A 71,917-nucleotide genomic window follows, 5' to 3' on the forward strand; every position below is an offset into this window, starting at 1 on the left:
TTCCTTCATAATAACACGTATAGCTCACATCATGCCTGAGACTTACAGCCAAACAATGCCAACACACCACTCATTCATTCTGTACTGATTGGAGGGATGGAAGGAGAAGGGGGGGTGGAAGGAGAAGTGGGGGTGGAAGGAGAAGGGGGGATGGAAGGAGAAGTGGGGGGTGGAAGGAGAAGGGGGGATGGAAGGAGAAGGGGGGATGGAAGGAGAAGTGGGGATGGAAGGAGAATGGGGGATGGAAGGAGAAGTGGGGGATGGAAGGAGAAGTGGGGGGTGGAAGGAGAAGTGGGGGGTGGAAGGAGAAGTGGGGATGGAAGGAGAAGGGGGGATGGAAGGAGAATGGGGGATGGAAGGAGAAGTGGGGGGTGGAAGGAGAAGTGGGGGGTGGAAGGAGAAGTGGGGATGGAAGGAGAAGGGGGGATGGAAGGAGAAGGGGGATGGAAGGAGAAGGGGGGATGGAAGGAGGAACGGGGGGATGGAAGGAGGAACGGGGGGATGGAAGGAGAAGGGAGGAATGGAAGGAGAAGGGGGGATGGAAGGAGGAACGGGGGGATGGAAGGAGGAACGGGGGGATGGAAGGAGAAGGGAGGAATGGAAGGAGAAGGGGGGAATGGAAGGAGAAGGGGGGATGGAAGGAGAAGGGGGATGGAAGGAGAAGGGGGGGATGGAAGGAGAAGGGGGATGGAAGGAGAAGGGGGGATGGAAGGAGAAGGGGGGATGGAAGGAGAAGGGGGGATGGAAGGAGAAGGGGGGATGGAAGGAGAAGGGGGGATGGAAGGAGAAGGGGGGATGGAAAGAGAAGGGGGATGGAAGGAGAAGGGGGGATGGAAAGAGAAGGGGGGATGGAAAGAAAAGGGGGGGATGGAAGGAGAAGGGGGGGATGGAAGGAGAAGGGGGGGATGGAAGGAGAAGGGGGGATGGAAAGAGAAGGGGGGATGGAAAGAGAAGGGGGGATGGAAAGAGAAGGGGGGGATGGAAACAGAAGGGGGGGATGGAAACAGAAGGGGGGGATGGAAACAGAAGGGGGGATGGAAGGAGAAGGGGGGATGGAAGGAGAAGGGGGGGGTGGAAAGAGAAAGGGGGATGAGTGAAGGAAGAAGTGTGAAATGTGAGGGATGTGAGGGAGGAGGACAGAAGAGGGAGATGAGAGAATGACGGAAGTGAGGGATACAGGGATGAAGAAAGGTTGTGTTGTTTTGATAAAACATGCTCCCCTAAGGAGAGAGAGGAGAGGAAGAAGTGGAAAGGATGAGGAATAAGGCTTGGTGTGTGTGTGTGTGTGTTCAGGGAGTTTTTAAGAGGTTAAATTGGTGATCAGAGGAAAGGTTGATCACTGCTCACTGGGGAAATGGATACACACACACACGAGCAGAAGAAGAAGGGAGGGAGAGGAATAAGAGGTGGAAGGAGAGAAGGGAGAAGTCATATCAGACTACATGTACTGACAAAGCCCCCGCGGTGGTGCTGCGATGTCTGGGACCTACCACTGTTACTGGGGAGGGTCAAACATGCATCCCTGCCACGCTTAGATCCAGAGCACAGGGCTTTGATCCCAGAGCTTTGATCTCAGTAACGAGTGCCCGTCTCCCCCTTGTTGAACAGGTGGGTTGCCCCCCCCCAAGCTAAGAAATCTGATGGAGACTCATGCTGAGGGGGGGGGGAGAGAAGAGAGAGAATGATAATAATAATAATAATAATAATAATAACGATGACCATCAGAAACAAACAAAAGCAATATCAATAGTCTAAATAAAGAGATCGATTAAAAATAAATGAGAGAATGAAAGTGAAGAGAGGATAGATGGAAGGAGGAAGGTGGGAGGGATGGGGGATGAGAGGAGAGGGGATGGAGAGAAGGAGGGATGAGAAGAGCAGGAGAAGGGAGGGAGGGATGGGATAAGAGGGGGAAGAAAGGAAAAGAGCAGAAGGATGAAGGGAAGGAGATAAGGAGAAAGGAGGAGAGGAAAGGAGAGGTTGTTGACTGCAGCCAGCTCACAGAGGGATAGCAGCAGTGATTCATTGGTCATGTGACTCCCCCCCCCCTCCCTCTGTCCTCCATCCCTCCCTTCTCTCCTCTGCTGGGTGAGTCATCCTTCGCTCCTCCATCCTCATGCAGAACCACTGCAGAACCCTCAGGCAGCCACACACACACAAAGTGCACACAGCATGCACAGTCAGGCACACACTCACACAGAGACACATACATACTGCAGTCCACTGGTGTGTGCGGCCAAAGAGCTCTATTTTCACGTCATCTGACAATAGCGCCGGTTCCAACCGAAGTGCCAATGCCGTTCACCAAACTCCAGGTGCCGGTGGTCAGAGCTCTTTGGCCACGCATTCCAGTGGTGGGTTTAGCGTTGTGAAACAGAAGCATATACAGAAAACAACCTCACACCTACGGTAAAATACGGTGGTGGATCTTTGATTTTATGGGGCTGTTTTGCTTCCACTGGTCCTGGGGCCTTTGTTACGGTCAACGGCATAATGAACCTTACGCAGTACCACAAAATCAACATTTTGCAACAGCCATCTTAGTCCCTGAACTTGAAACCCATTGAAAACCTGTATTTTGAATTAAAGAGGACAGTCCATAAGCGCATATAAAGGATATCAAGGATCTGGAAAGATTCAGTATGGAGGAATGGTCTAAGATCCCTCCCAATGTGGTCACCAATCTCATGAAATATTTTAGTAAAAGGCGCAGTGTCATCATCCTTGCAAGGAGAGTGGGCTAGAGTAATGAAAACAGGGGCACCAATAATTAACCACTATCTTTTAAATGTTTTTTTTGGTATTAATTCTTAAACAAAATGTCTTCCTCTTACAATTGTGTTAGTATAAAATAGAATTTCCAAATATTTCCCTCAGTATTTGTATTATGTATTTTATAGTATTTTTTGCTGGACCTGGCTGTAATGTAACAGAGTAGATCCGGTCCAGTCCAACCAGCCACAGATAGCTCATCTGGTATAACCAGCCACAGATAGCTCATCTGGTATAACCAGCCACAGATAGCTCATCTGGTATAACCAGCTACAGATAGCTCATCTGGTATAACCAGCTACAGATAGCTCATCTGGTATAACCAGCCACAGATAGCTCATCTGGTATAACCAGCCACAGATAGCTCATCTGGTATAACCAGCCACAGATAGCTCATCTGGTATAACCAGCCACAGATAGCTCATCTGGTATAACCAGCCACAGATAGCTCATCTGGTATAACCAGCTACAGATAGCTCATCTGGTATAACCAGCTACAGATAGCTCATCTGGTATAACCAGCTACAGATAGTTCATCTGGTATAACCAGCTACAGATAGTTCATCTGGTATAACCAGCTACAGATAGTTCATCTGGTATAACCAGCTACAGATAGTTCATCTGGTATAACCAGCTACAGATAGGTCATCTGGTATAACCAGCTACAGATAGTTCATCTGGTATAACCAGCTACAGATAGTTCATCTGGTATAACCAGCTACAGATAGTTCATCTGGTATAACCAGCCACAGCCAGGCCATATTAGGACATGATACATACAAATGGAATACACACCCACATAATCAAAAACAGACCCATCTCTCTCTTTCTTTCCCTCTCTCATGTTTTTTTCTCCTTCAGTCCCTCTCTCTCTCTCTCTCTCACACACACACACACACACACACACGGTGCACCCAACGACCTGCATTATTATGTGATATACTCCCAGTCATTTTCCATCTCTGTGTACTGATGATGTATTGATGGTGTGCATCCCAAATGGCACCCTGTTCCCTATGTAGTTCCCGCTAGAGTGCACTACTTTTACCTATGGACCAGGGCCCATAGGTAAAAGTAGTGCACTATGTAGGGAATAGGTTGCCGTTGGGACACAATCAGAAGGAAAACAGAATGGAGCAGCATTTTAACATTCTATGTTTATTTCAGGGCCCCATACCGTCACCAAGGATAATAGCTTTCTCAAAAAAGGTTTGGGCTAATCACTGCCATTTAGAAGAGAAGGAGGGCGGGAATCTGCGAAAGAGGTGAGGGAGGAGAGGAAATGAGAAGAGGAAGATGAGGGGAGGTCAGGAGGAGGGGAAGTCAGGAGGAGGAGGGGAGAGTTCACCAACCTCAACATCATAGCAGGAACAGTCTGTGGGAATGCAGTACGACCTCAAATTATCAGCCCGTGTGTGTTTGGGGAGGGTACTGTATTTCCATTGCAAATCTGAGAGCCCTTTCCTGCCTACTCTGATACTAAGCCACCCACACCTTTGGAACCGACACACACACCCATCTCTCTCCCTCAATAGCGCGCTCTCCAAGCCTTTGTCAGTGACTGTAATGTGGGCTTGCTGAAACAATACAGAGGGTTAGGGAGAGGTATCTGGCTGTGTGGGAGCCCAGTAGTACCATGTGAGGGTTAGAGAGAGGTATCTGGCTGTGTGAGAGCCCGGTAGGACCATGTGAGGGTTAGAGAGAGAGGTATCTGGATGTGTGAGAGCCCAGTAGGACCATGTGAGGGTTAGAGAGGTATCTGGCTGTGTGAGAGCCCAGTAGGACCATGTGAGGGTTAGAGAGAGAGGTATCTGGCTGTGTGGGAGCCCAGTAGGACCATGTGAGGGTTAGAGAGAGGTATCTGGCTGTGTGGGAGCCCAGTAGGACCATGTGAGGGTTAGAGAGAGGTATCTGGCTGTGTGGGAGCCCAGTAGGACCATGTGAGGGTTAGAGAGAGAGGTATCTGGCTGTGTGGGAGCCCAGTAGGACCATGTGAGGGTTAGAGAGAGGTATCTGGCTGTGTGAGAGCCCAGTAGGACCATGTGAGGGTTAGAGAGAGGTATCTGGCTGTAGGGGAGCCCACTAGGACCATGTGAGGGTTAGAGAGAGGTATCTGGCTGTAGGGGAGCCCGGTAGGACCATGTGAGGGTTAGAGAGAGGTATCTGGCTGTGTGGGAGCCCAGTAGGACCATGTGAGGGTTAGAGAGAGGCATCTGGCTGTGTGGGAGCCCAGTAGGACCATGTGAGGGTTAGAGAGAAGTATCTGGCTGTGTGGGAGCCCAGTAGGACCATGTGAGGGTTAGAGAGGTATATGGCTGTGTGGGAGCCCAGTAGGACCATGTGAGTGTAAGAGAGAGGTATCTGGCTGTGTGGGAGCCCAGTAGGACCATGTGAGGGTTAGAGAGAGGTATCTGGCTGTGGGGGAGCCCAGTAGAACCATGTGAGGGTTATAGAGAGGTATCTGGCTGTAGGGGAGCCCGGTAGGACCATGTGAGGGTTAGAGAGAGGTATCTGGCTGTGTGGGAGCCCAGTAGGACCATGTGAGGGTTAGAGAGAGGCATCTGGCTGTGTGGGAGCCCAGTAGGACAATGTGAGGGTTAGAGAGAGGTATCTGGCTGTGTGGGAGCCCAGTAGGACCATGTGAGGGTTAGAGAGAAGTATCTGGCTGTGTGGGAGCCCAGTAGGACCATGTGAGGGTTAGAGAGGTATATGGCTGTGTGGGAGCCCAGTAGGACCATGTGAGTGTAAGAGAGAGGTATCTGGCTGTGTGGGAGCCCAGTAGGACCATGTGAGTGTAAGAGAGAGGTATCTGGCTGTGTGGGAGCCCAGTAGGACCATGTGAGTGTAAGAGAGAGGTATCTGGCTGTGTGGGAGCCCAGTAGGACCAGGTGAGGGTTAGAGAGAGGTATCTGGCTGTGTGGGAGCCCAGTAGGACCATGTGAGGGTTAGAGAGAGGTATCTGGCTGTGTGGGAGCCCAGTAGGACCATGTGAGGGTTAGAGAGAGGCATCTGGCTGTGTGGGAGCCCAGTAGGACCATGTGAGGGTTAGAGAGGTATCTGGCTGTGTGGGAGCCCAGTAGGACCATGTGAGTGTAAGAGAGAGGTATCTGGCTGTGTGGGAGCCCAGTAGGACCATGTGAGTGTAAGAGAGAGGTATCTGGCTGTGTGGGAGCCCAGTAGGACCATGTGAGGTTTAGAGAGAGGTATCTGGCTGTGTGGGAGCCCAGTAGGACCATGTGAGGGTTAGAGAGAGAGGTATCTGGCTGTGTGGGAGCCCAGTAGGACCATGTGAGGGTTAGAGAGAGGTATCTGGCTGTGTGAGAGCCCAGTAGGACCATGTGAGGGTTAGAGAGAGAGGTATCTGGCTGTGTGGGAGCCCAGTAGGACCATGTGAGGGTTAGAGAGAGGTATCTGGCTGTGTGGGAGCCCAGTAGGACCATGTGAGGGTTAGAGAGAGGTATCTGGCTGTGTGGGAGCCCAGTAGGACCATGTGAGGGTTAGAGAGAGAGGTATCTGGCTGTGTGGGAGCCCAGTAGGACCATGTGAGGGTTAGAGAGAGGTATCTGGCTGTGTGAGAGCCCAGTAGGACCATGTGAGGGTTAGAGAGAGGTATCTGGCTGTAGGGGAGCCCAGTAGGACCATGTGAGGGTTAGAGAGAGGTATCTGGCTGTGGGGGAGCCCAGTAGAACCATGTGAGGGTTATAGAGAGGTATCTGGCTGTAGGGGAGCCCGGTAGGACCATGTGAGGGTTAGAGAGAGGTATCTGGCTGTGTGGGAGCCCAGTAGGACCATGTGAGGGTTAGAGAGAGGCATCTGGCTGTGTGGGAGCCCAGTAGGACAATGTGAGGGTTAGAGAGAGGTATCTGGCTGTGTGGGAGCCCAGTAGGACCATGTGAGGGTTAGAGAGAGGTATCTGGCTGTGTGGGAGCCCAGTAGGACCATGTGAGGGTTAGAGAGGTATCTGGCTGTGTGGGAGCCCAGTAGGACCATGTGAGTGTAAGAGAGAGGTATCTGGCTGTGTGGGAGCCCAGTAGGACCATGTGAGGTTTAGAGAGAGGTATCTGGCTGTGTGGGAGCCCAGTAGGACCATGTGAGGGTTAGAGAGAGAGGTATCTGGCTGTGTGGGAGCCCAGTAGGACCATGTGAGGGTTAGAGAGAGGTATCTGGCTGTGTGAGAGCCCAGTAGGACCATGTGAGGGTTAGAGAGAGGTATCTGGCTGTAGGGGAGCCCAGTAGGACCATGTGAGGGTTAGAGAGAGGTATCTGGCTGTGGGGGAGCCCAGTAGAACCATGTGAGGGTTAGAGAGAGGTATCTGGCTGTGTGAGAGCCCAGTAGGACCATGTGAGGGTTAGAGAGGTATCTGGCTGTGTGAGAGCCCAGTAGGACCATGTGAGGGTTAGAGAGAGGTATCTGGCTGTGTGGGAGCCCAGTAGGACCATGTGAGGGTTAGAGAGAGGTATCTGGCTGTGTGGGAGCCCAGTAGGACCATGTGAGGGTTAGAGAGAGGTATCTGGCTGTGTGGGAGCCCAGTAGGACCATGTGAGGGTTAGAGAGAGAGGTATCTGGCTGTGTGGGAGCCCAGTAGGACCATGTGAGGGTTAGAGAGAGGTATCTGGCTGTGTGAGAGCCCAGTAGGACCATGTGAGGGTTAGAGAGAGGTATCTGGCTGTAGGGGAGCCCACTAGGACCATGTGAGGGTTAGAGAGAGGTATCTGGCTGTGGGGGAGCCCAGTAGAACCATGTGAGGGTTATAGAGAGGTATCTGGCTGTAGGGGAGCCCGGTAGGACCATGTGAGGGTTAGAGAGAGGTATCTGGCTGTGTGGGAGCCCAGTAGGACCATGTGAGGGTTAGAGAGAGGCATCTGGCTGTGTGGGAGCCCAGTAGGACAATGTGAGGGTTAGAGAGAGGTATCTGGCTGTGTGGGAGCCCAGTAGGACCATGTGAGGGTTAGAGAGAAGTATCTGGCTGTGTGGGAGCCCAGTAGGACCATGTGAGGGTTAGAGAGGTATCTGGCTGTGTGGGAGCCCAGTAGGACCATGTGAGTGTAAGAGAGAGGTATCTGGCTGTGTGGGAGCCCAGTAGGACCATGTGAGTGTAAGAGAGAGGTATCTGGCTGTGTGGGAGCCCAGTAGGACCATGTGAGGGTTAGAGAGAGGTATCTGGCTGTGTGGGAGCCCAGTAGGACCATGTGAGGGTTAGAGAGAGGTATCTGGCTGTGTGGGAGCCCAGTAGGACCATGTGAGGGTTAGAGAGAGGCATCTGGCTGTGTGGGAGCCCAGTAGGACCATGTGAGGGTTAGAGAGGTATCTGGCTGTGTGGGAGCCCAGTAGGACCATGTGAGTGTAAGAGAGAGGTATCTGGCTGTGTGGGAGCCCAGTAGGACCATGTGAGGTTTAGAGAGAGGTATCTGGCTGTGTGGGAGCCCAGTAGGACCATGTGAGGTTTAGAGAGAGGTATCTGGCTGTGTGGGAGCCCAGTAGGACCATGTGAGGGTTAGAGAGAGGCATCTGGCTGTGTGGGAGCCCAGTAGGACCATGTGAGGGTTAGAGAGGTATATGGCTGTGTGGGAGCCCAGTAGGACCATGTGAGTGTAAGAGAGAGGTATCTGGCTGTGTGGGAGCCCAGTAGGACCATGTGAGGTTTAGAGAGAGGTATCTGGCTGTGTGGGAGCCCAGTAGGACCATGTGAGGGTTAGAGAGAGAGGTATCTGGCTGTGTGGGAGCCCAGTAGGACCATGTGAGGGTTAGAGAGAGGTATCTGGCTGTGTGAGAGCCCAGTAGGACCATGTGAGGGTTAGAGAGAGGTATCTGGCTGTAGGGGAGCCCAGTAGGACCATGTGAGGGTTAGAGAGAGGTATCTGGCTGTGGGGGAGCCCAGTAGAACCATGTGAGGGTTAGAGAGAGGTATCTGGCTGTAGGGGAGCCCGGTAGGACCATGTGAGGGTTAGAGAGAGGTATCTGGCTGTGTGGGAGCCCAGTAGGACCATGTGAGGGTTAGAGAGAGGTATCTGGCTGTGTGGGAGCCCAGTAGGACCATGTGAGGGTTAGAGAGAGGTATCTGGCTGTGTGGGAGCCCAGTAGGACCATGTGAGGGTTAGAGAGAAGTATCTGGCTGTGTGGGAGCCCAGTAGGACCATGTGAGGGTTAGAGAGGTATATGGCTGTGTGGGAGCCCAGTAGGACCATGTGAGTGTAAGAGAGAGGTATCTGGCTGTGTGGGAGCCCAGTAGGACCATGTGAGTGTAAGAGAGAGGTATCTGGCTGTGTGGGAGCCCAGTAGGACCACGTGAGTGTAAGAGAGAGGTATCTGGCTGTGTGGGAGCCCAGTAGGACCATGTGAGGGTTAGAGAGAGAGGTATCTGGCTGTGTGGGAGCCCAGTAGGACCATGTGAGGGTTAGAGAGAGGTATCTGGCTGTAGGGGGGCCCAGTAGGACCATGTGAGGGTTAGAGAGAGGTATCTGGCTGTAGGGGAGCCCAGTAGGACCATGTGAGGGTCAGAGAGAGGTATCTGCCTGTGTGGGAGCCCAGTAGGACCGTGTGAGGGTTAGAGAGAGGTATCTGGCTGTAGGGGAGCCCAGTAGGACCATGTGAGGGTTAGAGAGAGAGGTATCTGGCTGTGTGGGAGCCCAGTAGGACCATGTGAGGGTTAGAGAGAGGTATCTGGCTGTGTGAGAGCCCAGTAGGACCATGTGAGGGTTAGAGAGAGGTATCTGGCTGTAGGGGAGCCCAGTAGGACCATGTGAGGGTTAGAGAGAGGTATCTGGCTGTGTGGGAGCCCAGTAGGACCATGTGAGGGTTAGAGAGAGAGGTATCTGGCTGTGTGGGAGCCCAGAGGACCATGTGAGGGTTAGAGAGAGGTATCTGGCTGTAGGTGAGCCCAGTAGGACCATGTGAGGGTTAGAGAGAAGTATCTGGCTGTGTGGGAGCCCAGTAGGACCATGTGAGGGTTAGAGAGGTATATGGCTGTGTGGGAGCCCAGTAGGACCATGTGAGGGTTAGAGAGAGGCATCTGGCTGTGTGGGAGCCCAGTAGGACCATGTGAGGGTTAGAGAGGTATATGGCTGTGTGGGAGCCCAGTAGGACCATGTGAGTGTAAGAGAGAGGTATCTGGCTGTGTGGGAGCCCAGTAGGACCATGTGAGGTTTAGAGAGAGGTATCTGGCTGTGTGGGAGCCCAGTAGGACCATGTGAGGGTTAGAGAGAGAGGTATCTGGCTGTGTGGGAGCCCAGTAGGACCATGTGAGGGTTAGAGAGAGGTATCTGGCTGTGTGAGAGCCCAGTAGGACCATGTGAGGGTTAGAGAGAGGTATCTGGCTGTAGGGGAGCCCAGTAGGACCATGTGAGGGTTAGAGAGAGGTATCTGGCTGTGGGGGAGCCCAGTAGAACCATGTGAGGGTTAGAGAGAGGTATCTGGCTGTAGGGGAGCCCGGTAGGACCATGTGAGGGTTAGAGAGAGGTATCTGGCTGTGTGGGAGCCCAGTAGGACCATGTGAGGGTTAGAGAGAGGTATCTGGCTGTGTGGGAGCCCAGTGGGACCATGTGAGGGTTAGAGAGAGGTATCTGGCTGTGTGGGAGCCCAGTAGGACCATGTGAGGGTTAGAGAGAGGTATCTGGCTGTGTGGGAGCCCAGTAGGACCATGTGAGGGTTAGAGAGAGGTATCTGGCTGTGTGGGAGCCCAGTAGGACCATGTGAGGGTTAGAGAGAGGTATCTGGCTGTGTGAGAGCCCAGTAGGACCATGTGAGGGTTAGAGAGAGGTATCTGGCTGTAGGGGAGCCCAGTAGGACCATGTGAGGGTTAGAGAGAGGTATCTGGCTGTAGGGGAGCCCGGTAGGACCATGTGAGGGTTAGAGAGAGGTATCTGGCTGTGTGGGAGCCCGGTAGGACCATGTGAGGGTTAGAGAGAGGTATCTGGCTGTGTGGGAGCCCAGTAGGACCATGTGAGGGTTAGAGAGAGGTATCTGGCTGTGTGGGAGCCCAGTAGGACCATGTGAGGGTTAGAGAGAAGTATCTGGCTGTGTGGGAGCCCAGTAGGACCATGTGAGGGTTAGAGAGGTATCTGGCTGTGTGGGAGCCCAGTAGGACCATGTGAGTGTAAGAGAGAGGTATCTGGCTGTGTGGGAGCCCAGTAGGACCATGTGAGTGTAAGAGAGAGGTATCTGGCTGTGTGGGAGCCCAGTAGGACCACGTGAGGGTTAGAGAGAGGTATCTGGCTGTGTGGGAGCCCAGTAGGACCATGTGAGGGTTAGAGAGAGAGGTATCTGGCTGTGTGGGAGCCCAGTAGGACCATGTGAGGGTTAGAGAGAGGTATCTGGCTGTAGGGGAGCCCAGTAGGACCATGTGAGGGTCAGAGAGAGGTATCTGCCTGTGTGGGAGCCCAGTAGGACCATGTGAGGGTTAGAGAGAGGTATCTGGCTGTAGGGGAGCCCAGTAGGACCATGTGAGGGTTAGAGAGGTATATGGCTGTAGGGGAGCCCAGTAGGACCATGTGAGGGTTAGAGAGAGGTATCTGGCTGTAGGGGAGCCCAGTAGGACCATGTGAGGGTTAGAGAGAGGTATCTGGCTGTGTGGGAGCCCAGTAGGACCATGTGAGGGTTAGAGAGAGGTTTCTGGCTGTAGGGGAGCCCAGTAGAACCATGTGAGGGTCAGAGAGAGGTATCTGGCTGTAGGGGAGCCCAGTAGGACCATGTGAGGGTTAGAGAGAGGTATCTGGCTGTGTGGGAGCCCAGTAGGACCATGTGAGGGTTAGAGAGAGGTATCTGGCTGTAGGGGAGCCCAGTAGGACCATGTGAGGGTCAGAGAGAGGTATCTGCCTGTGTGGGAGCCCAGTAGGACCATGTGAGGGTTAGAGAGAGGTATCTGGCTGTAGGGGAGCCCAGTAGGACCATGTGAGGGTTAGAGAGAGGTATCTGGCTGTAGGGGAGCCCAGTAGGACCATGTGAGGGTTAGAGAGAGGTATCTGGCTGTGTGGGAGCCCAGTAGGACCATGTGAGGGTCAGAGAGAGGTATCTGGCTGTAGGGGAGCCCAGTAGGACCATGTGATTTTTGGAATGGACAAGGGACTGAAGTCCCAAATGTATTTAGGCATATTTAGTACTATTTTAGGAAGTATGCCAGGGAAGTGTGTTCATTGTATACTTGCAAGATCAATATTGATATGTTGGCACCATATCTCCATCAGCCCAGAGCTACTGCTGCATCCCCATGGTAGCTCTGAGACGGCCATGTCAGTTTGGTGCCAACATGATGCCCTGAATGCCCAATTCATCCTCGATACTTTGTGACAGCTCTGAAAACATTGAATAGTTTGTGGTGGGTTAGGTATTGCCTGAATAAATCCACCTGCACTCCCTGTACTCCTATTCTCTGCCCTTATTTACAGACAGACTGTCCTCCTTTATCTCATCCCGCCATCTCCCTCGGTCTCGTGTCTCTCTCTCCGTTGTATGGCAAGGCTGAGCTGCACTCCAACACGGTCACAAAAGAACGGTGACTCATACACTTAGAGGCTCCATCTCTCTTTCCCCTTTCTTTCTCTCTCCCTATCTTACACAAACAGCCTGGCTTTGGATTCTCTCTGAATTTAAAACAGTAGCTACATCAACAGGTATGCATTTACACCTATAGGAGACTTACATTTCCCACTAACACATGGATCCACTTTCTAACATATGTCGACACAAAAACACTCCCTTATCTCCCACAAAACAGCTTCCGACACATGAAACGTCTTGAATTTCAAAACAGCAGCTACATAAACTGGTAGCTGTGCATTAGTCTATAGACTGGCACTTCCTACTATCGGAACCCATTAAAAACATGCATGGGCATTCTGTAGTTAACACAAAATGCTTTAACAAACTATTACTAGCTACGGTTACATTTTACATTTAAAATAAGGACAGACGCTCTTATCCAGGCCAACTTACTGTCAGTACATTCAACTAAGGTAGGTAAAACATTTAAACAATTCAGAAGGCACAAATACACAATACTTTTAAAATGTGATTTTATTGTCATTATAAAATTACATTGCCACATGATTCCCTGTCTGAAACCCATTGTAAATCATCATTGCAAATAGGAATTTGTTAACTGACTTGCCTAGTTAAATAAACAAATTCAGGGAAGAGGGCACCATGACTGGACCGTAGTTCAGTAGTTATTTATCAGACCTCCTACCCCTAATGCTGGATTACAAAAGGAATAAAACACCAGAGTCCCTGAAAAACCTCAACACTACTCAAAATATCTTCCAATTTCAGGTGCAGTTCCAATAATCCACACTAGACCACTAAGAAGCTCTGTCCCATTGCTCAGATCACTTCATCCCACTTTGAACAGAACACTATATAGGGCAGATGAGATGGAGGATTGAAAAGAAGATTGAGTATGACTTGATCTAATCCATCCTCACCATGAACGCTGCAGACCGGAGGCACTGGTGCTCTCTCCTAGAAGCCTTACGTTACTCCAGACATGACATGAACGCTGCAGACCGGAGGCACTGGTGCTATCTCCTAGAAGCCTTATGTTACTCCAGACACAAAGAGGATTGGGTAAGTAGGTAAGTAATATATTGGGCATGAATTCTAAGTGGCATGCCAGCGTGGATATTGGAACACAGCCTATGTATTGCTACTACTTGGGAGTGAAGCAAAGTATTTGGGAATGCACACTAGCAAGTAGTATGTTGGTATGAAGGTTGGAACGTACCTTGTTAAAAGCAAAGGGCTAAAGTCTGGTTACAAGAACACACATTTATAGTCTGAAGCTAAACTCTACTAGTTGCAGTTTCTTCCCTCTTGTTGCAGACAAACACATGAGTACTCTTTGGAAAGTAGGTATTTCAGAGGCGGAAATTGGGGAGAAATTATCTGCCATGTGGTATAGTACTGCATTTAGTGTGTGTGTGTGTGTGTGTGTATAGGAATGGTAGCTAGGTCCATTTTTTTGTGTGTATTTCTCAAAAAAAGTCACATGCATCTTAAAGTAGTTCACATTTTTATGCATTGCAGCTCAAAAACAAACGGACACTATTTTTTGCCCTGTGTTCGTTTTAACTAAGTTGAATCATCAGCCTCATATACCATCACGTTGCACCCTTTAAACACATTCATGTTAGCACATCCACACAAGTGCTAAAACGGCACAGACTTCTCCATAGGTTAGTTGCTCAACACAAGAAAGCCTGGGCGAGAGAGAGCAAGACAGAGAGATGGTCTGAAACAGTTCCGGGAATAGAACACAGAACTAGAATTCTAAAGGAACTCTGGATGGAACTGGAATTTTGGTTAGAATCATTTTCAGATTGTTTCCCTTCCTCTTTATATGAATGTCAAGGTTACTTATTTTTGTTCCCTGACAAGATCCTACTATAGGTTCAACAAAGCTCACCAACGCAGACAATCAATGTGTTCCCTTAAAAACAGCAAACGTATTAAATTACTATTATGAATAATAATCTCATAACATGTGGTCCATATACAAAACATTTTAAAACAGCCATTTATTTCAAAGCAAATTCATGTCCCCCAAATGGCACGCTATTCCCTATGTAGTGCCCTACTTTTGACCAGAGCCCATATGCACTATATATAGGGAATAGGTTGCCATTTGGCAACGCAACCCTAGTCTGATCAAAAGTAATCTGGTCAGTGATGTTTTGATGTTTAATTGCATCCCCAGCTATAAAAAGGCTTGAGATGTGTTCTGACCTGCCTCTTTTGAGGGAAATGTCAAAGGTCAAATCAGACCTGGGTTCTAAAACGATTCAAAATACTTAAAAGTCGAGCTTGATTAAGCTTCCTGGCAGGCCAAAGCAAACGCGGGAAGTACTTGAAGGATTTTCAGATACTATTTGAACCCAAATCTGGGTTACATTACAGTAGTAATAGATAAATCTTCCAGCCAAAAGTGGAATTATTTTCACAGAGCTAATATACATTACGGTTGCAATATTCCGGTAACTTCCCAAAAATTCCCAGGTTATCCTAAAATAGTTGTATAACCCCAGGAATCAGACAGGATTTAACAACAAATCCAAAATCCACCATACAGGATTTCTGGAAAACTTGAGAATTTGGGGAAAGTTCATTTTGCAACCTTAAACCATCATGATAATATACAATTAATGTCAGCAATGCTTTGAATTCAGTAGTACCAGAACATCAAAGGTGTGAATCTCATTGGACCCCCCCCCCCGCTTAACCCAAACCCCTCCATTTACCCCCTCCCCATACACACCCACATCACAAACCCCCTTTCCTCCCCCCTGCACCTGGAACCCAAAGAGTCTTTGACTGTAGAATGATAAAGTGTTGTGAGCAGAGTACCCTGCTGTCACTATGCCAGACCCATCTCCTCTAGAACACTCCTGGGAGATTCATCCTCCTGTAGGGGGAGATAGAGAGAAGGGGAACAGCATAGCATTACATATTACAAGTCTAGAATGTACATTATTACATTATGAGGGTCTATGACCTCATCCCCTCTTGTAATTCAGCAGTATCTCTGTGGGGAACAGATGCTCTGACAGGATAATGAGTACCACCACCGTACAACACAAAAAACATAGATCATTCATTCTAAGGTAGAGTCCTAGCAAGTATGGTAGGGAGAACTCCAAAATACACCGATTGAGGTCGAGTGAGACCCAAACGTTGGTTAAAAACAGCCATTCAATAGTTTGAAGTATGAATAACACTGGTTAGCTGGAGTTTCACATAATTTTTAATAAGAGAGATCACTTCTTCCTCCTGTGGTGTGTGTGTGTGTGTGTGTGTGTACCTCCTGCAGTAGGTCGGCCTGTTCGATGGCCTTAAGTACACTCTTCTTGGACGTGTCCTGGATCTCTCCACCAATCAGAAACTCATCCAGTATAAAGTAGGCCTTCTCAAAGTTAAAGATGATGTCCAGCTCACAAACCTGCCAGGGCGCACGCACACACGCAGGGAGGAATCAGAATCACCTTTATTTACTAAGTCCACTTACAATAAAAACAGAATTTGAGGGGAGAGAGGGTTTAAGAGAGGGATGGTGACCATACAGTCCATTCAGAAAGTTCAGACCCCTTCACTCTTTCCCACATTTTTGTTGAGTTACAGCCTTATTCTAAAATTGATTAAATAAATAAAAATCCTCAGCAATCTACTCACAATACCCCATAATGACATCACAATACCCCATAATGACATCACAATACCCCATAATGACATCACAATACCCCATAATGATAAAGCAAAAACAGATTTAGAAATGTTTGCAAATTTATTACGAATAAAAAACAGAAATACCTTATTTACATACATATTCAGACCCTTTGCTATGAGACTCGAAATTGAGCTCAGGTGCAACCTGTTTTCATTGATCATCCTTGAGATGTTTCTACAACTTGAAGTCCAATTAAACTGATTGGACATGAGTTGGAAAGGCACACACCTGTCTATATAAATTCCCACAGTTGACAGTGCATGTCAGAGCAAAAACCAAGCCATGAGGTCGAAGAAATTGTCCGTAGAGCTCCGAGACGGGATTATGTCGAGGCACAGATCTGGGGAAGGGTACCAACAAATGGTCTGCAACATTGAAGGTTCCCAGGAACACAGTGGCCTCACTCATTCTTAAATGGAAGAAGTTTGGAACCTTCCCAGAGCTGGCCACTCGGCCAAACTGAGCAATCGGGGGAGAATGGCAATGGTCAGGGAGGTCACTGACAGAGCTCTAGAGTTCCTCTGTGGAGATGGGAGAACCTTCCAGAAGGACAACCATCTCTGCAGCACTCCACCAATCAGTTCTTTATGGTAGAGTGGCCAGATGGAAGCCACTCGACAGTAAAAGGCTTGGAGTTTGTCAAAAGGCATCTAAATTACTCTCAGACCATGAAAAACAAGATTCTCAGGTCTGATGAAACCAAGATTGAACTCTTTGTCCTGAATGTCAAGCGTCACGTCTGGAGGAAATCTGGCACCATCCCTACAGTGAAGAATGGTGGTGGCAGCATCATGATGTGGGGATGTTTTTCAGCAGCAGGTACTGGGAGCCTAGTCAGGATCGAGGCAAAGAAACAGAGCAAAGTGCAGAGTTCCTTGATAAAAACCTGCCCAGATCACTCAGGAACTCAGACGAAGGTGAAGGTTCACCTTCAAAACAGGACAACGACCCTAAGCACACAGCCAAGACAACGCAGGAGTGGCATCAGGACAAGTCTCTGAATGTCCTTGAGTGGGCCTACCAGAGCCCGGACTTGAACTCGATCGAACAGCTCTGGACACACCTGAAAATAGCTGAGCAGTGACGCTCCCCATCCAACCTGGTAGAGCTTGAGAGGATCTGCAGAGAAGAATGGGGCTCGCCAAGTACAGTGTGTTCCAAACTTGTAGCGTCATACGCAAGAAGACTCAAGTCTGTAATCACTGCAAAAGGTGCTTCAACAAAGTACTGAGTAAAGGGTCTGGATACTTATATAAATGTGATATTTCCAAATTTTTTTGTGGAATAAATTGCAAAAAATTTGAGAAACCTGTTTTGATTTATCATTATGTGGTATTATTTGTAATAGGAGAGGGGCACAGAGCGAGGAGAGGTGCACAGAGCCAAGAGAGGGGCACAGAGCCAAGAGAGGGGCACAGAGCCAAGAGAGACATTTGGCCACAGGAGTGAACAAAAAAAGCGATAGAGTTGGCTGCAGGAGAGGGGGATGAGAGAGAGTTGGCAATAGAATAAAAGATGGTGAAGGAGAGTGAGGGATGAGAAAGAGAAGAAAGAATAGGAAAATAGAGAGTGAAAATATACAGTAGGAGTGAGAGAGCAAAAGAGAGGGTGGAGAAACAGCGTGAGGGTTGAGAGAGAGAGCTGGAGTGACTCACACTGCCGAAGTACTTATCCAGCAGCTCTACGAAGCGGTGGATGACCTCCAGAGTAATGAGCTCGTTGTCCTGCTCTTCCACCGCACAGCAGAAATACAGACTGGCATACCTGACACACACACCTGTTGTGTTATTGAAGATCAACACACCCACACTTTAATCGTTGAGGTTAACTAAGGTGTTCCGCAGGAGGGAATAACCGGGGAATCTAGAACCCTCCAACCAGGACTTCTGGAAAACCTGGGAATTCAGGGAAAGTTAACAGAATTTTGCAAACCTAGGTTTAGCTGAGAATAAAAGGTCCTGGGGGAATCTCTGGCGCGCCAGTCCAGTCCGTAACCCAGGAAAACTAAGAACTACTGAAAGAGAATCTTGATATGCTGCTGTTAACAATGCCAATCTATGCAGTGTAGCAGCTAAATCCTCAGCCTTTCTACCAAAGCAGTGGCGGGTGGCTCTTTGTTATTGTTTGAATGCAGATTGCCTCTTTGATGACTCAAGTCTATGCAGTGTAGTCAGACAATTCAAAGGGTGTGATATTCAAAATGGCATGTGCCAGTCTTATACACCATAGTGTGTGCATCTGTGTGTTAGAGAATTAGAGAGGTCAGCTCGTTGGCTCCCTCCCCTGGCCAGAAACAGGTACTGCACGACTGCAGCGCACAATGATTAGACGCTTCGACAGAATCACTGAGCGTCAAAGCATCACACACCAAGGATACTGACGGCCGAGAGATATTTAGTACATCTGTCTATTGTCGGCAGTAAATGTTTTGTTCACGCAAATAATTTGCCGTCTGCCTAGATAGCTTAAGAAAGCAACGCTGTTTGGCTTATGCCCACTTCTAAATATGTAGTTAGCTAATGTTGGCTAACTAGCAGGCTGCGCTAATGTTGATAGCTAGCTAAAATGTGTAGTAAGTCCTTGTTGTGGCCATCTGGCTCGTATCAACATTATCATTAAATCAAAGGATTTGTTCTTGCAAGTGCACATTATCAAACCTAACAAACAAAAAAGGTTTGTGCGCAAAACTCCTAAGCTAAATGTAAAAGAGTAAAGACTTGCTTTAGAAAAACAATTAAGCAGCATACTATCATTTATTTAAATTAGTCCGGGCTCTCCAATTGGCTCAGTTAAATTGTCGACCACTGACAGGCACGTTCTTTGTTCTAGTAAAAGAAGGAACGGCCTACTACTGTGATAAGTACCTATTGAACCGTCTAACCTCTAAGCTACTGTGGGATCCTATGGGCAGCTTTAACCCAGAGTGCTGTGTGTGGATGCCTTCTGCATGACTGGTGGAATGAGTGTTATAACAGAATCAAAGAGTATCCGCTGTATTGAAACACACTGTACAATCTAAAACGCTGTCTGCTGTGAGACATCAGTGTTGGGAGAAAACAATACACATGCCTGAAAGACAGCCTGGAGCCTGGGCGATTCACTGTGATCACACACACAGTCATATCACGAGGATATCCACCCCCCCTCCCCTGGAACCACGTTTTAAGGGCAATTATTAACGTCCCCCCTGGAAACACATTTGAATGGCAATTATTACCAGTAAAGTGGGGCCAGATGTTTTGATGGGGGGGAATGATTAGAACGTAACACCAAACACTGAGTCACTGGTTGACTCATCATTCCAACCATGACAACTCATTTTCGGAGACAGTTGCCATTTCAGAAGCTCATTCCACAATTAACACTTTCCAGAAGCCCCCTAGAGAAAGTGAGTACGCATCATTTCAGATACTAATGCACATATAGCTCACAGATAGCAGCCCATGGAGCACATGCTCAAGTGTGTGTGTGAACATTGCATAGCGCCTACCTGCTGTTCCACACAACCATGAAAACATAGGTATACAACAAACAGCCTGTCCCTTTAGGGGAGTGTAGGATGTGGTACTGTACATGTAGGAGGTGATTATGTCATGAATATTATGAATGTATATCTACTGTGTGTGTGTTGAGACAGAGAGACAGAGATATTCCAGTACCTCTTGTAGACGATCTTGAGGTCCCTCCACTCCAGGAAGCTGCTCATTTTGGGTTTGCGGGCCAGGACCACCTGCATCAGTTCCCTGACCATCTTTTTCTTGTCCCTCTCAGCCGTGGCAGTGTACCACTTCTGGAGACGCAGCTTCCCCTGCCGACTGAACAGCAGCATGAAACGCATCTATACAGGGGGAGGAGATAGCAAGACACTGAAATATATTGGTTGTCCAAGACTAGGTTTAATCTGTGTCTGGGAAACCAGGGAGCATGGAGGAGGAAGCAGGGGGTATGATAGACAGAGGCTACCAGAAGGGAGATCTAGGCATAATAAAGATAAATATTCAGTTGTTGGATCAATACTGGACACACGCACCACACACAGTGAGTCTGATACATTAACAGCCTGCACTGGGATGATGGTAGAGCGCAGTGGGAGGGAGGAAGAAATGAGGGAGAGAGAGAGAGGAAGACAGACAGAGAGCAAGGTGGGCGGGAGAGAGAGGAAGAAATGAGGGAGAGAGAGAGGAAGACAGACAGACAGAGCAAGGTGGGCGGGAGAGGGAGGAAGAAATGAGGGAGAGAGAGAGGAAGACAGACAGAGAGCAAGGTGGGCGGGAGAGAGAGGAAGAAATGAGGGAGAGAGCAAGGTGGGAGGGAGAGAGCAGAAGACAGATGAGGAAAACCGATGGAGGAAGAGAGAGAGGAAGACAGACAGAGCACTTACCTCATGACTCTCAAGTGCATTCTTTTTTCAAAACATTTTCACAGGAGTCTACTGCAGGTATTTCTAAACTGGAGTAATGCTGTCAAGGGTACGCCGAATACAAATGTGATTTAAAAAAAAATCTGTTTAAGAAATCATATATTTATTTATTTTTCCCCTTCCCATTTTCAAACAGTACATTTATATTTTCCAATGGGGCTATACATTTGGGTGAGGTCCCCCCCTCGCCTGAATAGCCTCGTTTCACTGCCAAAAATGTAATTAAACCATCTAGTGTTGAGCTAAATAAAAACAATGTCAAATACAGGAAGCCTAGTCAAATAATGAACACCCAATCACATGAACCGTTACTCATTCAATCACATGAACCGTTACTCTCTCACGGGAAACCTTCACTCTTGTACAGACATTTAGAAATGAAACATGACAATTTGAAAAATAAGCCACGGGAGTTTGAGCGGGAATAAAGACTATTCTTTATTCAAGACATGTATAAAAGCAACAGATACCATTAATAAGAAGGGGCTAGAAGAGTCTTAGCTACTGAGTGGCTTGGACAGGCAAGCCCCATACTATTGTAGAGGAATTAATTATTGCTGCGGATATGGCTGGGACAATGTTGGGGGGGGAAATAGTCCCCCCCCCCCCCCCAAATAAAACTAAACTATACAAACTATGTCTTCATCAAACACTGTTTCACGACGTACAGCGACATGGCAGGAGATGTTTTTAAACAATTACTGCTTCACATACAAGCCAGTGAATTCTATGCGTTACAGCTGGATGAGTCAACAGGGCCTGGCATATGTCCGTTATGTTCATGGTGGGTCAATTAAGGAAGACATCCTCTTCTGCAAACCACTGGAAACCAGGACAACAGGAGAGGATATTTTTAAAGTAGTGGAGAGCTTTGTGACATCAAGTGGACTTTGGTCAAGATGTGTTGGTATCTGTACTGATGGCTCAAAAGCCATGAAAGGGAGACATAGTGGAGTGGTAACACTCGTGCAAGCAGTTGCTCCCGAAGCCACTTGGGTACACTGCAGCATCTACCGAGAGGCTCTTGCTGCCAAGGGAATGCCTGAAAGCTTGAAAGATGTTTTGGACACTACAGTGAAAATTGTTAACTTTGTTAAAGCAAGGCCTCTGAACTCTCGTGTATTTTCTGTATTATGCAATGATATGGGCAGCGAACATGTAACGCTTTTACAAGATACAGAAGTGCACTTGTTATCAAGGGGCAAAGTATTGATGTTTTTTTAAATTGAGAGACGAGCTTAAAGTTCTTTAGTGACCATCATTTTCACTTGTCATCATGCAAGCAGTCAGACGAGTTTCTCACACGACTGGCCTAGGACATCCACTTTGTGCATGACAAGTCATTTTTCCAAAAACTGTTTACAGACAGATTATTTCAATATCACAATTTCAGTGGGTCAGAAGTTTACATACACTAAGTATGTAAACAGCTTGGAAAAATCCAGAAAATTATGCCATGGCTTCAGAAGCTTCTGATAAATGATGTCAATTGGAGGTGTACCTGTGGATGTATTTCAAGGCCTACCTTCAAACTCAGTGCCTCTTTGCTTGACATCATGAGAAAATCAAAAGAAATCAGCCAAGACCTCAGAAAAAAAAATAAACATTGTAGACCTCCACAAGACTGGTTCATGCTTGGGAGCTATTTCTAAATGCCTGAAGTTACCACGTTCATCTGTACAAACAATAGTAGCAAGTATAAACACCATGGGACCACGCAGCCGTCATACCGCTCAGGAAGAAGACGCGTTCTGTCTCCTAGAGATGAACGTACTTTGGTGCGAAAAGTGCAAATCAATCCTAGAACAACAGCAAAGGACCTTGTGAAGAAGCTGGAGGAAACAGGTACAAAAGCATCTATATCCACAGTAAAAAAAAAAGTCCTTTATCGACATAACCTGAATGGCCGCTCAGCAAGGAAGAAGCCAATGCTCCAAAACCGCCATAAAAAAGCCAGACTACGGTTTGCAACTGCACATGGGGATAAATATTGTGCTTTTTCGAGAAATGCCCTCTGGTCTGATGAAACAAAAATAGAACTGTTTGGCCATAATAACCATTGTTATGTTTGGAGGAAATAGGGGGAGGCTTTCAAGCCGAAGAACACCATCCCAACCGTGATGCACAGGGGTGGCGGCATCATGTTGTGGGGGTGCTTTGCTGCAGGGGGGACTGGTGCACTTCACAAAGTAGATGGCTTCATGAGGAAGGAAAATTATGTGGATATATTGAAGCAACATCTCAAGACATCAGTCAGGAAGTTAAAGCTTGGTTGCAAATGGGTCTTCCAAATGGACAACGACCCCAAGCATACTTCCAAAGTTGTGGCAACAAAGGACAACAAAGTCAAGGTATTGGAGTGGCCATCACAAAGCCCTGACCTCAATCCTATAGAAGATTTGTGGGCAGAACTGAAAAAGTATGTGTGAGCAAAGAGGCCTACAAACCTTTTGCTAAGGTGTATGTAAACTTCAACTGTATGTGAGAGTGGATTCTCAGCCCTCATTAGCATGAAAACTAAACACAGGCACAGACTGTGTGGAAAATGATTTAAGACACTCTCCAATACAACATTGCAGTTATGTGCATCCTTTCAAGCACACCCTTCTCATTAAGCTGTGGTGAGTTATTCACAATTTTTGACGAACAAATAAGGTTTTATATGTAAGATGGCTAAATAAAGTAGAGGTCGGCCGATTAATTGGAATGGCCGGTTTCAATATTTCATAACAATCGGAAATTGGTATTATTGGACACCGATTTTTTTTACACCTTTATTTAACTGGGCAAGTCAGTTAAGAACACATTATTTTCAATGACGGCCTAGGAACGGTGGGTTAACTGCCTCGTTCAGGATCGACAGATTTGAACCGTGTCAGCCCGGGGGATCCCTTGTGTTTCTGGTTTGAGCCCAGGGAGGACGGAAGCTATACTGTTACTGGCAATAATAAAGTGCCTATAAGAACATCCAATAGTTAAAGGTTAATGAAATACAAATGGTATAGACTAGAGGTCGACCGATTCTGATTTTTCAACGCCGATACCGATTATTGGAGGACAAAAAAAAGCAGATGCCGATTTAAAATATAAAAAAACGTATATACACACACACACTTTTGTAATAATGACAATTGCAACAATACTGAATGAACAATGTAACACTTATTTTAACTTAATATAATACATAAATAAAATCAATTTAGTCTCAAATAACATGAGAACATATGTTAAAACGAACCACCAGCCTTCATGGGTCTTCAATATTCCCAGTTAAGAAGTTTTAGAACACAAACACAGCTCTGAAGTGACAATGATACTGAAGAGTCTGCTTAGGAGACAAATACTGTCAACTGTTTGAATAAAAATAGAGTTTGAGTTACCTGTGATGAATGTTGAAAACAAAAACTGTAATTACTATATGCAGGAAATCCTATTTTAATAAATGGACATGGTAAGAATTGACTACCAAAGTGCGAGTCATAATTCCCATGACACCTTCTAGCAAAATCTGAAAAGCGGTTCCTTTATTCATTTATTCCATAGGATATTTTTAGATTCACTTAAAATAAGGTCTGTGTTTCGTGTAGGCTTACACCAGCTGGCCAATTTTATAACTGTGTAGATATCCATAGGACAAGGTAACTCTGATCAATATTGGCTAAATATAAGCGAAGCTCATTTATATAAAAATATTTTGACAAACGTTACCTTATCCTAGTGAGATTTACATGGGTCTCAAAACGCCGAGGTGGTTTAAGCCTGCACGAAACACAGACCTTATTTGAAGTAGATCAAGACATTCTCTATGGAAGACATGAACGGTAAAATAACGAAGGAATCCCTTTCAAGTTCAGCCGCAAGTTATTACAGGAATTATAACGCGTCGACTATTTCTCTCTAAACCATATACCTTCGACTATTATGAGCCTGCTGCTGCCTACCACCCCTCAGTCAGACTGCTCTATCAAATCATAGACTTAACTATAATAAAACACACAGAAATACGAGCCTTAGGTCAAATCCGGAAACGATCACCTCGAAAACAAAACGTTTATTCCGTTCCGTATTTTATCTAACGGGTGGCATCCATAAGTCTAAATATTCTTGTTACATTGCACAACCTTCAATGTTGTGTCATAATTACGTAAAATTCTGGCAAAATAGTTTGCAAAGAGCCAGGCGGCCCAAACTGTTGCATATACACCGACTCTGCGTGCAATGAACGCAAGAGGTGACAATTTCACCTGGTTAATATTTCCTGCTAACCTGGATTTCTTTTAGCTAAATATGCAGGTTTAAAAATATATACTTCTGTGTATTGATTTTAAGAAAGGCATTGATGTTTATGGTTAAGTACACATTAGAGCAATCAATGACAGTCGTTGATTGATTTTTTTATTTTTTATAAGATAAGTTTAATGCTAGCTAGCAACTTACCGTGGCTTCTACTGCATTCCCGTAATAGGCAGGCTCCTCGTGGAGTGCAATGTAATGTAATCAGGTAGTTAGAGTGTTGGACTAGTTAACTGTAAGGTTGCAACGTTGGATTCCCCGAGCTGACAAGGAAAAAATCTGTCGTTCTGCTCCTGGACGAGGCAGAACGTTCCTAGGCAGTCATTGAAAATAAGAATGTGTTCTTAACTGACTTGCCTAGGTAAATAAAGTAAAAAAATAAAAAATAATGTTTATTTGTATTTATTTTTACAAATCGGCACCCAAAAATACCAATTTCCGATTGTTATGAAAACTTGAAAATCGGCGGCCCTAATTAAATCGGCCATTCCGATTAATCGGTTGACCTCTAGTATAGAGGGAAATAGTCCTATAATTCCTATAATAACAACAACCTAAAACTTCTTACCTGGGTATATTGAAGACTCATGTTAAAAGGAACCACCAGCTTTCATATGTTAAAAATGAGCCTTCTTACATGGCACATATTGCACTTTTACTTTCTTCTCCAACACTTTGTTTTTGCATTATTTAAACCAAATTGAACATGTTTCATTATTTATTTGAGGCTAAATTGATTTTATTGATGTATTATATTAAATTAAAATAAGTGTTCATTCAGTAATGTTGTAATTGTCATTATTACAAAAAAATTAATAAATAGGCCTATTAATCAGTATCGGCTTTTTTGGTCCTCCAATAATCGGTATCGGCGTTGAAAAATTATAATCTGTCGACCTCTAAAATAAAGAGCAAAATTATTGATTATTATTATTTGTGCCCTGGTCCTATAAGAGCTCTTTGTCACTTCCCACGAGCCGGGTTGTGACAAAAACTCACTCATTCTTATGTTTAATAAAAATGTATCGATTAGTGTGTGTGGCAGGCTTACAAAGATGGCAAAAAAACAACATTTGAGAGTGCGCTAACCCTGGTGCTAGAAGGGGTACACAGCTGGAGGTTGAATGTTTGAAGGGGTACGGGACTATAAAAAGGTTGGGAACCACTGGTCTACTGTATGCCCACAGTGTTAATATTGAGGAGGAACACCTGTCCAGTAGCAGAGATTGCTATAGAACACTGGAACTCCCTGGCACCATGTGGCCTGATGGAGCGTCAATCTCCTCGATACTAATGTAGCACAAACATTAACCCCGGTAGCATATGGCCCAACTCACAACAACCATTCTCATTAACTCTGGCCCAGATCCCATTCTCAACTCTAATACAGCCTGCCTACAACATTATATGTGAAAGTCACCTTCTAAAATTACCCCATAAACATATGTGCGTAGTGCATAATGCCTGCCTACCTGTGTGTGTGTGTGCGTGTGTGTGTGTGAGTGGGTGAGAAAAAGAGAGAGAAAACAAGAAAGAACAGTGAAGATGTGAGAACTAAACAGTGTGTCCTCAGAGACACTACAGAGCGAGAGAGGCATGTGATGCGGTAGAAGCGGCCATGTTGTGTACAAGAATAGAATTCTCTTTGGGAGTATTCTTAGTCTCATCTGTGTCAGATCCTAAAATATGATATGATGTTGCAGCAGCAGTCTTAAGTCTGTCAATGGACCCACAGTATTGTAGCCTGGGCCCAGATCTCCTATGGTCGTGACAATGACCATATATGAGTTGGCAAGACAGCGCAAACAGATTGGGAACCAGGCTAACATTCAATTTAGCCAACAGACTTGACAGAGCTCTTCTGTGTACAATATGTCCATGTAAAACACAAGTAGAACTCAGACTCATCACTCTTCAAGAAGCAATGACCAGACAACCATAAATATTAGTTAGTTTAGTAATAAAATATTATTGACAGCAACTGTAAAAGTTCAACTGAGGCTAAAGCAAACAATATTAGATTGAAAGCTATACAGAGAACATCAGTAGTTAGTATCATCTCCCCTGTAACTATTCCACAGGTCGTTGTTGTAAATGAGAACATGTCAACTTACCTGGGTTAAAGGGTTAAATAAAAATAAAATAAAAAGTAGTCTGAGTGCCAGTCTGTCTGTGCCATCATGGCAACTCCTTGTCACTTAGTGCCAAACAAGGAGTTGCCATGATGGCACAAACAGACTGGCACTACGGATAGTTAGTTACCACGAAAAACACAGAAGCAAAGCTGAGCTACACATGATGTTAGGGACCAAAGGTTAAATACACAGAACTAGACGAACTGTACAAACTAGAGCTGGGTGATAGACAAAAATCCACTATAAATGAATTATCACGATAATTTGAACATTAAGTTTATCACAATGTGTAAGTCTTTTTTATATTAACCATTAAAACTGTTACTGTTATAGCTATCAATTGTCCCATTGTAGCAAACTTATTTCATTTCAAACTTTACATTTATCTCATAGAGCCCTATAGGTTATTTATCATAACGATATTAGCTAAATGTTCAAGATAAGTGTTTGGTTGTTGTCGATCATTTTTGGTTCATCGTCCCAGCTCTAGTACAAACTACTCACACCAATCAATAATACAGACTACTTGGGCTATGCTAGTTCCACTTTACTTACAGTCAAACCCGCTCAGTGCTTTCTCTCTAGTATAAATCTGACAGAGAGAAGAGACACGGAAGTGGTGTTATGTCCTGTAGTAGGATACTGGTGACATGGAGACAGCATTTCCCAGTTGTATTGGAGTGTACTGATGAAAGGAGTGTTTATAAAGTTGACAAAGGTGGACATGGTCTAACAGTCAACAGTTCATCATTCTGTCCACACTTGTACAATAAAAAGTTATCAGGGCAGCAATACAATAGGTAGTTTGCCTAACTGACTGACAAAGAGGTCCGCAACAGAGAAACTAGTGCCTGAATAGCACATTTAAATCAAAACACATTGTTCATTTGTATCATTGCAGGTATCTAGATAGACTTTTGTCTAATCACTATAGTATCTGGCTAAGCAAATATCAAAGGTTAGTTTGAAGCCTCGAAGCTAACTTGCTAACTAATGCGCATACAGCTTGCTGGCGAAGTTAGAATTTATATTAGATACAATTCGAATGTACAGCCTGTCTATCAGCAAGCAGTTACCTGTATTTTAGCATTAACCACTTTGCATTGCTAACTAGGTAACACAGTTCAACTGTCAGTTGGCCAACCGGCTTGGTTTACACTGCTTCCTGAAACCATACACTTTGCTAGCTAATGAGCTAGCAGGTTAGCTTTAGCTAGTCAACTATTTTTATGGCGATACTATCGCCGACAATACTTACCATTTTATCGGGTTCTCGACGCAAATATTAACGCGTGTCTTCCTATATGAATGACTTGATTTGGTTTTAAACGCAGCAAGCGTCAACACTCCATCTCTGTTTCAGCAGAACAGTACGGCTAACGCGAACAACCCGTTCGGCCAGTCAACTAGCTAGTAGTAGGAAAGAATCCGGTGACTGACGTCAGCACGCTGAACATGCGCATTGCGCATTTTGAGGCAACCGTTTTGTAGCCAGGCCAACTCGCTAGATTTGGTTTATTTTAATGTATTGCAACAATAATAACAATAATACACATCTATACAGGGACAATCCTGTGAATACAATGAAAAAATAAAATACTAAAACACCAGGCGAACCGCCCCCACCACACACACGCACAAAATGAATACCCTTGTCAAACCAAAGGCCTTTGAAAATGGATTTCCTGATCATTTTAAAATATTATTCCAAATCAATGTTTTATGAGGGGAAAAATTGTGCAGAAAAATCTAATTTACTGATGAAACTTAGACAATTTCACAGGTAATTATGGAGGGTCAAAATCACATTTCATTTCAAGTCCACCAAGTTAATTAAACAGACTGTTAGGGATATGATACCGCACAGCGGCAGGATTAGACAGACTTAATTTTAACAATTAATTCTAAAAGCAATTAACGACTCAAAATCAATAGCCTGTAAACCTTCACGATCATAGTCTTTCACTAATTGAGATTTCCGAATAGAATGCTTTTTATTCCTCCAAACAAATCTAAGTATAACAGAATTTACTTTTTAAAAAATGTTATTAGAATAAATAAAAAGGGACTGACTTGGGTAAATGATTCTAGAAAAACCATCAGTCTTGGACAAATGAATACAACCCAAAATGTAGATATTGTCACATCTGCTCCTGCAACACCCTCTGGTGTTCATCCGGTGTCTTCTTGACCTGCAGTTACTCCCCCTGTACACTCTCTCTCTCTCTCTCTCTCTCTCCCCCTCTCCCTCTCTGTGTGATTGTGTGGTTGGAGACAGGTGTGCTGGAGTCAGAGCAGATCCCTACCAGCTGCAACTCATTCCACAAGAGCTCTACAAATACTCAGTCCTGCCACTTCTACTCTGCCGGATTGTAATCTCTGCTCAGTCAGTTCATGATTCTAGCAATTTATGATTATGCAAGAGCCTGTTACCTTGCCTGTTACCTTGCCTGTTACCTTGCCTGTTACCTTGCCTGTTACCTTGCCTGTTACCTTGCCTGTTACCTTGCCTGTTACCTTGCCTGTTACCTTGCCTGTTACCTTGCCTGTTACCTTGCCTGTTACCCTGCCTGACACCGTTTATCCTCTCATTGCAGTTTACTACTCTGTCTCCTGTTCCACATCTCACCACCCAACTACCTTGCTCTGGATTTTACTCACCACCACTACCTTGAACACCCCTCAGGAACTGTTTACCCTGTACTACTCAGCTAACTTCAACCTCAGTCTCCACATCTGGTTTATCTGCAACTCATCTGAGCTTCCCTGGATCTGCACTCCATATCTCTCTAACAAATATTTTGGTTCATTCATCCCTGTTTCCTCATCTGAGTCTGCTCTTGGGTTCCCCTGTGTCGCCCCACTTTACAGATATCACGTTGCAGCCACTGACTTAATGAGACTCTCGTGGAATTAATCCTGTTATCGATGTTCAACAATTCTCCATCTGAAAGGTTTTTGGTGATGACAATACCGAAATATTTAACTTTTTATTAGGTATGGTGGAAATGTTGGACTCACACCAATGAATTGGCATGAGATCACATTTGTTAAGGTTGAGAGTCAACCCAGAGGCTATGGACAATATCTTGATTCTGTCAATAGCGAAGGGAATAACAGCCCTATCCTTTAGGAAAGGGTGGTATCTTCTGCAAATTGACTGATATTTATATCTTTACCAAAAAAAATGCAGATCCCTTTTAAATGATCAGAATTGTTAAGAAATACGGCTAGTAAATCTGTGGCTTAAATAAAAGAGGGGAGATTAGTGGTGTGGGGCCTGTGCTTTGGCAAAGTGGGTGGGGTTATATCCTTCTAGTGGTGTGGGGGCTGTGCTTTGGCAAAGTGGGTGGGATTATATCCTTCTAGTGGTGTGGGGGCTGTGCTTTGGCAAAGTGGGTGGGATTATATCCTTCTAGTGGTGTGGGGGCTGTGCTTTGGCAAAGTGGGTGGGGTTATATCCTTCTAGTGGTGTGGGGGCTGTGCTTTGGCAAAGTGGGTGGGGTTATATCCTTCTAGTGGTGTGGGGGCTGTGCTTTGGCAAAGTGGGTGGGGTTATATCCTTCTAGTGGTGTGGGGGCTGTGCTTTGGCTAAGTGGGTGGGGTTATATCCTTCTAGTGGTGTGGGGGCTGTGCTTTGGCTAAGTGGGTGGGGTTATATCCTTCTAGTGGTGTGGGGGCTGTGCTTTGGCTAAGTGGGTGGGGTTATATCCTTCTAGTGGTGTGGGGGCTGTGCTTTGGCAAAGTGGGTGGGGTTATATCCTTCTAGTGGTGTGGGGGCTGTGCTTTGGCAAAGTGGGTGGGGTTATATCCTTCTAGTGGTGTGGGGGCTGTGCTTTGGCAAAGTGGGTGGGGTTATATCCTTCTAGTGGTGTGGGGGCTGTGCTTTGGCAAAGTGGGTGGGGTTATATCCTTCTAGTGGTGTGGGGGCTGTGCTTTGGCAAAGTGGGTGGGGTTATATCCTTCTAGTGGTGTGGGGGCTGTGCTTTGGCAAAGTGGGTGGGGTTATATCCTTCCTGTTTGGCCCTGTCTGGGGGTGTCCTCGAATGGGGCCACAGTGTCTCCTGACCCCTCCTGTCTCAGCCTCCAGTATTTATGCTGCAGTAGTTAATGTGTCGGGGGGCTAGGGTCAGTTTGTTATATCTGGAGTACCTCTCCTGTCCTATTCGGTGTCCTGTGTGAATCTAAGTGTGCGTTCTCTAATTCTCTCTTTCTCTCTCTCTCTCTCGGAGGACCTGAGCCCTAGGACCATGCCCCAGGACTACCTGACATGATGACTCCTTGCTGTCCCCAGTCCACCTGGCCGTGCTGCTGCTCCAGTTTCAACTGTTCTGCCTTATTATTATTCGACCATGCTGGTCATTTATGAACATTTGAACATCTTGGCCATGTTCTGTTATAATCTCCACCTGGCACAGCCAGAAGAGGACTGGCCACCCCACATATGCTCTCTCTAATTCTCTTTCTTTCTCTCTCTCTCTCTCTCTAAAATATTTAAAACCAATTGTACATGGTTATGAATACTCCTTCCTTTAAGACTGATTGAGTTTCACTGATCTTATCATCAAGGCCTTGTTTCAGCTTATTGGCATAGACATGGGCTAGTAATTTGAAGTCAGTTGCCAATAACTTGACTGGTCTCCAATTGTCCAGGTAAAGAGTTCTTTGGTTTATAATAACTATTAGTCCCTGTCTCAACACGCTAGATCTAGGCCTATTTCAAGCTATTACGTTAGTAAAACTAACTGTAGACATCAAGTGCTTTCATTTGCGTTCATGAGTAGCCTATATTTGATTTGTTGTGCATGATGAGTATTCTTGGGAGGATCAGGGGCATGACATGTGGAGTGTCTCTCGCACGAGTTCAGTATGTTTGGGTGGTGTTGCCATGACAAACAAGACAGTTGATGATGTGGTTTCCATGGAAATTGAGTTCTTACGAAATGATGGCCAAAATGTGTTCATTTAGTCAGAGAGATTTTTATAGATTTATACACAAGTTAAATTGGCGGTTTTATCAGAGGCTCTACATATTGCAGGCAATATTACATTTAGGCCTCTGCTCTGTTGCCTACATTTAGTGCAACCACAACATGCAGGCTGCACACAGCTTATGTCACACTGTGGGGCTGATTTTATTGTATTCAGAATCTGAATTAAAACCGATATTTCTGGATCCAACTACTCCAATTAAATAATTGATTTTCTAAGTCACTGTTCATGTTATGGACACAAGAGGTTGACACTAATATGCAAACATTTTAAATTGTAGGCGTCAACACATTCGTTTTTTTTTAAGTTTGTCATTTTAATAAATATTTAAATATTTTAAAAACACAACTTGTTGGAACAAGCAGAGCAATACAGAACAATACAAATAAAATTCATACATCTTTTTTCCCATTCAATCATTTTCCCTTCATATCAATTTCATTTTCAACCATACCAATTGCTCACATTACAATTAAAAAAATATATCCCATAAGAACAAATAACAGATATATAAACTTTCACTTATCAAAATATATGCATTTTCCCCTTTCGGTAAGGTGGATATGTGTAATTAACTTGTAGTTAATGTCAAGGTCATAGATGTAACTATTCATGGTCGGTTTCAGTAGCAAGTTGATTGACAGGTATCCCTGCCAATGGAATGATAGGAGTGTCCATGGTCATTGTGATCGAGTCTGTGTCTCAAGGGTTCCTATTGGTCACTAGTGTTGCTGGGGTTGGTTGACTTGACCCATGAACAGAACAGCACCTGGGATGGGAAAACAAATATATTTTATATTAGAGAAAGAACAAGTTAGGAAGTATGCCAATATGTCAGAGCGACAAAGATAATTCCAACAAGATCATGCAGTATATGAATTTACTCGAATGTGTATGCACTTGTATAAAGAGGGCACAGCTAGCTAGACTTATGGTGAGTGGAGACAGTGGATAACCAAGGCTAACATATATATATTTTTTTACATAGATGGTGACGTAGCAACAGGAGGCTGGTGGCACCTTATTTGGGAAGGACGGGCTAGTGGTAATGACTGGAGTGGAATCAGCGGAATGGTATCAGATATATCAAACACGTGGTTTGCATGTGTATTATGCCATTCCATTTGCTCCATTCCAGCCATTATTATGAGCCGTCTTCTCCTTAGCAGCCTCCACTGATGTAGGTATAGTAGGGGAAACTCACCTGTGGACTTGTGATGGATGAGGAAGAGGAAAGGTCTATTCATTGTGATCTCCTCTACAGCCATACGAGAGAACAGGATGGCAGCTAGAAAGAGGCAAAGACAGGAGAGGAGACAATGCAGTCAAAACGCAACTCAGATACTATCATCAATTCATCTTTTCGTGCCTCTCTATGATAGGCAATGCAGTCAAAACACAACTCTCTGTTATTTATTATTGTAAAGTTAGCATCAATTGCTTATGAATTACCATAGCATACATCCATATCACAGGAGGCTGCTGAGGGGAGGACGGCTCATAATCATGGCTGGAATGGACTGAATGGAATGGCATTGTATACCATCATTGGATACCATTCCATCCATTCTGTTCCAGTCATTACTATGAGCCCGTCCTCCCCAATTAAGGCGCCACCAGCCGCCTGTGATCCATATAATAAATACTGAATTGAATCTGTCATCAACATGTAGTCTATGGATCCTTTACCTGTGGCAGCTGATCCCTTGGTTCCCTCCTCGTTCACCTCAATCTTGACTTTCTGCAGAACCTTGGACACACACAGAGGCTGCTCAGCTGAAAGAGAGCGAGAGAAAGAGAGGGAGGGAGGTTATATTCTTTTGTCTAAAAAGAATAAGAAAACATACAGTATATTTGTTGAACACTGATTATACAGAAGTGGAAGGCTAGTGTGGATATTGGAACGGAGCCCATCCTATTCCATAGGCCCTGAGTCGGGTCATAATAGTGCACTGTGTAGTAAACAGAGTGCCGTTTCAGACACCAAGCGCTAACTGATGAATAGTATGGTAAGGTACTCACTGGTGATGCGTGTGAAGTCTGCCTTGGCCAGGTTGAACATATCCCCCAACCCCATCCGGATTAGAATAGACTTCAGTTCCACCTCAGAGTCCAGGGTGAACCTGGGCAGGACCAGTTGACGTTTAACGCTCCTCATCTCCTGTCTCCACTGCTGCAGCCGCTGGGTGGTCAGCTCGCTACTGAGGGAGCTCACTGGCATCTCGGGCTCGAAGGGGGAGACCAGCAGCATGCTCAGGGACTCGCCTTCGTACGGAACCTCGATGACGTCGTAGTCCACGCCGTCGGGGGTCACAAACTCACCTGTAGAGGAGGAGAGGACAGATGGAGGTTGGAATAGTTTTGTTTTGATTGGTGGAGGTAGCAGTCATGATTGGTTTAAACACTGTAGCTGCTGGCTTGGGGCTGACTTGTAGGAATGACTGTTAAAGAGTACATACCCTAAGAGTCTTAACTGTAAAAGGGAGTCAATGGGAGATGTGAGTTACGCGCACATATCTCATGTCCTGTGAGTGAGGTCTTCTTAAAGTAACACGAGTGTTTACACACAAAAAGGCTGGATTAAAAGGGAAACTCTAAAGTGTTTACAGTGCCGACGTGCTACCCACCGTATTTGAAGCGGTGTGTGAGCCTCATCATGGGTACGGGCACGGAGCTGCCGTTGGTACAATGGAATAGCCTCTCCTCTGTCATCTTGGGGTCAAAGGGAACCTTCCATAGCCCCTGGAAGTGAAGGGCGTTCAGCAGGACCATACGGGTCTCATCGGTCAGAGCACCGGAAGACAGGAATGAAGGGATGGTACCTGGATGGAAAGAGAAGAGAGAGGTATGGAGGTTTGTTGAGACAGTGGTGTCAGTACTGACACAAATGTTTGATGCCATGGTACAATTGACTAATAAAGTATATTCCATTCTGTTCTGTTCCATTCTATTTTATTCTGTTCCATTCCATTCTATCATCATTCTGATGAATACTAAACTATCCTCCACTTTGTGTCATCTGTGTACTACTGTATCTCACCTGCAGTGTGGTCAGAGACCCAGGCATTGATGATGTCCAGGGCCTGGTCTGGCCTGGAGAAGTCCAGCTGGTGAGGGGAGGCCTGGAAGGCTTTCCCCAGCCCCCTTCTGAAGCCTTTCTCCAGAGCCATCTTTCTCTCCACCATGACGCCGCTGGCCAGCTCCACTCCCTCCTCACTGGAGATGTCTCGCTGGAGAAGACGCTGCTGACGCGCCATCCCTCGCTCTGGAGGAGGACAGAAGGATTGATTGATTAATTGATTTTAATTTCTGGTTAAAGGTACAAAGAAGGCTGGAGAGAGAGAGGAGGAGGAGGTAGAGGAGAGGAGAGAATGAATGAGTCACAATTGCATAGAGAGATGTTGAGATAGTAGGAATGAAATCTAATTTTATTCGTCACATGCTTCGTGGACTAACAGTGAAATGCTTACTTACTGGCCCTTCCTAACAATGCAGAGAGAAAGAAAATAGAGAAATAATGGAAAAGTAGGTTATGTCATCGTCAAGGCCTCATTGTTAAGGTAAAGTCTACCATCTGTATCGCTTTGTAAATGTCCCCTGTGTTATCAGACACACAGCAGCCATTCTTACTTGCCTTGTAGTGAGAAACCCAATTTGGCGTTCAGGGTCTTCAGGGTGTTGCCCCCAGCTCCCAGCTGAGCCATGGCCAGAATGGTGGCCACGCCGTAGGGGGAGAAGGCCAGGTTAGACCCCTTGGAGTTCTGGGCCACCTGGGAGAAGACCCGCATCCCAAAGTCTGTCTGTTTCTCCTGCAGGTTAGAGATGGCGGCTCCGGACAGGCCGAGGAAGAACCACACGTACAGGCACAGCATCCTGGGAAGACGTGAAGGAGAGGGGGAGGAGAAGGTTAGAGGACTCTAACAACATTATATACAGGTAAAGCATTCAAAGGAGAGAAGGAGGAGAGGAGAGAGCGATTAGTGAAATGACAGAGATCTAACAATATTGTATAAAGGGAAATTAGGAGAGGAGAGGAGAGGAGAGGAGAGGAGAGGAGAGGAGAGGAGAGGAGAGGAGAGGAGAGGAGAGGAGAGGAGAGGAGAGGAGAGGAGAGGAGAGGAGAGGAGAGGAGAGGAGAGGAGAGGAGAGGAGAGGAGAGGAGAGGAAGATTAGTGAAATGATCGAAGGATCAAAGAAGAAAGATCAAATTTGAAAATATGTCAGATTCTTAGCTGTAGAAGAGTGTTACCCGAGGGGTTACGTATTAAAAATGTTAATACCATATGTTTTCTTGAAACACCCAGGTCAGTTTTTGAGTCAGCATAAAATACCTTGCAGTTGGCACACTTTCTGCTGGCTAGCTATTAGAATTCAGAACCCTTTTAAAAAGCATTTCACAGCTTGTTAATAGCTAAATCTGTTTGTAGTTGAGCTAACTTCTCATTCCACCAGACTAGTACAACCTGAGGTATGTTACAACACTTCTGGAGGAAGGATAGTAAATCAGAATAGTTCACATTCAGTCATATCCACGAGGCACAAACTGAAGGAAACGGACTAAAGCTGGGAGGGACTATACCAGGATGTACATTTTACTGTTGGATTGCTATGGTGTGCACTAATTAATATGACCCTGGTTCTCACTGGAAAACAGACCTTGGCACAGAGACACAGTGAACCTGGCATTGGACTGCTGTGGGTACAGACAGACATGGGTGAGACAAAACAAGAGACAAGACACAGGTGCTAGCCTTGAACATGCGGGTGTGAGACAGACAGAGGGGGAGAGAGAGTGGGAGAGAGAGTGAGAGAGAGAAGGGGGGAGAGAGAGAGTGAGAGACCGAAAGGGAGCGAGAGAGCGAGGGAGCAAGAGAGAGAGACGGAGAGAGAGAAAGAGAGACAGACAGACAGAATGTGAGCATGTGTGAGAGAGAAAGAGACAGAAGTGTGTTAGAAAGTAGATAGGATGAAGTTGAGCTGCTGAGCGGAGGGGGGGGGGGGGGGGGGGTAAGCAACCCTAAGTAACCCTAACACTCTAACCCATCAAAGACCATGGCTTGTGCAGAACAGTCAGTACAAGACGTGTTTCTTGCGGTTCCTACACTAGTGTTGTCTACTACTCCTCTACTCAGGCTCCCCCAGTTCAAACGTAATGGTCTGCAGGTTCTGTTTGTCCAACTTGACTCACCTCTCGTCCTGTCAAAAGCCCTTTCACTGTGTGGTGACTGACCTAGTGACTGGACAACAGACAATAGCTGTGCCCCGTGACTTCTACAGAACAGTCTACTGAAGTATAGGCTTCAAATATTGACTCTTATACCATGGCATTGTTGAATACTCGTTTCTGATTGGCTTGAAGGGAAATAAAACTGTTACAACCTCTGAGATAGTTTATAGACACCCGCGGCCAGACAGAAGATAAATATATAAGTTTCCATTTAGTGATTTGTTACATAATAATAACAACAAATTACATTTCTAAGAAGTTTGCACGAGGGGCATATTCCAAGATGTGATAAAACCTGTTCTAAAGAAAAGAATAATCCAAACTCACTCTTAAATTGAAGTTGAAGTGTTGAAAGATGAACTAGTTGAAGATGATCTTGAAAGTTGCTTGAGAGTTGCTTGAGAGTCTCTGCAATAGTAGTGGGTCAGTCTTTTCCCTGTCAGTTAGAAGAGAAGCACCGGTTGAGTGTGAGTGTCTGAGTGAGAGTTCTACTGGTTTTTATAGCGTAGTCGTAGCGACATGCTTCCCCCTAGGCCACTCCCTCTTCCCTCCAAGCCCCGCCCATGTAGACACGCGCCGAGAGGAAGTTATTAGTGACTATGAGGTCATCATCCCTAACTGTCTGGACTGGCCTCACTCCTTAGTGAGGCTGTGGCACACACACATGTGCAAACCAACACACACACACACAAACACACATTCGTACATAGACACACACTAATGCACACACACTCTCTCTCTCTCTCTGACACACACACACTCTCTCTCTCTCTCTCTCTCTCTCTCTGACACACACACACTCTCTCTCTCTTTCTCTGACACACACACACTCACTTATGTTCTTTGTCACTCTCTTTATGTTTGTTTTTGCACTCGGAGAAAGAGTGAAGGAGTACGTCCAGTCATGCTGTTGGGAGTGCCCACTGTCTGGCAAGGGCTGCTGGGAAGAAAAAATCCCTACTCACCAACTGGCCGATGTCCAGTTCATGCTTACTAAACCAATGTAACCATTGTTATCTTTAGACATGCCCTCACTAAGAGCAATGAGGCTCACTATTCATGTTTAAGAGAATTAACGTGTGTACGGCTTAAAATAGTGGTTTTATGAGAGGAGAGGAACTGAGACGGACGGACAGAGAGAGAGTTTATTGTTTATTTAATTTTTGTATACACGTTTCCACCAAGGAATCCCACTGAGAAAGGAAGCTCTCTCATTGAAATGTTCTGCTTGTTCCACCTTGTACTGTGTCTACTCATTCATCATCATCATCTCTCTCTCTCTCTCTCTCTCTCTCTCTCTCTCTCTCTCTCTCTCTCCCTCTCTCTCTCTCTCTCTCTCTCTCTCTCCCTCTCCCCCCTCTCTGTCGCCCTCTCTCTTTCCCTGACAACAACTCTTTCTCTTTCCCTCTCTCTCTCTCTCTCTCTCTCTCTCTCCCCCTGCCAACCCCTCTCTCTCTCCCACTTTCTCTCTCTGCCAACCCCTCTCTCTCTCTCTCTCTCTTTCTCTCCCTCTCCCCCCTCTCTGTCGCCCTCTCTCTTTCCCTGACAACAACTCTTTCTCTCCCTTTCCCTTTCCCTCTCTCTCTCTCTCTCTCTCTCTCCCCCTTTCTCTCTCTCTCTCTCTCCCTCTCCCTCCTCTCTGTCGCCCTCTCTCTTTCCCTGACAACAACTCTTTCTCTCCCTTTCTCTTTCCCTCTCTCTCTCTCTCTCTCTCTCTCTCTCTCTCTCTCTCCCCCTGCCAACCCCTCTCTCTCTCCCACTTTCTCTCTCTGCCAACCCCTCTCTCTCTCCCTCTCTCGCTCTCTGTCTCTCAATTTAAGGGCTTTATTGGCATGGGAAACATATGTAGATAATTAACAAAAGTGAAATAAACAATAAAAATGAACAGTAAACATTACATTCACAAAAGTTCCCAAAGAATAAAGACATTACAAATGTCATATTATGTGCAAATAGTTAAAGTACAAAAGGGAAACTAAATAAACATAAATATGGGTTGTATTTACAATGGTGTTTGTTCTTCACTGGTTGACCTTTTCTTGAGGCAACAGGTCACAAATATTGCTGCTGTGATGGCACACTGTGGTATTTCACCAAATAGATATTTATCAAAATTAGGTTTGTTTTCAAATCCTTTGTGGATCTGTGTAATCTGAGGGAAATACGTGTCTCTAATATGGTCATACATTTGGCAGGAGATTAGGAAGTGCAGCTCAGTTTCCACCTCATTTTTAGGGCAGTGTGCACATAGCTTGTCTTCTCTTGAGAGCCAGGTCTGTCTACGGCGGCCTTTCTCAATAGCAAGGCTGTCACGTTCTGACCTTTATTTCCTTTGTTTTGTCATTATTTAGTATGGTCAGGGCGTGAGTTGGGTGGGCAGTCTATGTTTGTTTTTCTATGATTTGGGTATTTCTATGTTTCGGCCTAGTATGGTTCTCAATCAGAGGCAGGTGTCATTAGTTGTCTCTGATTGAGAATCATACTTAGGTAGCCTGGGTGTCACTGTGTGTTTGTGGGTGGGTTTAGGTTTTCACACGTTTCTTGTTTTTGTAATCAGTTGTTCATGTGTACGTTTACGTATTAAAAGAACCATGGACACTTACCACGCCGCATATTGGATCCTTTTCGCCTCTCCTCTTCGGAAGAAGAGGAGGAAATCCCTGACAGAATCACCCACCAACCAAGGACCAAGCGGCGTGGTAAAAGACAGCGACAACAGCAGCAGCAGCAGCAACAACAGCGGCCAGCATCACAGGACTCCTGGACATGGGAGGAGATAATGAACGGAGAGGGACCCTGGGCACAGGCTGGGGAATATCGCCGCCCCAAAGCAGAGCTGGAGGCAGCGAAAGCTGAGCGGCGGCGATATGAGGAGGCAGCACGGCAGTGCGACAGGTACGAGAGGCAGCCCCCAATTTCTTTTGGGGGGGGGGGACAGACGAGGTGTGGTACTAAGCCAGGTAGCAGACCTGAGCTCACTCCTCGTGCTTATTATAAGCAGTGCATTACTGGTCAGGCACCGTGTTATGCGGTTAAGCGCACGGTGTCGCCAGTACATGTCCATAGCCTCCCGCCTGTCCGGCGCCGCTGCCGGAGCCCATCTGTCCCGAGCAGCTGCCCCTCTGTCCCGAGCAGCTGCCCCGCTGTCCCGAGCAGCTGCCCCACCTCTGTCCCGAGCTGCCCCTCTGTCCCGAGCTGCCCCTCTGTTCAGTGGGGTCATTGAGAAGGGTGGCCATGGTTAGAAAGCCACGGAGGCGGACAATAAGGCGGACTAAGACAATGGTGAAGTGGGGTCCCGCGCCAGAGCCGCCACCGCGGACAGACGCCCACCCAGACCCTCCCCTATAGGTTAAGGTTTTGCGGCCGGAGTCCGCACCTTTGGGGGGGGGGGGGGGTACTGTCACGTTCTGACCTTTTATTTCCTTTGTTTTGTCATTATTTAGTATGGTCAGGGTGTGAGTTGGGTGGGCAGTCTGTTTGTTTTTCTATGATTTGGGTATTTCTATGTTTCGGCCTAGTATGGTTCTCAATCAGAGGCAGGTGTCATTAGTTGTCTCTGATTGAGAATCATACTTAGGTAGCCTGGGTGTCACTGTGTGTTTGTGGGTGATTGTTCCTGTCTCTGTGTTTTGCACCAGATAGGACTGTTTAGGTTTTCACACGTTTCTTGTTTTTGTAATCAGTTGTTCATGTGTACGTTTACGTATTAAAAGAACCATGGACACTTACCACGCCGCATATTGGTCCTCTGATCCTTTTCGCCTCTCCTCTTCGGAAGAAGAGGAGGAAATCCCTGACAAAGGCTATGCTCAGTGAGTTTGTACATAGTCAAAGCTTTCCTTAAGTTTGGGTCAGTCACAGTGGACAGGTATTCTGCCGCTGTGTACTCTCTGTTTAGGGTCAGTCACAGTGGTCAGGTATTCTGCCACTGTGTACTCTCTGTTTAGGGCCAAATAGCATTCTAGTTTGCTCTGTATTTTTGTTAATTCTTTCCAATGTGTCAAGTAATTATCTTTTTGTTTTCTCATGATTTGATTGGGTCTAATTGTGTTTCCAGGACCAGCGTGCTTTGGGGACTCTTCTCCAGGTTGATCTCTCTGTAGGTGATGGCTTTGTAATGGAAGGTTTGGGAATCGCCTCCTTTTAGATGGTTGTAGAATTTAACTTATCTTTTCTGGATTTTGATAATTAGTGGGTATCGGCCTAATTCTGCTCTACATGCATCATTTTGTGTTCTACGTTGTACACAGAGGATATTTTTGCAGAATTCTACATGCGGAGTCACAATTTGGTGTTTGTCCCATTTTGCGAATTCTTGCTTGGTGAGCGGACCCCAGACCTCACAACCATAAAGGGCAATGGTATCTATAACTGATTCAAGTATTTTTAGCCAGATCCTACTTGGTATGTCAAATTTTATGTTCCTTTTGATGGCATAGAAGGCCCTTCTTGCCTTGTCTCTGCTCGTTCACATCTTTGTGGAAGTTACCTGTGGCGCTGATGTTTAGGCCGAGGTATGTATAGTTTTTTGTGTGCTCTAGGGCAATGGTGTCTAGATGGAATTTTTATTTGTGGTCTTGGCAACACCATTATTTCTGTCTTACTGAGACTTACTGTCAGGGCCCAGGTCTGACAGGATCTGTGCAGAAGATATAGGTGCTGCTGTAGGCCTTCCTTGGTTGAGGACATAAGCACCAGATCATCCGCAAACAGTAGACGTTTGACTTCAGATTCTAGTAGGGTGAGGCCGGGTGCTGCAGACTGTTCTAGTGCTCTCGCCAATTCGTTGATAAATGTGTTGAAGAGGGTGGGGCTTAAGCTGCATCCCTGTCTCACCCCACGGCCCTGTGGAAAGAAATGTATGTGTTTTTTGCCAATGTTAACCGCACATTTGTTATTTGTGTACATGGATTATATAATGTCATATGTTTTTCCCCCAACACCACTTTCCATCAGTTTGTATAGCAGACCCTCAGGCCAAACTGAGTCAAAAGCTTTTTTGAAATCAACAAAGTATGAGAAGACTTTGATTTTGTTTTGTTTGTCAATTAGGGTGTGCAGGGTTAATACGTGGTCTGTCATACTGTAATTTGGTAGAAAGTCAATGTGACATTTGCTCAGTACATTGTTTTCACTGAGGAAATGAACTAGTCTGCTGTTAATGTTAATGCAGGTTGCTATTGATGCATATCCCACTGTAGTTATTGGGATCAAATTTGTCTTCACTTTTGTGGATTGGGGTGATCAGTCCTTGGTTCCAAATATTGGGGAAGATGCCAGAGCCAAGGATGATGCTAAATAGCTTAAGTATAGCCAATTGGAATTTGTGGTCTGTATATTTGATCATTTCATTGAGGATGAAGCGGCAGGTAGGTAGTGGGAGGTATCTACCAGGGTGGCAGGTAGCCTAGTGGTTAGCGCATTAGACAAGTAACCGAAAGGTTGCAAGATCGAATCCCCAAGCTGACAAGGTAAAAATCTGTTCTACCCCTGAACAAAGCACTGTTCCTAGGCCGTCATTGAAAATAAGATGTTGTTCTTAACATACTTGCCTAGTTAAATAAAATAAAAAGGATACAATCAACACCACAGTCTTTTTTGGGTTGGAGGGTTTGTATTTTGTCTTGTAGTTTATTCAATGTAATTGGAGAATCCAGTGGGTTCTGGTAGTCTTTAATATTTGAATCTAAGATGTGTATTTGATCATGTTTTAGCTGTTTGTTACAGGGCCAAAAAGATTGAAAAAAAGCAGGGGGGGAGTGTTTTCCATGGAACCAACTAGTTTTCCCATCTGCAGTCTCCCTCTCTCTCCCTACCAACCCCCCTCTCTCTCACTATCTTTCTCCATACCACCCCCCCTCTCCCTCTCTCTCACCCTGCCAACCCCCCTCTCTCTCTCGCTGCCAACCCCTCTCTCTCTCTCTCATTCTCTCTCTCCCTCTCTCCCCCCCAAACCCCCCTCTCTCTCTTGCTCACTCTCCCTCCCTACCATTCTCTCTTTCTCTGCCAACCTCTCCCTCCCTGCTAACCCCCCCCCTCTCTCATTCTCTCTCTCCCACAAGCCACTCTCCCTATCTCTTTCCCCTCACTCTCCCTACCCACCCCCTCTCTCTCTCTCCCACAAACCCGTCTCTCCCTCTCACTCTCCCTACCTACCCCTCTCTCTCCCTCCCTCTCTCTCTACCAACCCTTCTCTATTCCTCTCTTTCCCTCTCACTCTCCCTGCCTACCCCTCTCTCTTCCTCTCTCTCTCTCCCTTTCTCTCCCTGCCAACCCCTCTCTCTATCCCACCAACTCTATCTCCCTCTCTCTCTCTCTCCCTGCCAAACCCCCTCTCTCTCTCGCTCTCATTCTCTCTCTCCTACCAACCCCTCTCTCCCTCTCTCACCCAACAACCTTTCTCTCTCTCTCTCTTCCACCAACCCCTCTCTCTCTCTCTCTCTTCTCCACCAACCCCTCTCTCTCTCTCTCTCTCTTCCACCAACCCCTCTCTCTCTCTCTCTCTCTTCCACCAACCTCTCTCTCTCTTCCAACCCTACCAACCTCTCTCTCTCTTCCACCAACCTCTCTCTCTCTTCCACCAACCTCTCTCTCTCTTCCACCAACCTCTCTCTCTCTTCCACCAACCTCTCTCTCTCTTCCACCAACCTCTCTCTCCTTCCACCAACCTCTCTCTCTCTTCCACCAACCTCTCTCTCTCTTCCCCAACCTCTCTCTCTCTTCCACCAACCTCTCTCTCTCTTCCACCAACCTCTCTCTCTCTTCCACCAACCTCTCTCTCTCTTCCACCAACCTCTCTCTCTCTTCCACCAACCTCTCTCTCTCTTCCACCAACCTCTCTCTCTCTTCCACCAACCTCTCTCTCTCTTCCACCAACCTCTCTCTCTCTTCCACCAACCTCTCTCTCTCTTCCACCAACCTCTCTCTCTCTTCACCAACCTCTCTCTCTTCCACCAACCCCTCTCTCTTCCACCAACCCCTCTCTCTCTCTCTTCTCTCTCTCTCTCTTCCACCAACCCCTCTCTCTCTCTCTCTCTCTCTTCCACCAACCATCTCTCTCTCTCTCTCTCTCTCTCTCTCTCTCTTCCACCAACCCCTCTCTCTCTCTCTCTCTCTTCCACCAACCCATCTCTCTCCATTGTTGAGGGATGACACACACAGATCTGACACATCAGAATTCCAAATTTGGTTCTGTAGCTGCCAGCATTCCATGACCACATACTCACAAAGTGTCTGCACGTTCACAGATGTGTGTGTTTGTGAGAAACAAACAGACAAACAGACAGACAGACAGACAGTCAGACAGACAGACAGACAGACAAACACAACAGTGGAAGTGAGGTTACCATTTTCTAAATATCTCCCTGGTATGAGGTCATTGTCCCAGGGACTGTGGACAGAAAGCGAAGGGGACAATCCTGTGTGTGTGTGTGCTTTGACATTTTGGACTGTACATAAGCATTTTCGCTACACTCGCAATAACATCTGCTAACCATGTGTCAAATCAAATCAAATTTCATTGGTCACATACATTTTCCAGTTCTGCAACAGCTATGTGTGTTTAAAACGTGTGAAAAGTCAAATGAAGCGCCACTTCACCAGAAGCCCTAAGGCCAAAACACAACAAAAGGAAAACTTGTTCGGGTCAAGTTTGATTCCGGAATGCTGGACGATCTCACAGAATTCTAGTTCCTTTCCACTCTCCTTCAAAAATGGTACTGTAACTGTAACGGTCTCCACAGCAACTGGGAAGAAGGGGGTCGGGGTGAGCTTGAGGCAACACACTTGTGATGCGAAAGAAGACATTGTAGTAAGCTTGAATCTACGATGTCATAGACTGTTAAGATTTTATTGTTGCTTTTTAAACAAGAAGTGTCATTGTTGTTACTGTTGTTGCGTGTTCCCATGTGTTCATGCGCTTTACTGCCTGGTTACACACGACATGTTGAGAGTGTGTTGTAGATGTAAACACAACTGGTTTTCCCATCAAACAAATTAACTTCCAGTGTAGGGAAATTACACACAAACACAAATAAAACACAGCTCACAGCATTGTCCTGACATCATAGACATCATTATTTATTTTTGTCAGACACTTAAAAACTGAATCTCTGTCATTGTCATATTTGTTTGTAAAATGAGACTAAAAATACCACTTGTCTCAAACAGACATGCTGTCACCATCGAACCCACCACCCACCCACCCACACACACCCCTCGCCCCCCTTCATTTGGTACATTCCTTATTAGGTTGTCAATGGAAATCTGGTTTGACGGCCCACTCCATTTCCTTTGAAGAGGGATGAGATGAGCATGGGAATGGGAACTCACTCTGGAACATTGGTAGTCACGCACTGTTCTGTTACTACGGGCAACAGACCAGGGGTTCTCTGTAAAAGGAATTAGGCCTAACCCAAAACACATTTTGGATGAAAGACAAATAGCTTTTATGCAAAATATAAACTCCCCTTTCTGAACCACTTTCCCCAAAAAATTAGTTGAACATTTGTTTCAATTCTACTTAGGATAATCAGGCCTGAAGGTAAACCAAAAAGATGCGGTTTTAAGGAACCGTTTTAGGCCTACCGATTGAGCAATTGGGAAAGAGATGAAAGATAAACTGTCATACATTTGAAATATGTATTGAGAAATCATCAGTGAAATTTTGGGTGTTTCTACAATTCCACAGGGAAAGAGGAACCGGTAAGCTTCTGCGGTTTTAGGGAACAGTTTTAGGCCTACTCATAGAGCGAAGTAGAAAGAGAGAAACATATGATATACACTGCATTGAGAAATCATTAGCGTCAGTACAAATGCACTCATGCAGTTTGACAAGATACATTGTTTGATCATCATATGATCATCACAGTCACACACATTTGTCACGCACATTTCATCACACATTCTTGGCCAGTCTTATCTGCAGTGGCTCATATCTAGATTCACTGGAACATTTTGGGCTGGAATTTTACATGATGGGGGTCTAATATAAATCAGGAGTAATCATTGTAATCCATCTGTTATCACTATCAAACTCCACGTGAAATCAGTAGAGCTAAAGTTTATTATGCTTTAATCTACTACTATTTTGATAGTGGTAGCCATCAATTGTCCCATTAACAATCTTCCATAATAGTAAACTTCTTTCATTTCAAACTTCTCATTTCTAGTATAGACTACTTATCGTAATGAAAGATATCGGCAAAAAGCCAGCAATAACTCGGTATGATCGGTGTCGATCATTTTCAGTTTATCTTCCAAGCTCTAATAAAGTCATAGACAGATAAACTGCTACATTAAAACTGAGCTCTCTCACATTCACAGAAAAATGTATTCATCATGTGTTTAATTTCTACTGCATGATGTGTAGATACATACGACTGATATACTACCTACCATTTAGCAGACACTTTTTTATCCAGAATGACTTACAGTCATACATTTTAAGTATGGGTGGTCAAGGAAATCAAACCTATTATCACGACCGTGCACCAAACATGCTCTACCAACTGAGCTATAGAGGTCAGCTCTAGACTGGATATTTTCGGCCCTGAGTCAGCTGGCCTGCAATCACTGCAATTATTTGTCGTCTCTATAAAATGATATATGTGCGCTGTGTATTACAACTCATAGACATCTGGTATGAATGTTTGAGTAGAGAATAAAATCTTGTTAAAGTCAGGTAGCCTAGCAGTTAAGGGTGTTGGGCCAGGAAACCGAAAGGTTACTGGTTTGAATCCCGAGCCGACTAGGTGAAAAATCTGTCAATGTGCCCTAGAGCAAGGCACTTAACCCTAATTTCTCTGGATAAATCCTATTCTTAATGTAATCTCATAAGGCATGTTATTCTTAATGTAATTTTACAGGGCATATTATTCTTAATGTAATCCCTTAAAACATATTATTCTTAATGTAATCTAATAAGGCATATTATTCCTAAAATTAAATTTGTCATCATCAAACTCCATACATAGGCCGTTCACATCAAATCAAATGTTATTGGTCACAGACACATGGTCAGCAGATGTTAATGTGAATGTAGCGAAATGCTTGTGCTTCTAGTTCCGACTGTGCAGTAATATCTAACAAGTAATCTAACAATTTCACAACAAGTACCTTCTACACACAAGTGTAAAGGGATGAATAAGAATATGTACATACAAATATATGAATGAGTGATGGCTGAACAGCATAGGCAAGATGCAGTAGATGGTATAGAGTAGAGTATATACATATGAGATGAGTAATGTAGAATATGTAAACATTATTAAAGTGGCATTGTTTAGGTGACTAGTGATACATTTATTATGTCCATTTATTTAAGTGGCCAGAGATTTGAGTCTGTATGATGGCAGTAGCCTCTCTATGTTAGTGATGGCTGTTTAACAGTCTGATGGCCTTGAGATAGAAGCTGTTTTTCAGTCTCTCGGACCCAGCTTTGATGCACCTGTACTGACCTCGCCTTCTGGATGATAGCGTGGTGAACAGGCAGTGGCTCGGTGGTTGTTGTCCTTGATGATCTTTTTGGCCTTCCTGTGACATCGGGTGGTGTAGGTGTCCTGGAGGGCAGGTAGTTTGCCCCCGGTAATGCATTGTGCAGTTGCTGTACCAGGCGGTGATACAGCCCGACAGGATGCTCTCGATTGTGCATCTGTAAAAGTTTGTGAGTGTGTTAGGTGACAAGCCAAATTTCTTCAGCCTGCTGAGGTTGAAGAGGCGCTATTGCACCTTCTTCACCTCGCTGTCAGTGTGGGTGGAACATTTTAGCATGTCTGTGATGTGTACGCCGAGGAACTTAAAACTTTCTACCCTCTCCCCTATTGTCCCGTCGATGTGGATAGGGGGGGTGCTCCCTCTGCTGTTTCCTGAAGTCCACAATCATCTCCTTTGTTTTGTTGACGTTGAATGAGAGGTTATTTTCCTGACACCACACTCCGAGGGCCCTCACCTCCTCCCTGTAGGCTGTCTCGTCGTTGTTGGTAATCAAGCTTACTGTAACGGATTTCCTCCTCTTCATCTGAGGAGGAGTAAGGATCGGACCAAAGCGCAGCGTGCTAAGTGTCCATAATGTTTATTTGAAGACATAAACTGAACACTACAAAACAATAAACGTGAAACGAACGAAACCGAAACAGTACCGGGTGGCAATAAACACTCACACGGAAACAAACTCAAAACTCAAAAGTGAAACCCAGGCTACCTAAGTATGATTCTCAATCAGAGACAACTAATGACACCTGATTGAGAACCATACTAGGCTGAACTCAAAACCCCAACATAGAAAAACACACAGACTCACGCCCTGACCATACTAAATAAAGACAAAACAAAGGAAATGAAGGTCAGAACGTGACACCTACTACTGTAGTGTCGTCTGCAAACTTTATGATTGAGTTGGAGGCGTGCTTGGCCACGCAGTCATGGGTGAACAAGGAGTACAGGAGAGGGCTTAGAACGCACACTTGTGGGGCCCCAGTGTTGAGGATCAGCGGGGTGGAGATGTTGTTTCCTACCTTCACCACCTGGGGGCAGTCCGTCAAAGTCCAGGACCCAGTTGCACAGGGCGGGGTTGAGACCCAGGGTCTCGAGCTTAATGACGAGTTTGGAGGGTTAAATGCTGAGCTGTAGTCAATGAACAGCATTCATACATAGGTATTCCTCTTGTACAGATGGGATAGGGCAGTGTGCAGTGTGATGGAGATTGCATCGTCTGTGTATCTATTGGGGCGGTAAGCAAATGGAGGTGGACCTAGGGTGTCAGGTAGGGTGGAGGTGATGTGATCCTTGACTCGTCTCTCAAAGCACTTCATGATGACAGAAGTGAGTGCTACTAGGCGATAATCATTTAGTTCAGTTACTTCTGCTTTCTTGGGAACAGGAACAATGGTGACCATCTTGAAGCATGTGGGGACAGCAGACTGGGAATGGCGAGAGATTGAATATGTCCTTAAACACTCCAGCCAGCTGGTCTGCGCATGCTCTGAGGACGTGGCTAGGGATGCAGTCTGGGCCATCAGCCTTGCGAGTGTTAACACGTTTGAATGTTTATACCATGTGTGTGTGAGGGATACTATTCCTATTAACTTCTATGCTCAACCTCTTCCAATCAGCCCACTTCACCGTACTACTACAATGGAACTGCTATTTAGGCCAGGATTCAAAATGGACTGTGGAAGACACTTTTTGTAGTGCCGTTGACATGTATAGATCATTTCCTATCGAGCAAACACCTGCAGTGTTTACATTGAATGCGATCTCCGTGACGACGCTAACATTGGCCATAAATGGTGCAGAGACGAAAAGGGTCGAATGGATTGAATCTGGGCCTTAATGTATTTCAATACATCAGCTCCTGTACCTTTACAGTATCTCTCAAATAAAAAATAAATAATGATAAAATAAAGATAAATAAAGTTGGCAGTGGTATGTGAAAACAACATTGACTCAAGACTGTGGAGAAGAGCTAAGGCCATTTCCCTTCAGCATTCTCTGAAGGGAAATGACATGGATGTTTTTCTTCTTCTTCTCATCTTCCTGCTGTTATGATCCATGTTTCAGTAGTTGACCTGTTCAAACTGTTTTCTGAATGTAGTGTTATATTGCGTTTGTGTTACTCTTGTCTGTAACTGTTCTGCACTGGGTCATGTGGTTGATGTTTTGTGTGGACCCCAGGAGCAGTACCTGCTGCAGGATGAACAGCTTAATAAATAAACCAAATTAAACTGAACATACTTTACAGCCAAGGTATGAGAAAACCACAACCACACAATGACTCAACACTCTATACAATAGTTCATCCAAATATAGACTAAAATAGACTACTGGTTCCTATTTCCTTCTCGGTGCTTATTTAGGCTAGTTGTCAAGATAACACATACACACTTAAAGTATTTTGCAATGTAACCAAGAGGACAGCTGGATACTATTATTATTAATGTGGTCGTGATAGCAAACAAATAGACAACTGTGAAAAAGAGGAGAAGAATGGAGAGATTGTGGGCGAAAGGTCATAGGTCGTGGGACCAGATGGTCTGGGAGAATGAGGGATGGAGGATGGAGGATGTGATGTGTGAGGGAGGAATAACTGGATGAGGGAAGGAGGGCAGGTAACATTAAAAGGGTGATGACAGAGGGCTGAGAGGGGAACACATGGTGAGTAAGTGGAAAAGGGATTCCCTGGAAGAGAGGCCAGCCCAGCCATACATGCAGACCTCTGCATTTCCCTGACTCCCACTCAGCCTTCGTATTTGGCATTGAGTAAGCAATGAGACGTTTTCCACCAGCAGCGAAGACATACCCAAAGAGGCCAAAGGGCTTTTTACATTACTGAGCATAACCAAGCTGTTCTGAGCTGGCCTCGTTACGCATCCATCGCAGTTAGGATGGTGCAGTATATCATCGTTGTGTTTATTCAGTCCACTAATAATGTTCTGTGGACTGGGGACTCCCTCACGGAGAGATCTGCTGAACCACATCTTCCTCGTCTCTTACTGGTTGAGTAATACAGTAGATTAAGTTTTCCTTCCACAGCGATGTGACCGAAGGTTGCAGTAGTACTAGACAGTAATATCATTGTGTTCACCCACAATATCCTATGAATCGAAATGACAAAGAATGACCAACTGAGAGTGTTACTGAGCAGCATGTTAAAAATGAGAGTGATCTGTTCTACTATATGTTAAAGGTCATGGCGGGGGGGGGGGGAAAGGTCAACTTGCTACGATGATCTGACCTCGCTACGTTAATTCTGCTTTTGAATGATGACCCTTTAATAACACTTTCATGTAAAGTTCAAGGTTCTTCTGACGTTGTTATTTCTTTTTTGACGCATGTCTTGTCAGATAATGGCGGTTGGTTGCCCAACGAACAGTACTCAACAACAGGAAGTGAATAAGAAGGTGAAACAGTCAAGGGGGAAAACAACATTTCCTGAACACATCCCAGAGTGAGAATAGATATTATAAGTAATATCCTTTGACATTATTACACGCACGCACACACGCACACACACACTACACACACACACACACACACACACACACACACACACACACACACACACACACACACTACACACACACTACACACACACACACACACACACACACACACACACACACACACACACACACACACACACACACACACACACACACACACACAATAACTAGAAATGTGTGGAATTCTACAGGAGGGTCAACAAAGCATGAATGGTCATGCAGACACCATTGTCCGTTGGAGATTTCAAGCAAAGATGTCTCAGAACTACTGGAAGGGAACATGTTTTTCTAATCAATGGCTGAGACCCAAATGGGACTCTATTCCCTATATAGTGTTCTACTTTTGACCAAGCCGCTGTGTAGGGTATAGAGTGCCATTTGGGACTCAGCCAATGATGATACAAAGAAGAGGAGGGAAGACATTGTTTTGATGCTGATAATTGTGGACTGCGGACAGAGTCTAACGCCTGAAGAATTCAGCGAGACAACGTACTCACTCTCAAAGAAAGTTCCAGACCAATGACTGGAATAATTTCTAAATGGTTGATGCCGTGCAATTAGCTCAATCATGGAGAAATACTAGGGCCCAGAGTTTCTTCTGAGCACATGACCAGACCAGGAAAACTCCAGGCCCTATTAAAGGCTACAACTCTTTCAGTGTATATTACAGGCTGCAACTAGGACCCCAAGACTTTCCTAATCATGTCGCCACTTCATGTCTAGGTGCAGGCAAAATGGAGTAGAGGCTCAACTCGAACTGGTAGATTCAACATTTATTGTAATTTGCTTTGTCATATTTGGCCTGTCCCACATGAAAAAGTACTATACTATACTATGGTATAAATACTGTGGTATTGCTATATTTATTTACTATAGTATTTACTGTATTGTTTTAGCAGACATTACTGTAGTATACTGTAGTGTTTTAGCAGACATTACTGTAGTATACTGTAGTATTTACTGTAGTGTTTTAGCAGACATTACTGTAGTATACAGTAGTGTTTTAGCAGACATTACTGTAGTATACTGTAGTGTTTTAGCAGACATTACTGTAGTATACTGTAGTGTTTTAGCAGACATTACTGTAGTATACTGTAGTGTATACTGTAGTGTTTTAGCAGACATTACTGTAGTATACTGTAGTGTTTTAGCAGACATTACTGTAGTATACTGTAGTGTTTTAGCAGACATTACTGTAGTATACTGTAGTATTACTGTAGTGTTTTAGCAGACATTACTGTAGTATACTGTAGTATTACTGTAGTGTTTTAGCAGACATTACTGTAGTATACTGTAGTGTTTTAGCAGACATTACTGTAGTATACTGTAGTGTTTTAGCAGACATTACTGTAGTATACTGTAGTGTATACTGTAGTGTTTACTGTAGTATTTACTGTAGTGTTTTAGCAGATATTACTGTAGTATACTGTAGTGTTTTAGCAGACATTACTGTAGTATACTGTAGTATTACTGTAGTGTTTTAGCAGACATTACTGTAGTATACTGTAGTGTTTTAGCAGACATTACTGTAGTATACTGTAGTGTTTTAGCAGACATTACTGTAGTATACTGTAGTGTTTTAGCAGACATTACTGTAGTATACTGTAGTGTTTTAGCAGACATTACTGTAGTATACTGTAGTGTATACTGTAGTGTTTACTGTAGCATTTACTGTAGTGTTTTAGCAGATATTACTGTAGTATACTGTAGCATTTACTGTAGTGTTTTAGCAGACATTATTGTAGTATACTGTAGTGTTTTAGCAGACATTACTGTAGTATACTGTAGTATTACTGTAGTGTTTTAGCAGACATTACTGTAGTATACTGTAGTATTACTGTAGTGTTTTAGCAGACATTACTGTAGTATACTGTAGTGTTTTAGCAGACATTACTGTAGTATACTGTAGTGTTTTAGCAGACATTACTGTAGTATACTGTAGTATTACTGTAGTGTTTTAGCAGACATTACTGTAGTATACTGTAGTGTTTTAGCAGACATTACTGTAGTATACTGTAGTGTTTTAGCAGACATTACTGTAGTATACTGTAGTGTTTTAGCAGACATTACTGTAGTATACTGTAGTGTTTTAGCAGACATTACTGTAGTATTACTGTAGTGTTTTAGCAGACATTACTGTAGTATACTGTAGTGTTTTAGCAGACATTACTGTAGTATACTGTAGTGTTTTAGCAGACATTACTGTAGTATACTGTAGTGTTTTAGCAGACATTACTGTAGTATACTGTAGTGTTTTAGCAGACATTACTGTAGTATACTGTAGTGTTTTAGCAGACATTATTGTAGTATACTGTAGTGTTTTAGCAGACATTACTGTAGTATACTGTAGTGTTTTAGCAGACATTACTGTAGTATACTGTAGTATTACTGTAGTGTTTTAGCAGACATTACTGTAGTATACTGTAGTGTTTTAGCAGACATTACTGTAGTATACTGTAGTATTACTGTAGTGTTTTAGCAGACATTACTGTAGTATACTGTAGTGTTTTAGCAGACATTACTGTAGTATTTACTGTAGTGTTTTAGCAGACATTACTGTAGTATACTGTAGTGTTTTAGCAGACATTACTGTAGTATACTGTAGTGTTTTAGCAGACATTACTGTAGTATTTACTGTAGTGTTTTAGCAGACATTACTGTAGTATTTACTGTAGTGTTTTAGCAGACATTACTGTAGTATACTGTAGTGTTTTAGCAGACATTACTGTAGTATACTGTAGTGTTTTAGCAGACATTACTGTAGTATACTGTAGTGTTTTAGCAGACATTATTGTTGTATACTGTAGTGTTTTAGCAGACATTACTGTAGTATTTACTGTAGTGTTTTAGCAGACATTACTGTAGTATACTGTAGTGTTTTAGCAGACATTACTGTAGTATACTGTAGTATTTACTGTAGTGTTTTAGCAGACATTACTGTAGTATACAGTAATTATATGACATACAAGGCAACATTCAAAAAAACATTTTACGTAAACAATTAGCAACTAAACGTCCATAGTGTGTTTTTAAATCACAATGACCACTTTCAGGATACACATGAGCATAAAATACTTTTGGGAATCTATTTTTGTCATCAATGTTGTCCCATTATTGTTATTGAGCATTTGTATTTAAAGATAGACTGTGGAAGTTTACTAACTCATGAAACTACCACCTTTCTTGTTTGAGGCTAACATGATATGCTTTTTCTCATGAGTGTGATGTCATGTGCCCCTTTTTGTCAAATGAGGTCATTTGTTGACAATATTTTCTGCAGGTAAGAATAAGTTAAGGCTTTAATATAGGGAACACATCTTCACCCTCAAACTACCAACATATTTCACATACAGTACATGGATTACAAACTATTGAAAAAGCAACAATCACAGCAAAATATCAACTTAATTCTTATCAAAACATCATTAGACATGTCAATAATATTTACTTTATTTTTTACCAAAATAGATTGATATTTTAGCAAAATTACAGTTAATTTTTGAATTCTGTCAAATGAAAATGTCCTTTCCCCTTATATATTCTGAAGCTTTTTTCCAAAGTACAATCCACATGTACCATTATTTTGGTTGTGGTATCATTTGGCTTTTAAAATTTTGAAGTAGATATTTTTCTCTCTCCATGTAGTAGAAAATACTTCCTTTTAAATGAGTTGTACACCAACATTTGAAATATACTTAATTTTATTGACAAAAAGTGATTCATTCATTGACCCTGAGATTAAATGACCAAAAATACGGCTTAACTTGATTTACTCATTACCACGCTGCTAGTGAAACAAGGGAATGGTAGGGCCTATGGCAGGATGCTTAAAAAAGCATACCTGTAACGGTTTTCCTCCTGGGAAGGAGAAGCGGACCAAAACGCAGCGTGGTTAGGGTTAAACATCTTTAATCAAGACGAATACCGGGAAAAACACTACAAATAAACAATAAATGTGAAAACCGAAACAGTCCTGTGTGGTGAAACAAACACAGACACGGAAACAACCACCCACAAAACCCAACACAAAACAGGCTACCTAAATATGGTTCCCAATCAGAGACAATGACTAATACCTGCCTCTGATTGAGAACCATATCAGGCCAAACATAGAAATAGACAAACTAGACATACAACATAGAATGCCCACCAAGCTCACGTCCTGACCAACACTAAAACAAGGAAAACACACAAGAACTATGGTCAGAACGTGACAATACCCAAATCCTCAAAGTCACTTCAAACCAAATGTTATAGCAACCAAAGTACCATAACAAGTTGCCCATATAGAATATTGGAGGGTATTATAGGAATTCTGGTATTTATATAACATTTTCTGTAGAATAACTATTTTTAAGAGAATACACACAAATGCAGTACTATGGGTTCATTCAGACTGTAGCTGGTTTCTGTATTACAGTTCTGCCAAGTATTCATACCACTGACTTTTATGAACTGTTTAGACTGCTACTAACCATATATCTAAGGCCATTTAGATTTTGTGCACGATCAAACCTAGTTATAACCGTTTATAACCATAGACGAGGTCAGGGTACTCCATCTCTGCAGGTGATCTGTCTATCAGGTCAAGATCACTTCAACAGGTCCCCCTGAGGATATGAATAGCTTCATATTATGCCTCCAGAGAAACCTGGATTCAAATAAATACAAGTTTTATATTTTCCTAGAATATCGACTTATCGGAGATTATACACCAATACAGCTCTCTGTGTAGATTCAGTGTAGCTGAGTTCTTCTGTATTGCAGATCTATCAAGTATTTATATCACTGGCAGATATTTTATATGCACAAAAACGAGGTCGTTTTGGTTTTGTACACAGTCATACGATATTTGGTATAGAAAAGTACAAGCTCAGGCGAGTACATGGGGAGCTATATCTCTGCAGATGATCTGATACAGGTTCACCTTCAACTCTCTGGTGGTATGGATGCCTCCAGAGAAACCTGTATTCAAGTAAGGGTCCTATCCATCAACTTACTATACGTGGAATTTGGTGTGTTAGGCTGGGGTGAAAATGCTGATACAGAAACACTAAACAATGTTTTGGATTCATTAAGAACGAGTTGATTGACAAAGTCATACAACATTGGAAGAATTGAATTAACCACCTTTGTGCTGTGATAAAAATAAATGCCTCTGGGGTCTTTAGTTTTAGGGTTAAGTTACTATGCTTGTATTAGCTCTATTGAGACAGCATACTAAGAGTCTGTTTCTGGTCTAACTTGCTCTTTACTAAATGTCTTTATTAGGACTAATAATGAGGTTATTAAGGATTGGCCAGTAACACATTACTTTTAATGTCTGAATAACAAAACCTTTAATTGAGGCCCATCATATGGTGGCAGGGTAGCCTAGTGGTTAGAGTGTTGGACTAGTAACCGGAAGGTTGCAAGTTCAAATCCCCAAGCTGACAAGGTACAAATCTGTCGTTCTGCCCCTGAACAGGCAATCTGTCGTTCTGCCCCTGAACAGGCCGTCATTGAAAATAAGAATTTGTTCTTAACTGACTTGCCTAGTTATATAAAGGTAAAATAAATATGTCTAATAAGACATAATAAAGGCCTTATTATCTACTTATAAACTACAAGTTAGTACCTAATATGTGCACCTTAACATCAAGTGTTTCTCATAATATTAAGCACTTCACAATCAAGGGATCACTACAGTGTGTAGTATAGTATTCTACAATATACTACACAATTCTATAGTAGGTGCTACAGGACCAAGGAATACAACATAAACCAATACATTGGTAGTATGTTATTCTACAGCAGGATTCCCCAAACTCGGTGAAGGATTAACATAAATCAGGATAGACTGAAGAATTGCAATATTTACCTGGAGATAGCACTGCTGGGTGATTTGAAGTCATAGTCAATCAATCAATGTAATAATACTCTTAGCAAAATGTTTATCTTTAATTTACAATCTGCAGAAACTATGAGAATAGAAAGGTTCCGAACTTTTGTGAAACATCACAGCACAGTTGAAAAATATATGGCAAACAGAAATCAAAACTGGATGGTGTTCAGAGATAGATGGGAGGGGTTGATTGGAGCTGAAGGACTGGATGGTATTCAGAGATAGATGGGAGGGGTTGAGTGGAGCTGAAGGATGGAACTGGATGGTGTTCAGAGATAGATGGGAGGGGTTGATTGGAGCTGAAGGACTGGATGGTATTCAGAGATAGATGGGAGGGGTTGATTGGAGCTGAAGGATGGGACTGGATGGTATTCAGAGATAGATGGGAGGGGTTGAGTGGAGCTGAAGGATGGAACTGGATGGTGTTCAGAGATAGATGGGAGGGGTTGATTGGAGCTGAAGGATGGGACTGGATGGTGTTCAGAGATAGATGGGAGGGGTTGAGTGGAGCTGAAGGATGGGACTGGATGGTATTCAGAGATAGATGGGAGGGGTTGAGTGGAGCTGAAGGATGGGACTGGATGGTGTTCAGAGATAGATGGGAGGGGTTGAGTGGAGCTGAAGGATGGGACTGGATGGTGTTCAGAGATAGATGGGAGGGGTTGAGTGGAGCTGAAGGATGGAACTGGATGGTATTCAGAGATAGATGGGAGGGGTTGAGTGGAGCTGAAGGATGGAACTGGATGGTATTCAGAGATAGATGGGAGGGGTTGAGTGGAGCTGAAGGATGGAACTGGATGGTATTCAGAGATAGATGGGAGGGGTTGAGTGGAGCTGAAGGATGGAACTGGATGGTATTCAGAGATAGATGGGAGGGGTTGAGTGGAGCTGAAGGATGGAACTGGATGGTATTCAGAGATAGATGGGAGGGGTTGAGTGGAGCTGAAGGATGGAACTGGATGGTGTTCAGAGATAGATGGGAGGGGTTGAGTGGAGCTGAAGGATGGAACTGGATGGTATTCAGAGATAGATGGGAGGGGTTGAGTGGAGCTGAAGGATGGAACTGGATGGTGTTCAGAGATAGATGGGAGGGGTTGAGTGGAGATGAAGGATGGGACTGGATGGTGTTCAGAGATAGATGGGAGGGGTTGAGTGGAGCTGAAGGACCGGATGGTCTTCAGAGATAGATGGGAGGGGTTGAGTGGAGCTGAAGGACTGGATGGTGTTCAGAGATAGATGGGAGGGGTTGAGTGGAGATGAAGGATGGGATTGGATGGTGTTCAGAGATAGATGGGAGGGGTTGAGTGGAGCTGAAGGATGGGACTGGATGGTGTTCAGAGATAGATGGGAGGGGTTGAGTGGAGATGAAGGATGGAACTGGATGGTATTCAGAGATAGATGGGAGGGGTTGAGTGGAGCTGAAGGATGGGACTGGATGGTGTTCAGATGGTGTTCCGTAGTTGCCCTGGCTGTGTGTTTCAGGTAGTCTTCAATGCTCTTACTGAGGGAAGGAGGTTGTTGGCCAAGATCTCGCGATATATGGCCCCATCCATCCTCCCCTCAATACGGTGCAGTCGTCCTGTCCCCTTTGCAGAAAAGCATCCCCAAAGAATGATATTTCCACCTCCATGCTTCATGGTTGGGATGGTGTTCTTGGGGTTGTACTCATCCTTCTTCTTCCTCCAAACACGGCGAGTGGAGTTTAGACCAAAAAGCTCTATTTTTGTCTCATCAGACCACATGACCTTCTCCCATTCCTCCCCTGGATCATCCAGATGGTCATTGGCAAACTTCAGACGGGCCTGGACATGCGCTGGCTTGAGCAGGGGGACCTTGCGTGCGCTGCAGGATTTTAATCCATGACGGCGTAGTGTGTCTGTGGTCCCAGCTCCCTTCAGGTCATTGACCAGGCCCTGCCGTGTAGTTCTGGGCTAATCCCTCACCTTCCTCATGATCATTGATGCCCCACAAGGTGAGATCTTGCATGGAGCCCCAGACCGAGGGTGATTGACCGTCATCTTGAACTTCTTCCATTTTCTAATAATTGCGCCAACAGTTGTTGCCTTCTCACCAAGCTGCTTGCCTATTGTCCTGTAGCCCATCCCAGCCTTGTGCAGGTCTACAATTTTAACCCTGATGTCCTTACACAGCTCTCTGGTCTTGGCCATTGTGGAGAGGTTGGAGTCTGTTTGATTGAGTGTGTGGACAGGTGTCTTTTATACAGGTAACGACTTCAAAAAGGTGCAGTTAATACAGGTAATGAGTGGAGAACAGGAGGGCTTCTTAAAGAAAAACTAACAGGTCTGTGAGAGCCGGAATTCTTACTGGTTGGTAGGTGATCAAATACTTATGTCATGCAATAAAATGCAAATGAATTACTAAAATCATACAATGTGATTTTCTGGATGTTTGTTTTAGATTCCGTCTCTCACAGTTGAAGTGTACCTATGATAAAAAATGTCAGACCTCTACATGCTTTATAAGTAGGAAAACTTGCAAAATCGGCAGTGTATCAAATACTTGTTCTCCCCACTGTATATATATATATATATTTAAAAATATATATATATGGGGGATTGGAAATGATGCAGACAATTACATTGGTGGAAGCAACAAACTATCTGCAATATGATAGATGGTCTACCCCCCCAAAATGTTCACGTAATGATACTGTCTCTACTTCCTCCTGAGAATGGGTGAAAAGAACATCCCCGCAGGGGATATTTTCATTGTGGACCACAACTGGCAACAATTCAAGTGTTTATTTGCTAAACGAGTGGAAGAAAATGTTCTATTTGGTGGCTGGCTGACTTGTGTGAGCCTGCATGCTGGTTCTGGTGAGTTATTGGGAGAGGGTGTGGTGGTGATAACCATAACAAGTACAGACGGAGGACGAGTGATGTACACACACACACACACACACACATACACACACACACACACACGGGATGGACGGAACACACCCACCCGGAACACACCCACTCTTACATAACGTGTCTAAGTCAAATCAGACATGACACACACACCTGGACACACACACCTAGGCGGGAGAAACAGTGGCCCTCGTCAGTCTAGGACAGGGGCCTGGAAACTCCATAGTCTGGGTCCTTGGTGACGACCACATTATACTGTATTCACCCACCCAACAATAGACTCAGTCTAGACTTGCCCTGTAGAGATTCAGGAGATAGACTGGCATTAGAATGGTCTCCTGGCATTTCTAGTCAACACAACAATTTTTTTTCCCACAACATGAAACACGTGGGTGACTCTTCCAGTGGGTTTTGAGAAATTAAAGTGATAGTGAAGAGCTAAACCAATGGACCAGTGTGTGCCTCTGAGTTGTCTCACTGAGGGAAAACTTAAACAGATTTTTAAACATTATTTTTCTACAAATCCCTTTATTCCTCTCTCCCTAACTCTCTCTGCCACCATCTCTATCTATCTATCTATCTATCTATCTATCTATCTATCTATCTATCTATCTATCTATCTATCTATCTATCTATCTATCTATCTATCTGTCTGTCTGTCTGTCTGTCTGTCTGTCTGTCTGTCTGTCTGTCTGTCTGTCTGTCTGTCTGTCTGTCTGTCTGTCTGTCTGTCTGTCTGTCTGTCTGTCTGTCTGTCTGTCTGTCTGTCTGTCTGTCTGTCTGTCTGTCTGTCTGTCTGTCTGTCTGTCTGTCTGTCTGTCTGTCTGTCTGTCTGTCTGTCTGTCTGTCTGTCTGTCTGTCTGTCTGTCTGTCTGTCTGTCTGTCTGTCTGTCTGTCTGTCTGTCTGTCTGTCTGTCTGTCCGTCCGTCCGTCCGTCCGTCCGTCCGTCCGTCCGTCCGTCCGTCCGTCCGTCCGTCCGTCCGTCCGTCCGTCCGTCCGTCCGTCCGTCCGTCCGTCCGTCCGTCCGTCCGTCCGTCCGTCCGTCCGTCCGTCCGTCCGTCCGTCCGTCCGTCCGTCCGTCCGTCCGTCCGTCCGTCCGTCCCTCCCTCCCTCCCTCCCTCCCTCCCTCCCTCCCTCCCTCCCTCCCTCCCTCCCTCCCTCCCTCCCTCCCTCCCTCCCTCCCTCCCTCTCTCCTTCACTCTCTCCTTCACTCTCTCTCTCAATTCAATTATATTACATTTAAGGGGCTTTATTGGCATGGGAAACACATGTTTACGTTGCCAAAGCAAGTGAAATAGATAATAAATAAAAGTGAAATAAACAATAAAAAATGAACAGTAAACATTACAAGTTATCTCTCTCTGTCTCTCTCCCTGTCTGTCTCTGATTAAGGGGTGTGTTTTGTGGGTACTACAAGTATGAGTCATTAACCCTCTGACATTACACTACCCAGCAGGACTGCTGAGTCACAGTGTCCACGGGCGCGTGTGTGTATAAGCGGATCTTTCCACATGGTTTGTCCGTGCTGCCCATTTCATCTCTCAGCACCTCGATAAGGGTTTGGCAATCTCATGTTTGTAGGTCTGCAGGAAAACAACAGTCTGTCTGGACCGATAGAAAAAACACAAACACCATCCAACCAATGACGCCTCCCAGCACTCCATTAACCTTTGACTTAATCGAAGCATCCAATGGCAAGTAGCCAAATCATAATGTTTGAGACTGGAAGACATGGGTTGTAAAATGGGATGTAAAAACAATTATCCTCTTCGTCAATACAGTCTGTCTGTCTGTCTGCCTGTATGTCTGTCTTTCTGGATCTATCAGCCCTGACTGACAAACCCTAATCTCCTTCCCAACCCATAGCCAACCCATTCCCCAAAACAACATCACACATCCCGGTGACTCATTTATCGTACCTCTGTGGAAATGCGCGTCAGTCAACCTGAAGGCCCCTCTGTACATTTCCAGTCATTCCGCAAAGTAAAGTTTATTTAAAGACGTCTATCTTTCCATCTGTCAAGATGAGCAAAAACACGACCTGCTGAAATGTTTCCTGTCACTTGTTTTACGTGCTCCTCTGAAACATCTAAAAAGCTGTTATGATACTCCTTTTACGACCAGATGAAAATTCCCAAAAGCTGCTTTTGTGTGCTGCTATAATTTTCTCCCAGACTCTTATTCGGTAACAGCTACAATATTCACATTACAGTAACTTACTGACAAGAAAAAAACTCCCCACCTTCAGCCAATACCTCCTCCTTCTAAATCAAATAACATTTTATCAAATCTAATTGTATTTTTTACACTCTGCGAGTACAACAGGCCTAGACCTTACAGTGAAACGCTTACTTACAAGCTCTTTCCCAACAAAGTTAAATAGGAAAAATGTAAAACACTTTCCACACTGCGAGCAGGCTAACTCAACCCTACACCCAACCCACTGCACTAAACTGATGTGATAGTGTGCTTCTTCTATTAGACCTAGTGTAATAGAGGGGAGACCTCAATCAATCATTCACACTACAGTGCTGCATTCGTTTTTCCCATCTCTCCCCTCTCTCCTTTGAGGTACTCCCCAGGGAGTGTGTGTGTGTGTCTCCATGATTCAGAGAGGTGTGGGTTTGGGTGTGTGTCAGAACGGAGACAGGGAGTTATAGTATCCCAGTGAGACCAGAGACCTTTGACCAATGAGTACACAGTCTCTCAGTCTGACTCAAACTCAATGGAGGCCTCACTACGGTTATAACTCTCCTCTTTCTCTTTTAAAACACTCTCTTTCTCACTCTCTCCTTCTCACACTCTATCCCTCTCTCTCTCTCTTTCCCTCACTCACTCTCTTTCTCTCACTCTCTCTCACATTCTCTCTTTCTCTTTCTCTCGTTCTCTCTTTCATCTCACTTCCTTTCTCTCTCTCTCCTCACACTCATTCACTTTCTCCCACTTCTCCTTTCTCTTTCTGTCACTCTCTCACTCTCTTTATCTCTCTCTCTCTCTCTCTCTGGCTCTCTTTCCAGCTCTCTCCCCATCTCTCTCTCTCTGTCTCTCTCTACCCATCTCTCTCTCTCTCTCTCTCAACCCATCTCACTCTCTCTCAATTCAATGACTGTCTATTAATTTCATTACAATGATCTAACTATCAATTGATACAACTGATCAAAATGATAAGTAACTGTTGCATTACTCTTAATGCATAGTTTTATGGAAACTGGCAAACAATATTCCATGTTTAGATCATGAATGTTTCAGGATAACGAGATCCATTGACTCCAATTAGTGAAACATGAACCAATTGGACTACATTATCTATGGATGTAATATTTAATCATCATTCTTTATCAGACATTGTTTCTATGTCCCATGTACCACTTTTCCAGACCATGTTTTCAGATTTGACATTACTGTACACTCACCGGCCACTTTATTAGGTACACCTATCTAGTACTGGGTAGGACCCCTTTTGCCTCCACAACAGCCTGAATGATTCACTGTGTTGTACGTTAAGAGATGCCCATCTGCACACCACTGTTTCTGTTAGCTTGAATGAGCCTGGACATTCTCCTCTGACCCCTCTCATTAACAAGGTGTTTTTGCCCACAGAACTGCCTCTCACTGAATGTGTTTTGTTTATCGCACCATTCTCTGTAAACTCTAGAGACTGTAGTGCGTAACAATCCTAGGAAGGCAGCTGTTTCTGAGATGCTAGAATCACCATGTGTGGCATCAACAATCATACCACGCTCAAAGTTGCTTAGATTATGCATCTTGCCCATTCTAATGTTTGGTCGAACAACATCTAAAGCTCTCTACTTTATATACTCTATATATTGAGTTGTAGGCAGCCACATGATTCGCTGTTCGAATGCAACCTTCTTTGATGAGCTAAATCAGGTCTGTAGAGCTGATGGCATGACCTATGTCATTGTGTGGGATAATGTCAGGTTCCATCATGCTCAAATGGTGCAAGCATGGTTTCAGGCCCATCCACTATTTACCACCCTGTACTTACCCCCATACTCTCCTTTCCTTAACCCGATTGAGGAATTTTTCTCCACATGGAGTTGGAAGGTATATGATAGGCGCCCTCACGAACAAGCCACCCTTCTCCAGGTCATGGATGACGCATGCAATGAAATCACGGCAGACCAGTGTCTGGAAAACATCCATTGTGATGTGGATGAGTACCTGTGGCCATATCCACAAGACAGGGTTGATGGAAATATAGAAATACAGTAATCAATCTTTTGTTTAGCTTTTTACAGTAAGCCAGGTGAGGAACACTGCAGTGATGTTTTACAGTAAGCCAGGTGAGGAACACTGCAGTGATGTTTTACAGTAAGCCAGGAGAGGAACACTGCAGTGATGTTTTACAGTAAGCCAGGTGAGGAACACTGCAGTGATGTTTTACAGTAAGCCAGTAGAGGAACACTGCAGTGATGTTTTACAGTAAGCCAGGTGAGGAACACTGCAGTGATGTTTTACAGTAAGCCAGGTGAGGAACACTGCAGTGATGTTTTACAGTAAGCCAGGTGAGGAACACTGCAGTGATGTTTTACAGTAAGCAAGGTGAGGAACACTGCAGTGATGTTTTACAGTAAGCCAGTAGAGGAACACTGCAGTGATGTTTTACAGTAAGCCAGGTGAGGAACACTGCAGTGATGTTTTACAGTAAGCCAGGTGAGGAACACTGCAGTGATGTTTTACAGTAAGCCAGGTGAGGAACACTGCAGTGATGTTTTACAGTAAGCCAGGTGAGGAACACTGCAGTGATGTTTTACAGTAAGCCAGGTGAGGAACACAGCAGTGATGTTTTACAGTAAGCCAGGTGAGGAACACTGCAGTGATGTTTTACAGTAAGCCAGGTGAGGAACACTGCAGTGATGTTTTACAGTAAGCCAGGTGAGGAACACTGCAGTGATGTTTTACAGTAAGCCAGGTGAGGAACACTGCAGTGATGTTTTACAGTAAGCCAGGTGAGGAACACTGCAGTGATGTTTTACAGTAAGCCAGGTGAGGAACACTGCAGTGATGTTTTACAGTAAGCCAGGTGAGGAACACTGCAGTGATGTTTTACAGTAAGCCAGGTGAGGAACACTGCAGTGATGTTTTACAGTAAGCCAGGTGAGGAACACTGCAGTGATGTTTTACAGTAAGCCAGGTGAGGAACACTGCAGTGATGTTTTACAGTAAGCCAGGTGAGGAACACTGCAGTGATGTTTTACAGTAAGCCAGGTGAGGAACACTGCAGTGATGTTTTACAGTAAGCCAGGTGAGGAACACAGCAGTGATGTTTTACAGTAAGCCAGGTGAGGAACACTGCAGTGATGTTTTACAGTAAGCCAGGTGAGGAACACTGCAGTGATGTTTTACAGTAAGCCAGGTGAGGAACACTGCAGTGATGTTTTACAGTAAGCCAGGTGAGGAACACTGCAGTGATGTTTTACAGTAAGCCAGGTGAGGAACACTGCAGTGATGTTTTACAGTAAGCCAGGTGAGGAACACTGCAGTGATGTTTTACAGTAAGCCAGGTGAGGAACACTGCAGTGATGTTTTACAGTAAGCCAGGTGAGGAACACTGCAGTGATGTTTTACAGTAAGCCAGGTGAGGAACACTGCAGTGATGTTTTACAGTAAGCCAGGTGAGGAACACTGCAGTGATGTTTTACAGTAAGCCAGGTGAGGAACACTGCAGTGATGTTTTACAGTAAGCCAGGTGAGGAACACTGCAGTGATGTTTTACAGTAAGCCAGGTGAGGAACACTGCAGTGATGTTTTACAGTAAGCCAGGTGAGGAACACTGCAGTGATGTTTTACAGTAAGCCAGGTGAGGAACACTGCAGTGATGTTTTACAGTAAGCCAGGTGAGGAACACTGCAGTGATGTTTTACAGTAAGCCAGGTGAGGAACACTGCAGTGATGTTTTACAGTAAGCCAGGTGAGGAACACTGCAGTGATTTTTTACAGTAAGCCAGGTGAGGAACACTGCAGTGATGTTTTACAGTAAGCCAGGTGAGGAACACTGCAGTGATGTTTTACAGTAAGCCAGGTGAGGAACACTGCAGTGATGTTTTACAGTAAGACAGGTGAGGAACACTGCAGTGATGTTTTACAGTAAGACAGGTGAGGAACACTGCAGTGATGTTTTACAGTAAGACAGGTGAGGAACACTGCAGTTCACCTTTAACTGTTTTTTTCTTTTTTGTAGCGAATTATTTTTGCTTTGATTCAAAGAAACCTATGTTCTGATTTATTGGCATTTCATCAATAAATTTCTTTATTTTTTTCACTGATTCCACTGTGTCTGTAGTATTCTCTCCACTAGTCCTTTTACAGTGATGTATTTACGTGTAGTAGCATAATGAAACATGTATCACATATTTTGTACAACAATATTTAATGATTGTATGAACAACTACACAGTGAAACTATCGGTATCTTGTGTGTGGGTGATCTAAATGAACGTTAAAATCAAACCAAATCAAATTGTATTTGTCACACACACATGGTTAGCAGATGTTATCGCCAGCGTAGCGAAATGCTTGTGCTTCTAGTTCTGACCATGCAGCAATATCTAACAAGTAATCAATCTAACCTAACAATTTCACAACAACTACCTTCTACACACAAGTGTAAAGGAATGAATAATAATATGTACATACAAATATATGAATGAGTGATGGCTGAACAGCATAGGCAAGATGCAGTAGATGGTATAGAGTACAGTATATACATATGAGATGAGTAATGTAGGGTATGTAAATATTATATAAAGTGGCATTGTTTAAAGTGGCTAGTGATACATTTATTACATCAAGATGCAGTAGATGGTATAGAGGACAGGTTTCCCCCGGTGATGCGTTCTGCAGACCTCACTACCTTCTGGAGAGCCTTACGGTTATGGCCGGAGCAGTTGCCATACCAGGCGGTGATACAGCTCGACAGGATGCTCTCGAATGTGCTTCTGTAAAAGTTTGTGAGTGTTTTTGGTAACAAGTCAAATTTCTTCAGCCTCCTGAGGTTGAAGAGGTGCTGCTGCGCCTTCTTCCCCACACTGTCTGTGTGGGTGGACCATTTCAGTTTGTCCGTGATGTGTACGCCGAGGAACTTAAAACTTTCCACCCTCTCCACTACTGTCCCATCGATGTGGATAGGGGGCTGCTCCCCCTGCTGTTTCCTTAAGTCCACAATCATCTCCTTTGTTTTATTGACATTGAGAGTGAGGTTATTTTCCTGACACCACACCCCGAGGGCCCTCAGTTCCTCCCTGTAGGCCGTCTCGTCGTTGTTGGTAATCAAGCCTACCACTGTAGAGTCGTCTGCAAACTTGATAATTGAGTTGGAGGCGTGCATGGCCACGCAGTCGTGGGTGAACAGGGAGTACAGGAGATGGCTGAGAACGCACCCTTGTGGGGCGGGGCCCCTGTGTTGAGGATCAGCGGGGTGGAGATATTGTTACCTACCCTCACCACCTGGGGGCAGCCCGTCAGGAAGTCCAGGACCCAGTTGCACAGGGCGGGGTCGAGACCCAGGGTCTCGAGCTTAATGACGAGTTTGGAGGGTACTATGGTGTTGAATGCTGAGCTGTAGTCAATGAACAGCATTCTTACATAGGTATTCCTCTTGTCCAGATGGGTTAGGGCAGAGTGCAGTGTGATTGCGATTGCGTCGTCTGTGGACCTATTGGGGCGGTAAGCAAATTGGAGTGGGTCTAGGGTGTCAGGTAGGGTGGTGGCGATATGGCCCTTGACTAGTCTCTCAAAGCACTTCATGATGACAGAAGTGAGTGCTAGTCATTTAGCTCAGTTACCTTAGCTTTCTTGGGAACAGGAACAATGGTGGCCCGCTTGAAGCATGTGGGAACAGCAGGCTGGGATAAGGATTGATTGAATATTTCCGTAAACACACCAGCCAGCTGGTCTGCGCATGCTCTGAGGAAGTGGCTGGGGATGCCGTCTGGGCCTGCAGCCTTGCGAGGGTTAACACGTTTAAATGTTTTACTCGCGTTGGCTGCAGTGAAGGAGAGCCTGCAGGTTTTCATAGCGTCCTCAAAGAGAGAAAATAAGTTGTTTTGTCTGTCTGGGAGCAAGACATGGTGGTCCGCGACGGGGCTGGTTTTCTTTTGGAGTCCGTGATTGACTGTAGACCCTGCCACATACCTTTTGTGTCTGAGCCGTTGAATTGCGACTCTACTTTGTCTCTGTACTGATGCTTAGCTTGTTTGATTGCCTTGCGGAGGGAACAGCTACACTGTTTGTATTCGGTCATGTTTCCGGTCACCTTGCCCTGATTAAAAGCAGTAGTTAGCGCTTTCAGTTTTGCGCAAATGCTGCCATCAATCCACAGTTTCTGGTTGGGGAATGGTTTAATAGACGCTGTGGGTACAAAATCACAGATGCACTTGCTAATAAACTCGCTCACCGAATCAGCATATTCATCAATGTTGTTGTTTGACGCTATGCAGAACATATCCCAGTCCACGTGATCGAAGCAATCTTGAAGCGTGGAATCAGATTGGTCAGACCAGCGTTGAACAGACCTGAGCGTGGGTACTTCCTGTTTTAGTCTCTGTCTGTAGGCTGGGAGCAACAAAATGGAGTCGTGGTCAGCTTTACCGAAAGGAGGAGAGGGGAGGGCCTTATATGCGTCGCGGAAGTTAGAATAACAATGATCCAGGGTTTTGCCAGCCCGGGTTGCGCAATCGACATGCTGATAGAATTTATGGAGCCTTTTTTCAGGTTAGCCTTGTTAAAATCCCCAGCTACAATAAATGCAGCCTCAGGATATGCTGTTTCCAGTTTACATAGAGTCGAATGAAGTTATTTCAGGGCCGTCGATGTGTCTGCTTGGGGGGGGGAATATACACGACTGTGATTATGATCGAAGAGAATTCTCTTGGTAGATAATGCGGTCGGCATTTGATAGTAAGGAATTCTAGGTCAGGTGAACAAAAGGACTTGAGTTCCTGTATGTTGTTATGATCACACCACAACTCGTTAATCATAAGGCATACACCCCCGCCCTTCTTCTTACCAGAGAGATGTTTGTTTCTGTTGGCGTGATGCGTGAAGAAACCAGGTGGCTGTACCGACTCTGATAGAGTGTCTCGGGTGAACCATGTTTCCGTAAAAACAAAGAACGTTACAGTCTCTGATGTCTCTCTGGAAGGCAACCCTTGCACAGATTTTGTCTACCTTGTTGTCAGGAGACTGGACATTGGCGAGTAGTATGCTCGGGAGCGGTGCGCGATGTGCCCGTCTACGGAGCCTGACCAGAAGACCGCTCGGTCTGCCCATTCTGCGGCGCCGTTGTTTTGGGTCGCCGGCTGGGATCCGATCCATTGTCCTGGGTGGTGGGCCAAACAGAGGATCCGCTTCGGGAAAGTCGTATTCCTGGTTGTAATGTTGGTGAGTTGACGTTGCTCTTATATCCAATAGTTCCTCCCGACTGTATGTAATACAAAGATTTCCTGGGGTACCAATGTAAGAAAGAACACATAAAAAAAACAAAATACTGCATAGTTTCCTAGGAACGCGAAGCGAGGCGGCCATCATGATAAATGAGTTACTTGAACCAATGATTCTACAAGTGCAAGGATTCTTTAAAGATATGAATCCACAATGCAATGTTTTGAACATTGGACAGTCTGTGTTACAAGTGATGACCGTTTTGAGTTTTGTGTCTAGAGTTTTGAAAAATGACCACAAGGTCCTGAAATTAGTGCCAAAGTGATTGTTAATAACTGTATGTAAAAGCGCTGTTCTTACTAACACATCATGATTTGGTATTGTTAAGCATATTCAGGTTTACAATGGATAGGAAGTGACATGAAACAGCTGTTATCTACATAGAAATGTAAGTGTATATTTTAAGCTTTGCTAGATCATGTTACTGTGTGCGCATGTATGTATGTGTGTGCGCGTGCATGTGAGTGTGTGTGTGTGCGCGTGTGTGTGCGTGCGTGTGAGTGCATGTGTGTGTGCATCTGTCTGTGTGTGCATGTGAGTGTGTGTGTGCATGTGTGTGTGTGCATGCATCTGAGTGTGTGTGTATGTCTGTGTGTGTGTGCGTGCGTGTGTATGTTTGTGGATGCATGTGAGTGTGTGTGTGATGCTACCATCATATGCCTGCGTCATTTCAATGGAAAGAGTTCTTTAAAACACCGGCAATGATGCGGTGCAATTACTGACTGATTTTCTCTCTCAGTCTCTCTTTATTTCTCTCTCTATAGCCTCTCTCTCTCTCTCTCTCTCTCTCTCTCTCTCTCTCTCTTTGTCACAGCTTTTAAATGGATCGCTACTCCGGTAAATTGTATAATTTCATATAATTTTGTATGACGTTCTTTTAAGAAGTCAAGTTTTATTCCATTTCCTGTTTGAATTAAATAATTAAAAATGGCCCCCTATATTACATAGAGAGAGTAGTCAAGGATCATATCACCTCTACCTTACCTGTCACTCTAGACGCACTTCAATTTGCTTACCGCCCCAATAGATCCACAGACGATGCAATCACCATCACACTGCACATTGCCCTATCCAATCTGGACAAGAATGCTGTTCATTGACTATAGCTCAGGATTCAACACCATAGTACCCTCCAAGCTCATCATTAAGCTCGGGGCCCTGGGTCTGAACCGCCTTGTGCAACCGGGTCCTGGACTTCCTGACGGGCCGCCCCCAGGTGGTAAAGGTAGGAAACAACACCTCCACTTCGCTGATCCTGAAGACAGGGGCCCCACAAGGGTGCGTGCTCAGCCCCCTCCTGTATTCCCTGTTCACCTATGACTGTGTGGCCTTGCATGCTTCCAACTCAATCATCAAGTTTGCAGATGACACTACAGTAGTAGGTGTGATTACCAACAATGACGAGACAGCCTACAGGGAGGAGGTGAGGGCCCTCGGAGTGTGGTGTCAGGAAAATAACCTCTCACTCAACATCAACAAAATAAAGGAGATAATCGTGGACTTCAGGAAACAGCAGGGGGAGCACCACCAATCCACATCGACGGGACAATAGTGGAGAAGGTGGAAAGCTTCAAGATCCTCAGAGTACATATCACTGATGATTTGAAATGGTCCACCCACACAGACAGTGTTGTGAAGAGGGCACAACAGCGCCTCTTCAACCTCAGCAGGCTGAAGAAATTCAGCTTGGTCCCTAAGACCTTTACAAACTTTTACAGATGCACAATTGAGAGCATCCTGTCGGGCTGTATCACCGCCTGGTACGGCAACTGCACCGCCCTCAACCGCAAGGCTCTCCAGACGGTAGTGGTGTCTGCACAACGCATCACCGGGGGCAACCTGTCCTCCAGGACACCAACAGCACCCGATGTCACAGGAAGGCCAAAAAGATCATCAAGGACATCAACGACCTGAGCCACTGCCTGTTCACCCCGCTACCATACAGAAGGTGAGGTCAGTACAGGTGCATCAAAGCTGGGACAGAGAGACTGAAAAACAACTTTTATCTCAAGGCCATCAGACTGTTAAATAGCCATACTGTATTTTACTGTATTTTAATCAATGCCACTCTGACATTGCTCGTCCTAATATTTATATATTTCTTAATTCCATTATTTTACTTTAAGATGTGTGTATTGTTGTGAATTGTTAGATACTACTGCATTGTTGAAGCTAAGAACACAAGCATTCCGCAATAACATCTGCTACATATGTGTATATGATTTGATTTGATCTGAATAAATCAAATCAAATGTTATTTGTCACATGCGCCGAATACCTTACAGTGAAGCTGTTACTTACAAGCCCAATGCAGTTTTAAGAAAACACCTAAAAAAGAAAGAGATAAAAATAACTAATAATTAAAGAGCAGCAGTAAAATAACAGAAACGAGGCTATATACAGGGGGTACTGGTACAAGGTCAATGTGGAGGCTATATACAGGGGGTACTGGTACAAGGTCAATGTGTGGGGGTACAGGTGTCAAGGTAATTGAGGTAATATGTACAGTTGAAGTCGGACGTTTACATACACTTAGGTTGGAGTCATTAAAACTTGTTTTTCAACAATTCCGCAAATTTCTTGTTAGCAAACTATAGTTTTGGCAAGTCGGTTAGGACATCTACTTTGTGCATGACACAAGTCATT

At 44.7% G+C, this 71,917-nt stretch overlaps 2 protein-coding genes across 4 annotated transcripts; both read right to left on the reverse strand.

The window, feature by feature from the left end:
• Positions 1-12,763: 12,763 nt before the first annotated feature.
• LOC109880447 (AP-1 complex subunit sigma-1A-like) lies at positions 12,764-28,287 on the reverse strand. Of its 3 annotated transcripts, none has more exons than XM_020472653.2 (6): positions 28,090-28,286; positions 27,387-27,423; positions 19,643-19,821; positions 17,639-17,747; positions 15,561-15,698; positions 12,764-15,164 (listed from the first exon to the last, which is right to left on the reverse strand). In XM_020472653.2, the coding sequence occupies exons 3-6, from the start codon at positions 19,819-19,821 to the stop codon at positions 15,117-15,119; spliced, it is 474 nt and encodes a 157-aa protein (XP_020328242.1). In that variant the 5' UTR covers positions 27,387-27,423; positions 28,090-28,286; the 3' UTR covers positions 12,764-15,116. The 3 variants fall into 3 exon arrangements, with proteins under 3 accessions (XP_020328242.1, XP_031647690.1, XP_020328241.1); XM_031791830.1 differs by having other exon boundaries at positions 27,387-27,516; XM_020472652.2 differs by lacking the exon at positions 27,387-27,423 and having other exon boundaries at positions 28,090-28,287.
• Positions 28,288-31,795: 3,508 nt separating this feature from the next.
• LOC109880450 (plasminogen activator inhibitor 1) lies at positions 31,796-37,536 on the reverse strand. The gene is made up of 8 exons (XM_020472655.2): positions 37,378-37,536; positions 35,458-35,696; positions 34,864-35,088; positions 34,451-34,645; positions 33,846-34,145; positions 33,513-33,599; positions 33,028-33,111; positions 31,796-32,592 (listed from the first exon to the last, which is right to left on the reverse strand). The coding sequence occupies exons 2-8, from the start codon at positions 35,693-35,695 to the stop codon at positions 32,546-32,548; spliced, it is 1,176 nt and encodes a 391-aa protein (XP_020328244.1). The 5' UTR covers position 35,696; positions 37,378-37,536; the 3' UTR covers positions 31,796-32,545.
• Between the last annotated feature and the right edge of the window lie 34,381 nt (positions 37,537-71,917).

This window comes from Oncorhynchus kisutch, linkage group LG16, assembly GCF_002021735.2.
Source record: "Oncorhynchus kisutch isolate 150728-3 linkage group LG16, Okis_V2, whole genome shotgun sequence".
NCBI lineage: Eukaryota > Metazoa > Chordata > Actinopteri > Salmoniformes > Salmonidae > Oncorhynchus > Oncorhynchus kisutch.

What these genes read in the sequence shown, in the direction of transcription:
- LOC109880447 (XM_020472652.2), bottom strand. An exon ending in TGGATAAGTACTTCGGCAGT is followed by an intron (nt 15,699 to 17,638) that starts GTGAGTCACTCC and finishes GCGCCCTGGCAG; the next exon opens with GTTTGTGAGCTGGACATCAT. An exon ending in AGGCCGACCTACTGCAGGAG is followed by an intron (nt 15,165 to 15,560) that starts GTACACACACAC and finishes CTCCCCCTACAG; the next exon opens with GAGGATGAATCTCCCAGGAG.
- LOC109880450 (XM_020472655.2), bottom strand. Translation starts at nt 35,695, where the DNA reads ATGCTGTGCCTGTACGTGTGGTTCTTCCTCGGCCTGTCCGGAGCCGCC. An exon ending in CAAGGGATCAGCTGCCACAG is followed by an intron (nt 33,112 to 33,512) that starts GTAAAGGATCCA and finishes GCCTCTTTCTAG; the next exon opens with CTGCCATCCTGTTCTCTCGT. An exon ending in CATCCATCACAAGTCCACAG is followed by an intron (nt 32,593 to 33,027) that starts GTGAGTTTCCCC and finishes TTCCCATCCCAG; the next exon opens with GTGCTGTTCTGTTCATGGGT.